This window comes from Apostichopus japonicus, chromosome 2 (assembly GCF_037975245.1).
Source record: "Apostichopus japonicus isolate 1M-3 chromosome 2, ASM3797524v1, whole genome shotgun sequence".
NCBI classification, from domain to species: Eukaryota; Metazoa; Echinodermata; class Holothuroidea; order Aspidochirotida; family Stichopodidae; genus Apostichopus; species Apostichopus japonicus.
This window is the reverse complement of record NC_092562.1, coordinates 15,523,165-15,595,253: the sequence shown is the minus strand read 5'-3', so window position 1 is coordinate 15,595,253 and position 72,089 is coordinate 15,523,165. Positions and strand designations below refer to the sequence as shown.

At 37.4% G+C, this 72,089-nt stretch overlaps 4 protein-coding genes across 4 annotated transcripts in view; 2 read left to right on the top strand and 2 right to left on the bottom strand.

Moving 5' to 3' along the window:
- The window catches only part of LOC139979633 (transmembrane prolyl 4-hydroxylase-like), a 35,587-nt gene extending 21,896 nt beyond the window's left edge, over positions 1-13,691 (bottom strand). The window contains exons 1-3 of the mRNA XM_071990631.1: positions 13,673-13,691; positions 13,013-13,194; positions 3,191-3,272 (exon numbers count right to left, since the gene is read on the bottom strand). Of these exons, the coding sequence (XP_071846732.1) occupies positions 3,191-3,272; positions 13,013-13,194; positions 13,673-13,691 (283 nt within the window). The remainder of the gene's footprint in view (positions 1-3,190; positions 3,273-13,012; positions 13,195-13,672) is intronic.
- A 22,465-nt stretch (positions 13,692-36,156) lies between these two features.
- Positions 36,157-49,247, top strand: LOC139979627 (protein PAXX-like). Its single transcript, XM_071990616.1, has 7 exons — positions 36,157-36,624; positions 38,376-38,436; positions 39,394-39,443; positions 41,026-41,216; positions 43,741-43,803; positions 44,815-44,902; positions 46,441-49,247. Exons 1-7 carry the CDS (start codon positions 36,503-36,505, stop codon positions 46,472-46,474), a joined length of 609 nt encoding a protein of 202 aa, XP_071846717.1. The 5' UTR covers positions 36,157-36,502; the 3' UTR covers positions 46,475-49,247.
- A 2,797-nt stretch (positions 49,248-52,044) lies between these two features.
- Positions 52,045-63,598, bottom strand: LOC139979621 (UV excision repair protein RAD23 homolog A-like). Its single transcript, XM_071990602.1, has 7 exons — positions 63,408-63,598; positions 59,871-59,949; positions 58,625-58,704; positions 57,820-58,215; positions 55,478-55,738; positions 54,547-54,783; positions 52,045-53,310 (listed from the first exon to the last, which is right to left on the bottom strand). Exons 1-7 carry the CDS (start codon positions 63,471-63,473, stop codon positions 53,197-53,199), a joined length of 1,233 nt encoding a protein of 410 aa, XP_071846703.1. The 5' UTR covers positions 63,474-63,598; the 3' UTR covers positions 52,045-53,196.
- Positions 63,599-66,065: 2,467 nt separating this feature from the next.
- LOC139979614 (U6 snRNA-associated Sm-like protein LSm1) lies at positions 66,066-71,534 on the top strand. Its single transcript, XM_071990591.1, has 4 exons — positions 66,066-66,238; positions 68,553-68,621; positions 69,083-69,198; positions 70,658-71,534. The coding sequence occupies exons 1-4, from the start codon at positions 66,184-66,186 to the stop codon at positions 70,829-70,831; spliced, it is 414 nt and encodes a 137-aa protein (XP_071846692.1). The 5' UTR covers positions 66,066-66,183; the 3' UTR covers positions 70,832-71,534.
- Positions 71,535-72,089: the final 555 nt, after the last annotated feature.

Sequence of the window (72,089 nt, the reverse complement as noted above, 5' to 3'; positions counted from 1 at the left end):
GTTAATGAAACATTCAGTTTTGTTGCAATTTTACATTTCAGTTCACTTTCTTTGAAGGAGTTATATCAATAAATTGCTCTGTCAAATGAAGCCTTTTGTATTTATGTATTTTTTCCTATAAGAGTCAAGCTGACCCAAATTTGGTTGATTTTCCATCATAACCCTTGCCTGGGTCAATATTTACCAATATTTCTGGGTCAAATTTTCAACCCATAAATTGGGTCACTTATTCTGACCTTATTTTCTGGGTCAGTTTGACCCAAATGTGTTAGGTTCCCTCCTGACTTTCATTTGGGTCAAAAAGTGACCCAATTTGGGTCAATTTTAACCCAAGTGTTTTTAGAGTGCATAAAGACTCCAAAGTTATGCAGGCTACTGCGGTATTCGTGACCACTCTTGCAAACATTACAATACACGGTCGCGAAAATGAGAGGTTAACAAAAGGTTTTTGGACTGCCAAGAAAAGTATAACAACAATCGGTTTGGAAAGCAATCAATTTAGGGGGGTCAATTTCAGTGAAACCGGTCGTGAAAATGACCTCCAAATACTGTACTATATATCGATCTCGTTAAGAGTTTGGTTAACGTTAACCAGTTGCAAGTGACACACCTATCAGTATACCAACCGACCCACCCATAATGACAGGTTTAAACTTTCAGTGATCACACATCAGTAAAAAGTTCCCGTGATTTTAGACTGAACTATTCAGCCGTTATATTGACCTAACCCAAGGCCCTTCTTTTCTTATTTCAAATATGATTGTAAATTGATCAATTCAAAATAAGTCGTTAGTTCTAACCAAATGAATGTTAATGAGCAAGTAATAATTGATTAGATGCATATTGCTTCTCAGCATGTCGTTGACTGACTAATGAACAGGCGCGGCGGATCCAGGGTGTGTATGTGTGTGTGTGTGGGGGGGGGGGGTACATCTCCCTTTTGCTCCAACACAACAAAATTGAAAATAGAAAATCACGTCTTAAGTTTTAATTTGTCTTCTTGATCCTCCACTGATGAACTGAATCATTATTGGATTATTTTAGTTAGGAATAGCAACGGAAAACTTGATCAAAATCAACTTAATATGTTGCAAAACGGAATAAAATAATCAGAGACTTAATTTTTGACAAGTACAATTGGAATGATGTCTTATAGTTATCATCAATTACAATCAGTAATATTCGGTTTATAAGAACCAACAAATGCTGCTTTAAACAAACAACCAACAGGTGTGTCGCTTTAAGAACATATTAATACATCAATATCCTATATCAAAATACGTCCTTGGACAAGTTCAATTTGTTACTACAAGTTCATAGGCCTACAGTTACAATTCAGTAGAAATACAGACCATCGTTACTATAAGTACTATCAGATCAAGTCAAGTGTTAAAAATGTATTGATTGCTCAATCAAGGGTGATAATATTAACGGCATTTAAATCTAATAAAGCAAAAAAACAACAACAATCTTTCACTGATTTTGGCCTGTAAGATATCACTGTGAGGGTTTATAGCGAAACATTGGTCGTTCGTACAACAGCTCAAATGGAATTACAATTTTTACCCCTGCTATTACGAAGATGTATGATATAGGTGAAGAAATTGTAGATCATTCGACTGATTGTGAGGCCCCTATAGGAATATATATATATATATATATATATATATATATATATATATATATATATATATATATATATATGCACACTAATTATAATTAGTTTATACTGGGTATAGCTATGCGGGCATTTCATTTTTTGACGTGTTACGTGTCAGTCATTATGGTATTATATATATATTTAAGTATTCGTTTAAGCATTTGTCATTATATTTGAAACAGTTGCATTGCTATGTTAAAAGTAGCAAGCATCAAAATGTCATTAAAGATATAAACAAAGTTGGGTTGCAATGCTTCAGTACGGAGAAAAGTAATTAGAGAAGTTATCAAATTAAGTTTGAACAGTTACTGTAAAGTTTCAAAATTAATACGGTGTAAATTGATCAGTTGGAGTAGATGCAACGCAGAACCACTAAACCCATAGAAATTTTGATCTACACTCCTTGTAAGACGAATATTTCCAAGCAGCCTCGCTTTCAAAAATAGCACCAGAGTCAAACTATAATCAATCTCCTTAAATCTTTTGCCCGTGGTGACATTAATTTCTCCATTTTCTTAATTGTTCAATGCAATTTTGTTATCATTATTGAGTGGTTTGTTCCCTTTACTCCCTTCCATGATTCCTAAGTATTGTGTATAACCATATAGCCTTAAGCTAAGCTTATTGAGGGGGGGGGGGGGGGTTCGATCTACAAATAAATGAAATGAGTAATACAAGTTCCTGAGACTCTTGGCTCGTTTCGCTCATTAGCCATTGCAAAGCAACCCAGAAAACAGACAACTAAACAATTATTATTATTCCCCTTTCGCATATATATATATATATATATATATATATATATATATATATATATATATATATATATATATATATATATATATATGCACCACCCCACGTCAAAATGTTTGCTGCAATGTTAATACAGTAGGGGAGGGGGGGGGGACGGTTCCATTCCGTTCCGGTGTCAGGGGTTGCTTCAAGGGAAGAAGGAGGTTTTGAAAAGAAACGAACGATAACGAAAATATAGGGTACGTTTAATGCGACCCTCAATCGAAATTAATTCCCATGGGTGAGGGCTTGAAAAAAAGAAGAGATTTATGTCGCGTGTATGGCGTATGCATCAACTTGCCTGTCGCCATCAAATCATTTGCCCATCAAATGTCTCTTTCCATTACGAGTCATATATTTCGCTGTTTACCACTACTATACAACGTTCACTTACAAAATAAATTCACATTTGATGAGTTGAGATGTAACCAAAGGCGTAGCCAGAGGAATAGGGTTGATGTATATATGAATAGTGACGTCAAGAAATAGCAATCACAACTTTTTAGCCAAAAATGAAGAAAAAAAATCGTGAATGAACAGATAGATTGTGTAAAGATGATGCTTACATAGTTTGCAAGTGCGTAAGCATATAGTACCACAGGAGAGGGCCGATGGAGGTAGGATGGGGTGGGTGTTGGTGGGGAAGGGGATTTGTTTCCTTCACCCTTCGCTACCATGGACATATACAAATATATAGACTCTTTAATCAGGCCGTGTCTCCATCCTTGTGTTATATCTTACCAAATATCGGAGGATCCATTGCCAATGTGACCATCTCCATTTCCCTGCCAGCCTCATCAGTAACGTAATGTACTACTCCTTTCTGGAAAAAAATATATATCATAACATTAAACATGAACAGTATGTATAACTGTTATGTAAATTGTAGTCTCAATACCATAATGATATATATATATATATATATATATATATATATATATATATATATATATATATATATGCACACTAATTATATTTAGTTTATACTGGGTATAGCTATGCGGGCACTTCATTTTTTGACGTGTTACGTGTCAGTCATTATGGTATTATATATATATTTAAGTATTCGTTTAAGCATTTGTCATTATATTTGAAACAGTTGCATTGTTATGTTAAAAGTAGCAAGCATCAAAATGTCATTAAAGATATCATCAAAGTTGGGTTGCAATGCCTCAGTACGGAGAAAAGTAATTAGAGAAGTTATCAAATTAAGTTTGAACAGTTACTGTAAAGTTTCAAAATTAATACGGTGTAAATTGATCAGTTGGAGTTATCAGATGCAACGCAGAACCACTAAACCCATAGAAATTTTGATCTACACTCCTTGTAAGACGAATATTTCCAAGCAGCCTCGCTTTCAAAAATAGCACCAGAGTCAAACTATAATCAATCTCCTTAAATCGTTTGCCCGTGGTGACATTAATTTCTCCATTTTCTTAATTGTTCAATGCAATTTTGGTATCATTATTGAGTGGTTTGTTCTCTTTACTCCCTTCCATGATTCCTAAGTATAATGTATAACCATATAGCCTTAAGCTAAGCTTATTGGGGGGGGGGGGGTCGATCTACAAATAAATGAAATGAGTAATACAAGTTCCTGAGACTCTTGGCTCGTTTCGCTCATTAGCCATTGCAAAGCAACCCAGAAAACAGACAACTAAACAATTATCATAATTCCCCTTACGCTTATATATATATATCAGGATAGTGAGAGGCGGATTGGAAAATCGTATTACTTATTTGTTGGTCTGTGCGTTGAGTTGAAGAGTAGAAGTTGGAACTAAAGACTGATGTAAGAAGAAGAAGGGAAAACAATGAGATACTTCGCGAACTGGAAATTGGAAAAAAAGGGGAACAAGTCAAACCCCTTCCGGGCTACAGTAGCAATTTCCAACAATGAAGAGAAGAACTTAATTTGTCTAAAAACAAGGTCTATGAGCACATACGAGAGATGCGTACGGTATCAAAACATCGCAAATGTAACTCAATGGACCAAAATGCACTCAACTGAGGCGCGATTAAATGGTTTCATGGCTTTGATTGTCAGCTAAATTGCTGCAGAGAGCGATTTTTTTTGCATATTTTGAACGAGATCATCCTCATTTATATCGTCTGAGTTATCACCGTCGTCGTCTTCTTCGTCGTCATCGTCATCTCCCTTGACATCGGCATCGTCGTCATCATCATCGTCGTCATCATCATCGTCGTCATCATCATCATCATCGTCATCGTCATCGTCATCATCATCGTCGTCATCATCGTCGTCATCATCGTCGTCATCATCGTCGTCGTCATCATTGTCGTCGTCGTCGTCGTCATCATCATCATCATCACCATCATCATCATCATCATCATCATCATCATCATCATCATCATCATCATCATCATCATCATCATCATCATCATCATCATCATCATCATCATCATCATCATCATCATCATCATCATCATCATCATCATCATCATCATCATCATCATCATCATCATCATCATCATCATCATCATCATCATCATCATCACCACCATCACCATCATCATCTTGTTTGGTTCTAATCATTCCTTCTCTTTTATTGCAGATGTAGACCTGCCCAGTATGCATGTTTCCAGTGATAAGAATATTCTGAAATTGAAATCGTAGAGACTTTGCTAATTTTTGTCATTGCTCTTCTATTCCTTTCACAACTATACAGCCTATTCAAAACGCCGAATGTTGGTTTCCCCAAGAGAAGCATAGATCGGCAGGCGATGTTCGAGGGCAGTATAGTTCTTCTGTGACGTCACTCTCCGCGAGGTCAATGGGCGCGAAAGAACTCTTCAATGCTTTCAGAGACATCTTCTCTCGATATGGTTAACCTATAATTCTCTTTTGACCGAACAAACGACCTACTTTAACAACAAAATAACTATGCGGCCTCGCGGATAATTTTAAGCTGCTTTGAAATTCAGATGGCAGTAGTTTGCGATAAACAGGTTATTATGCAAATGTCTTCACACGACCTTTTCCTCTTATATTTGCTTTTTATTCACGTCAGCTTTAGATGGGATTTATCAAGCGAAATACGAGTTGGGTTGTCGAACTACGGAGCGGAGTTCACAGTCACGCTATGATGGAAACAACGCGACAGGCGTTCACCTTACATGAATGCGCATGCGCGCTGCGGCAATGAAGCCTGGTAGCTAAAAATACAATGCTATTGTTGTTAACCAACTAGAACTTATGTCACGTGATCTAAAAACATGGTTTCCGACACAGAGGGCAAAAATCTATTCACGCTAAAAATACCGAAAATTGAATTTATAAATAAAAGAAGAATTGAAAATTGAGGCCGGATAATTATAATCCAGTTCGAAAAAAAGAGTCAACAATTCTTTCACAAATTCAAAATTTTAATTTCTGAAAAAATTAAAACAAGAAAAGGAAAAAGACCGTTAAAAACAAAGCAAAACTGTTTGGAAAAAAACCCGCAATAATTCAAGCAAATCGGGTCGACAGGCATTTACTACAAATAATGTTTGAAAGAAGCTTTTACAACGTTTTCGTATCACGTCCCTTTCACAAGTATGGGGCATTTTTATAAGTTTATATATACGAATAGAAACGGGGTTCTTTCATTTTTTTTTTAACTTCTTTCCATTCATGAGATAAATCGATCGATTCATTTGCTTTTCGCCTACATATTGCTGACGCTAGGAAGAAAACCTACAATATTGTAACGTGACCCCATAGTCCCCAAACATTCTCAATGCCAGAGCCCTTTTCATTATCTATATCATTGTATGTTTGGAGATATTCCATATCGGTATACATTTTTTGCAGACATATTTTTTCTAGACTGTCTGATACAGTGAAAGAAACTTCGGTAAGCGTTTGATTTCGGTACAAAATGTCACTGGAGTCCGCTTAAGATGTACTACCTTCTACCTCAAGACGCCTGACGAAAAACAGTCCACCCATGCCAGATGACATTTGCTTTTAGTCCAAATGCAAGTCTGTTTCAGAAATGAATTTATCAAGGAGGGAAGTAAATCAAAAGGGGTTCGCCAAAGTTTTCATAAAACCAGAATCCCACCTCTGACACCATGCAAGATGAGTATGGGGGAATTTATTGTCTTCTCGGTTATGAAATTATAATTGTGACAATAGAGAATGCATTAATCTGTCATATATACTCCCTTTGGGAGCCTTCTTCTATAGGAGTTAGAAATAATACCCGTAGGACAGAATCCATTACGACAACTATTGATATGTGTATAGCATGAAGCTAATAGCTTTGAAAAGAATATTGACTATATAATTAGAGGCACTAATTCATAAAAGTGAATTCGTTCTCTGTCTTGTAAAATAAGCAAAATAACAATAATACTTATTGCAGATCATATAAAAAATAAGTAACATTAATAAATGTGTAATTGGAAAAGGGGAAACTTCTTTGAGAGGATTAATACAAATTTCTGATATCAAGCGAAAACTTGTTAAACTTCGGTTACAAATGGATGGTTGTTACAATAGTTAATTTATTCAGTTAAAATGCATTACTTCACTTAAACCATCTATATGTGTATTTAGCCCTGAGGAAAGAATCCATTCAAGGGAAACGCGCTGTAGTTGAACCTATAATGCCACCAGAAAGGATTTGATTCTATATAGAATGAAAGGTATATTCTCTATTTTGACAAAACGGAATTAATTTTCCTTTTCTTATTTGTCAATAAAGTTATACCATATCAACACTGCCATATATTATAACATATATACAATGCAATGGACTGTATATGACAAGGTGTTTGTGAATAACCGAGGTATTGTATTTGGATTAAATTTACCCAAAATGATTCTGCTATTCTTATAAAGAAAAAAAAATAGACGAGTTCAGTTTGGAAGTGACTGATAGATAAAGACTACCAATGAAAACAGCAGTTGCTGTTACTGTTGCCATGGTAATGTTAGATATATGAAGTTTCTATGATATGAAGTAGGGAAGTAAATAACACATCAACTGGACCGACAAATATCATCATAGTAAATTATTTCTTTTGTTTTTCATTTTCATTTTTGGGGGAGGGGAGGGGGGGGGCAGTAAAACAAATATCACAAGCAGTTCCCTGATGAACAAGATTGCAATAGTTATATTGAAGAGAGAAAAATACCCAATATTGCTCACTCATATAGGCCTAGTTAATTATAAAATAGCCACAGGGTGGGCAAACAATATTAGAGCTTCCAACACAGCAAATTATACTTATTTACTTCACTGCTATAATGAATATAGTTAAATTTAAATACTGTCGCAAGACTAAACTAAATTTCCTTAAAAAAAGTATATCGGCATTAAAGTGTTCACCTGTTAAACTCTTTAAGAATTGATTGAACATCAGTGAAAAGCGACTGTTCCAATTAGTTTAGCAGATGGAGCAAAAACCTAACGTTTCCTCTACTACCAAAAGAAAAAAAGAAAGGCAAAACCAATAAAAACATAAAATGGTTTTAAAGAGGTCTCAACTAACATCTTCACAGTGTATGCATTCCGAATTGGGTCACAGATGGTGTTGGGTTTAATTATTTCGTGTACATCTCAGGCTGATATTTACAATACTTAAAAAAAATACTTATAGAGTTCTTCGAATTTAAATGACGATGGTTATAAGTATTAACCAAATTTGGTCTATGTTTAAATAAACAAACTGATATACCATCCATAAACTATGCAGTATGTTTAACATGATATTATGTAGGACAATATCTTGTAATTTAAACTAGATACGTTAAGAAAAATAACCCGCATCAGAATATTATATTTTATAAGTAGACTATCACATGTCAACAACCATACTGATACCGCTTATATACTATTCAATCATTCGATACTTTGTTGACCCTAAATATGATAGCAGTCCCTCAGAATTCTTAAGCTCATCGTATCCTCTCACCACACTCACAATCACCCCCTCACCTCCCCGACACCCTACCCCCCTCCCCGGTCGTTCTCTATTGCTATATAAGTACTCAGTGAGTCAGTGTTGTAGTCCTGTGTAATTTGTATCTTTCTTTTGTTCACTGAAATTAAATCAAACTATTAGCCGGATTCTCTTTGTTAGGAGTACGAACCTTGTTAAATCATAGATTTCATTAATAATCAGCCGTTCATTCACACTTAGTAAAGATTCCTAAATCCTATTGGTCCATTCAGGTCAGCTGACCGTGGTTAATCCTGTGAGTAACGCAGCGATTGTTGTGTTAAGATATATCGGTACTATATGCGTAGGAGGCGGGGTGCGGCTGGGGGGGGGGGGGGTTAGGGCTGCAGCCCCCAAGCAACAATTTTTGTGAAAATTTGGGCAATATGCTGAGAATTTTACGTGCACCTACTGATGAAAAATACTTTGCAATGTGTTTTTCAATGGTTAAACTTATATTATTATTATTATCATTATTGTAACGACTCTCCCAATAATTATAACCAATATGGAAGGGTAATAACACTGCAAATGAGTGTATGTTACTGGCATGCGATGTAATAACCTATGCATGCCAATATGATGTGCACATTAACAATGTTGCTCCGCACGCGAAAAATTTGGTTATATTTTTTGGGCAAGTCGTTACAGCCCCCCCCCCCCCCCCTCCAATCAAATTGGGCCTATGATCGGTATGCATGTATTTCGGTATGTATGTTTGTCGGTATGTATGCGTATGTGTGTGAGTGTGCGTGTGTATGTATGTGTTGTGCATGTGTCTATGTATCTGTGTACGTATGTATGTAAGTCAGAATGAAGCAACGACTAAGCCATTAAATCGGGCTTCTTTTATCAAGTCGCAAGGATCTTATTGATTTAGTTTAACACGCGCTGATCAACCGGACTATTCATTTCCTCTCTGTGTCAAGCTCTTATGGTAAATAAGTTATCATAAGCTATAGGCGCATGACCGTGATAAATTCATTTCAGGCAAAGTCAATCAATTCATTTTGAAGAGTAAAAAATATTTCATATCAACTTTGAAATGGAAGAAACCTGTGTTTCCCCGAGACAAATTCACATGCATCTATATATATATATATATATATATATATATATATATATATATATATATAAATATAAATATATATATATATATAAATATATATATATATATATATATATATATATATATATATATCACACGTGTAAGTATAATCAGTAGAAGCAGAAAGTGCTCAATACCGTAGTAGAGCAATAATATCACATATAGACAAGATATACAATTTACACCATATTGCTACCCTGGGTTTCACGCACGCATAGAGCGACGATCTTCAGGCCAGTGGATGGTCAAAACAGACTACTTCTTTTTCAACCGTTTACGGTTCAATAGCTTGGGGTTCCCATGGAAGATAACATGGTTCAACCCACCTTACAGTAAAAATGTGAAATCTAACGTTGGTGCCCAGTTTCTCAAACTGGTCGACAAGCACTTCCCTCCCGGGGCAAAGCTGAGGAAAATATTCAACAGGAACACTTTAAAAGTGAGTTACAGTTGTATGAAAAATATGAATTCAATCATAAAATCCCATAATGCTAAAGTAATGAAAAAATTCAACCAAGAAACCCCCATAAGAACCTGCAACTGCAGAGATAGAGCCTCTTGCCCCCTACAGGGTGAGTGCCTTGTCAGTGCCGTGGTGTATAAGGCCACAGTTACTTCCGGTGACGATGGCACCACCAGGTCATATGTTGGGCTTACCGGGGGGGATTTCAAATCTAGATACAATAACCACACTAAGTCTTTCAGAAATAGTAAATACGAGAAGGAGTCTGAGTTATCTAAACACATATGGGGATTGAAGAGACAAAAGGTAGATTATTCGGTTAAATGGAGCATAATTAGGCAGTCCGACACTTACCAGCGAGAATCGGGCAACTGCAACCTTTGTATAGAAGAAAAACTGGAAATCCTACGCACAAGAGGTGACACAATCAATAGGAGATCCGAGCTTATCTCTTTGTGTCGCCATGGGAACCCCAAGCTATTGAACCGTAAACGGTTGAAAAAGAAGTAGTCTGTTTTGACCATCCACTGGCCTGAAGATCGTCGCTCTATGCGTGCGTGAAACCCAGGGTAGCAATATGGTGTAAATTGTATATCTTGTCTATATGTGATATATATATATATATATATATATATATATATATATATATATATATATATATATATATATATATATATATATATATGCTGTGTCTTATGAGGTTCATGACGACAGAAGACAACGAACTCAAAACTCCTGAAATTAATATCTCATAATACATTACTCACGGTCATTAAAACTAAGAAAACGTAAGAAAAAAAGAATGATAAAAACATGGATACAAAAATATGTGTTTTATGAATCAGCAGAAGAAATATATGCCCCCAAACGGATATATATATTTGACAGTATGTACAAAATATAGCAAGTGATATCAACTCACAACCCTGGAAAACAAATAGGTTGTTTCCCATCAGCAGCAGTTTCCTGTATTACCCAAACAGCCCGTGTTTCTTATATATTCTCGTAAATAATCGATTTAACATTATTTTGACCCGAGAGGAATATAGATATCTCTTCATTCGTAATAATTTATATGTATATTAAGCTATAAAATTTACTTATATTAAACCAGACTGTTTTACTTGATATTAATTAATTTTGTTTGTTGGTTTATACTCGGTAGGTTTGGAAAGCTGCTTTACTCAAGGACTTTACTTAAAGGACAGGTAAACCCAATCATCATGAAGATGTCCTCTTTAATAGAAAGGGTTAGGAAAAATCTTCCAAAAAGCTAAAAGCAAGTCGTTTTAAGTTTGTGAGATATAACGCGGTCGTTCAAGCCAGATCTAACACTTTAGACTTTAGTCTGAAAAAACCCCACATATAACCACTCGTGCCTGACTTATTGTTGTAATATCAATCTGTAGCAAAATGGATATTCCGGTATATGAAGCATATATATAGTGGTGATATTACAAATGATCTTGATGAAGGCTCATGAAGCTTATAAAGCATGCATGATTAAAAAAAAAAAAAAAACCTACAGTGCTCAATTGCTAAACACGTAATATATATATATATTTATATATATATATATATATATATATATATATATATATATATATATATATATTTATATATATATATATATATATATATATATATATATATATATATATAGAAATATATATATGTATATATGTATATGATGGAGTGACAGTTTTAAAATCACCTTGAAAGGAATTTGTAAGATCAAATTATTACAAATTTAACATAATCAAAGCAAAATCTGTTTCCCAAGAAGGCTTGCGTTGTTGACTCTGAAAATCCAGTTATTAAGACTCCCTGATATTACTTTAATTAGGCCTAATAATCAATTACTTTTTAAAAAAGAAAGAGGCATGTAGGGGTTTTCCTAAACTTACCAAATCCTCAAACGATAAAGGTTTAATAATCACTACATTTTCAAGTATGACCTCTTCTTTTGCTAATTACATTATATAGGATTTCATTATATTGTTACTTTTCTACTCCCCTCTCAGCCCCCAAACCACCACCAAAAATGAAAAAAATTCTTTAATAGCCTACCCCTCCTCCTCCTCTCCCTCTTGAAAAAAAAAAATCATTTACCCATACCAAACAACTTTGCGATTAATTCCAAATATCCACAATCACACATATAACCGTGTTACGAACACAAAGTATAGTAATTACAGATTCACGGTTGTGGAGACCATAGGCGTAGGAGACCAATTTGATTTTTTTTTTTGGGGGGGGGGCTATACGCCTTGCTCGAAAAATATAACCAATTTTTTTTCGCGAGAAGAGCGCGCGTTCAACATCTTAATGTGTACATCACATAAGCATGAATCGGTTATTACATCGCATGCCAATAACATACAATCATTTGCCGTGTTATTACCCTTCCATATTGGTTAGAATTATTGGAGAAGTCGTTACAATAATTATGATAATAATAATATCAGTTTAACCATTGAAAAACACATTTTAAATTATATTTCTTTCAGTAGGTGCCCGAAAAATTCTCAGCATATTACCCGAATTTTTTCCAAAATATTTGGTTGGGGGCTGCAGCCCCCAACCCCCCCCCCCCGCCTCCTACGCCTATGGTTGTAGGACATGAACAGTAGTTGCTGTACCAGCTGTGAGTACCAGCTGCCATAATGGCTGATGCGCCCTTGAACCTTCGCTGGTATTTTTAAAATGACATACTGTTTGTTTTGTTGACTTACTTTTTTGGGGCAGAGACTCACAATCGGTTTGGTTTATATCACATTTTCTGATAACGCAAAACAAACCTAGCTTGTCATTGCGAATTTTTATACATCCGGTCGTATATTTGTTTTAAACTTGCTTACTTTCTGGGGTAAGAATTATGTCAGGTGAGTCGAACGATTTTGGGTCGTGACAAAATATGTAACCTTCTTCTCATTGCCTTGTTTTTGTTATATCTACTGAATTTAATGAACCGTCGGAGGAAACTGTAAACTTTGCAAAAGAAGTTTTAATAAGGTATAGAGAAAGGTGAACTTACCCCAACAGGGTTGTACTGGAACAGCAAGCTTCCATGTGATTCATCGTCTGCGTTACAATTATTCGATTCGAATAATTCATCTTCAGCGAAAGAAAGATGAAATGAGAGTAACGAGATTGAAATCAAGAGAGATATACTTGGAGACATCTTCATCTTCCGAAGACAGTGTGGACTGGTTATGTCTATTGAATGAGAAAAATAATGCACCACATTGAAAGCCTTTTCACGAGGCTCTTTGATATCACTCTGTATAACGAGGTCGAATATAACAATACCAAATCAAAAGAGAGCAAAGTTTGTGTTTCAATATATAGTTCCGTTATCAATACGTTTAGTTCAGATCAGTTCACGTAGAAACATGACACGAAGCATGCGGGCTGAAATATAGTAATTATAAATCTCGCTGAGCATGTATGTATATATATATATATATATATATATATATATATATATATATATATATATATATATATATATATACTTTCGAAGACGATATGTAGGGCTACATCGAAGCTATGAGGAAAAAACGTGATTTTAGTCGAGTACGTTACGAGCCTAAATCAAACCAGCCATGCAGATATGCCAATATATAATCTCGTATTGTCAAGACTTTCCGGCGCGCTTATGTATACCGTGTCGTCGTGGTGATTGATTAATTACCCATTGTTTCTGGACGCATCAAACTCAGTAAATTACATACCGTACAGAGTTACGAATCAAAGCTTATCTTTTTTTCCCATCTCGTTTATTTCGATCTGTTTGTCTTTCTTTACATAATTTTCTGGATATATTTACAAAGCTGTTTTCACTGCACTATCAATATTAAAAAAAAAAATTAATAGGTGAATATGATAATCAATAAACACTGTATACATGAACTTTAACAAATCAAAGCATAACAATTTTGAATCTGCTGAGCATTAACGCAGTGGAATCATTCTGTGGTATTACCAAGCTATATTATTTGTATCGTTTTTTCTTTAAATTAATTTAAAACAATGACACCCGTAGATGAGTGTTACGAAAGATCCACAACAAAATAATCAAATTGTTTGTCTCATAGGACGGTATATGTTTGTTACATTTTAGGCAACGCGTTTTCTGTAAATGTGATTGGGAGATGAGGCGGGGGGGGGGGGCATATATATATATATATATATATATATATATATATATATATATATACATATATACATATATACATATATATATATATATATATATATATATATATATATATATATATATATATATATATATATATATATATGTATATATGTATATATGTATATATGTATATATGTATATATATATATATATATATATATATATATATATATATATATATATACATACTAATTCACATGCTGCCAAAATACAACAGATAACGAGGTAGTTGGAAATCATCCGTGCGGAATGATATGACATGGGTTGACCTTTCGTATAGACTAACGTACGAGTTCAAGTGCAATGAATGGCGATTTATATAGTTAATAAAGGGGTTTAATAACCTCCCTTACGGTGAACGAAACATATGCGACTAACATATCGACAATCGTTGATACATTACGTATACCTCTTTTTCATTTAAGTATTCTGTAAGATTTTGCTTTGGTAAACGGCAGCTAAGTAATGCATATTCATTATTTGTACTATCTATCCTCTACGGGGGGTATACCACGTTTTGTTAATCCTTACATCAAATCAATTTATGAACAAACGTAAAAGTCAACCAATCCCTACAAGCCTTTTGTCGACCAGCTTATAACAACGAATGTTAACATAAAACAAGAGCCCAAGGGCACTGTGGTTCCTTGCTTGGGGTATATGACAATACACATAATATTATCAAGCAAGATTGGGCTCAAATAGTCCACGTAATTGTGGTCCTACATGTTCCCATGAAGTAACCAACACTATAGCCAACACTTTTGTGATTACAAAATGCGATCGGATTTTTGATGAAAAGGCACTTTTGAGGTCTCAATATGGCGTCGAAAATGTAAGAAATATAAGAGACCTACAAGCGTGTCAACAGTTATGATAACATTGGTGATTTCAGATGACATGACCTTTAAGTTTCAAAATGTTCCACCACCCCATTCACAACTTGTCCCAAAATATCAACCATGTCACACCTTGGCATTGAGATTTAATTGCATTAAATGTCTAAAAATTAACTTTGAACTTGTATACATAACTTCACACACAAAGGTCACCGGGAGGTCAACCAATTGACCTTTTTTGATCAGTGAGACCTAAATAGAGCATGACTGTAAAAATACTAACATTTTTTCTTTGCCCATTTTCTCCCCCCAAAATACTACTTTTTTAACATTAGCTGACTTTTGGTGACGTTGGATCACATGACCGTTAATCTTGAAAATATTCCCCTATACCATTTGCAACTTGTCCAAAAAAATCAACCTTGTCACACCTTGGCACTGGGAGTTATTGCATTAAATGTGTGAAAATTAACTTTGACCTCATATAACTTCGCACACGAAGGTCACACAAGGGTCAACCCATTGACATTTATGATCAGAAGGTACCTTTGACATCTGAAAATAGCATCGAAACTGTAAAAATCCACAAAACATGAAAAGGTCACCAGAGGTCAAATTGAGGTCAAGGGTCACCCAGATGCGGGTCGACAATTGGATTACATTGAAGCAACTCCCAACCCTAACGGACAATTTGTTCTCAAGTTATCGCAAAAATACTAGTTTTTTATCATTAATTGACCTTTGGTGACCTTGTATCACATGACTGTTAATGTTGAAAATATTCCCCTATACCATTTGCAACTACTCCAAAAATATCAACCTTGTCACACCTTGCAACTGGGAGATATTGCATTAAATGTCTGAAAATTAACTTTGACCTCATATAACTTCGCACACGAAGGTCACACGGGGGTCAACCCATTGACATTTATGATCAGAAGGTACCTTTGACATCTGAAAATAGCATCGAAACTGTAAAAATCCACAAAACACGAAAAGGTCACCAGAGGTCAAATTGAGGTCAAGGGTCACCCAGATGCGGGTCGACAATTGGATTACATTGAAGCAACTCCCAACCCTAACGGACATTTTGTTCTCAAGTTATCGCAAAAATACTAGTTTTTTTATCATTAATTGACCTTTGGTGACCTCGGATCACATGACCGTTAAGTTTGAAAATATTCCCCTTTACCAGTTGCAACTTGTCTCAAAATATCAACTGTGTAACACCTTGGTACTGGGAGTTATTACACTAAATGTCTGAAAATTAACTTTGACCTCATATTACTTAACATACAAAGGTCACCTTGGGTCAACTTATTGACATTTTTGATTGATGAGACCTAAATAGAGCATCAAACTATACAAATTCAAACATTTTTTTCTTAGCCCATTTTCTACCCCCAAAATACTAGTTTTTTAACATTAATTGACCTTTGGTGACCTCGGATCACATGACAGTTAAGTTTGAAAATATTCCCCTATACCATTTGCAACTTGTCCAAAAATATCAACCATGTCACACCTTGGAACTGGGAGTTGTTGCATTAAATATCTGAAAATTAACTTTGATCTCGTATAACTTCGCACACGAAGGTCACACGGGTGTCAACCAATTGACATTTTTGATCGGAAGGTACCTTTGATATCCAAATCTAGCATCAAAACCAAACATTTTCTTTTTTGCTCGTTTCCTCCCAAAATAAGCACATTTTTTCTACTGTGACCTTTGACCTTTTGACCTTGGTTTCAGATGTAGTTTAATCTCCTGATTCCAAAAAACAATACGACAAGTCTGTACAACCATCCTAACTCTGACCGAAAAACTTTGACCCCATATAACTTCGCACATAAAGGTCACACAGGGTCAACCTATTGACATTTATGATCAGAAGGTACCTTTGACATCTGAAAATAGCATCAAAACTGTAAAAATCCCCCAAAACACGTAAAGGTCACCAGAGGTCAAATTGAGGTCAAGGGTCACCCAGATGCGGGTCGACAATTGGATAACATTGAAGCAACTCCCAACCCTAACGGACATTTCGTTCTCAAGTTATCGCAAAAATACTAGTTTTTTATCATTAATTGACCTTTGTTGACCTTCGATCACATTACCGTTATGTTTGGAAACGATCCCTTACCCCATTCACAACTACACCCAAAATATCAACCATGTCGGACCCTGTCAATGGGAGTTATTGCTGTTTTTAATAAATTGGTTTTTGGCATCTAACTGACCTTTGGTGACCTTTGCGGGCACCAAAAACAATAGGGATCTTCCTCTTACTATGGGCTATCCACCCAACAAATTTGATCATGATACATCATTTCCTTATTGAGATATCGTGTACACAAGCCAAGCGTCACATACACACACACACACACCCACACACGCACACACACACACACACGCCAAGTTGAACGCATAGGTTCCTTGCTTTGCAAAAAGCAAGGAACCAAAAAATTATACTTACTAATCCTTAATTACTTACTAATGATAATCCTCTCCGAAAAATTTGCGGCCGTTAAATTTGGCTATATGGCTATATCCCGACCTCAAACAAGGACTGATTTAGCGAGACCGATTACTTCCAAACCGGTTACCGTATTTTATTGATAATTTATATTTACCAAAACGGATCATTTGTTTCGATGAAATTAAATGAACTTTGTTTACATTCAAATGGCATCGCCAGTTTTCAACAATATGCAAACATGAAGAATTTCCTGCATTAACCGTTGCCATGGAGAATTTAGTCCCGTAGACTATCCCTCATGTTTCGTATTTCCAAGAGGAAATTAGAATTTATTTTTAATAATATCTCGAGGGAGTAAGCAGTCTCACAGTGACAAAAAAAAAATCTATAAAAGAATGATTTTGGTGAAGCTAATTTGCCATTTTTCTTCGGGGTGGATTCTATAATTTCTTGAAAATATTTTGTGACCGTTCGATTGTCGATCCTTGATGAATGTAGCGGTATATATGAATAAGAGAAGGAGAGGGGGGAATAACATCTTAAATTTGAGATATAGTTTCATTCCAATGAAATCACTAATTAAACTTAATTAAACTTAATAATCACTTGATATAGAAATTTTACATTGTCCTAATTTGATTGTCATTTTGTAATACCTTGAACATGGGCTATAGCAGAGGATTTAATTGATAAATCTAGGGGAGGGGAGGGGGAGGGTGAGTAGGGGAGGAGCTCAAACTTCGAGAGACATTAGGACATGAATTTCAGTATTTCAATATTTTTTCAACAAATATTTAAACAATTTAGGTTTTCGTCCTTCTTCATGAACAAAAACAAGAAACCTTTCAATAACCATTTTCTTTATAATATTGAAAATACTTCCTCTTTAGCAAAAATTTCAAATTTATGGAAAGAATTTCCCCTTCCCGCGACGGGGTTCCTCCCCCTCCCCCACCCCTAACTAGTATACATTTGGGGGAAATGGCAGCCAACGCCAACGGCATGATTTCTTTCGTTATACCTTACCTTGTGGTTAAGTCACCATATATTTGTTCTATTCCTGGAAGTACCTCTATATGACTATATGTTGGATTTTACTAAGAAAGATAGATTTGCGATGTTTTCATGTACAAATATGTTCCAGATTATTCTGTTCAAGGTATAATGTTAGTTATTGATTTAACCTTGAAAATCTGGGTCACATAATCACTTGCATGCAGTGATAATGCTTATGTATGCTTTAGCATAATAACATGTAGCGTCGGTCTGTTTGTTTTGTTTCCTATAACAATGTTCTACAGACATGATGATGTCACTAAATCTGTTTCATAAAATAATGCCTAACTTTCCCAAAGTTGTAATATTTCATTAATATTGTCTTCAGTCTGAATCTTGACCAGTGGAGCTAAAATTCCATCTATGGGAGTGAGTGACTTCATTCTTCTCAGAGTAAATTCTACCATAAAGTAGTAACTCTAAATAGATTGAAAGTACTCACTGTAGCTTTAGATCTAAAATTCACCTAAAATGACATTTTGATTAGAGTGACTTTCAGTCCTCTAAAGGGAAATCCTTATGAGCTCTCCAAGTGTTAAGATGGGTAATATACAGCGGTCTATAATGACCTCAATTGGCCAGCAATTCTAAAATCTTATACAATAATTATGCACATGCTATATAGTATATACATACAAACGTAAAACAGAAAGTCTCATTTTGTAGGGTATTTATGATAACAAAATTAGAAAATTACACTTCTTGCTTTTCTAGCAATTTTCTTGAGATAGGAAAACATTCGGCTAGATTGATATCACATTTATCATTATGAGTGCATAGAAGAAAACACAGTGTGGCGCTATGTTAAAATATTGTCTACATTTACACACATACCGTGACGTAATCATAGTTAGTTCAAGTTTATCTAATCCCAAGTTATTTCACTTTTCGAATACTCTTGTATGTGATGTGTATGTAATGGAGATAATGGCACCTCTTGGTTATAATGAGTATCATGTAGGACGTATAGAGTTTCTGGTCAGTGTCCCAATTTCAGAAAGTTTTCGAATTATTTATCATTTAAAGAGTAGGTTATTTCACGAGTGAATATCAGCAAAATACTATTTAAATCCTTAAGGACACGTTGCGCTTTATAGCTTAATCACTTGAATAAGATGGTTACACGTCTTACACCAACAAGGGAAGGGAGGAAAGGGGTATGAGAGGACATTTCATTTGGGGACGAGGGGGGGGGGGGCTATATTATTCGTGTACCGATGACAAATTATAAGTTACGCCTTTTTCGACAATATCTATTAATTGACCGACCTTTAGTTACTGCATATTAGACCAACGAAACTCCCGGGAGCCACAATCAAGTATACCGAACCCTTCCACTCCACCCCCCCCCCCCCCGGCCACAATCATCTGACCCCTGGTTACACTCATCTGAAGGAACATCCAAGATCAACGGCATCAGTTTTTGGAGAAAAATTTACGCATGCTCACGTTGTCACCGATATTCCCTACCATTCGACCAAAAGCTACGAGTAGGCTAAAATGATAGGAAATAGAACGTACAGGATAACACACATACCAAACATGACTGTTAGGTATATAGGGTCATTTGTGCATAAAGGTCCCTCGACACCTAGAATGTTCACACACAGAAAAAAAACCAGGGCTGCTTATAGGTCAAGAGGTTCAAACGAAGATGAAAGGTATAAATAAAACGAATACGGCTGACTTTGACGGTCTGGATGTATGCCAGGAAGGAACGAACAGTGCTTCTGCATTGAGCAGGATTATCCTCATTAAAGATGACAATAATAACAAAATAAATAAAAACCCTCTTCCTATACGTACATCCCTCTTATTTCATCGTGAAAATATCTCAGAAATATTTTATTGCACCATTAAATACATCTTTGGTAACTTAAACGGTTGCTTTAGCTACATGACTTCTCAGTGCATGGTTGAATGGATGAAAAGTTAAATTTAATCACCGGGTTCACATAAATCTTTCTAACGCTATACCGATTGTTGAAAGAAAGCTAAATAAAAATATATATAGTTAGGTCTCGTTTCATTTGGAAGATGTGATGATTTAAAAGTTATGTCAGTGCTGTAAGTGGCCTGACAATTTGTACAAATTGTGAGTTCACGAAGCCTTTTATGAAGTATACAAACATAATGACGGAATCACTATCGGAAACTATCGGAATCACTAAAGAGGGCTATTTTGTTCTATGGTGATATTAAGTCCTCTCATTCGTGATAACGTATGGTAATCTGTAAACCCATATAAATTGTTCTGACATTTTTGTACATCCTGAAATTCTGAGGTTAGAGGGGGGCAGCAATACTTTAAAGAGCGGCACCAACAATTAACCTGAGGGCAACAATACTCATATCCTATAACTTCTTAAACTTTTGTACACTTGTTGGTGACACAGTTGGGGGGGGGGCACAGTACTCTGTGATGGTAGCCCGGTAGCCCCCCCCCTCCACCCCCTCCCCACTGCCCGGTCTGGCTACTGGCCTATATTTACGTCATATACAAACACTACAATATGTGTTATTTAGAATGGATAGGTTTTCTTCTCCCGTCAAGTGACTAAACATTTTCACACAAATGACTTTACGGATGTAAATGCCAATAATGGCAACACATAGCCTATACTTTCAATTACATTCAACAAAACTTTCAAGTCATTTTTCGACATACCTGCATATATGCATTGACCTCCAACAAGAGTTTCGCCAACGCGAGGTTTCAGTGAATGAGTAAATGTTTAAAATTCGATTTCCTTAAATGAGATTGCTTCCCAGAAATTAGTTTTAATAGTTGGCAGCTTTAACATTCAATGGTGTCTCAGATATGGCCAAAAGATGATCATGAGATGTAAAAGATCCCAGACGTCATTAAAAAACAAATACGACAATAGTTCGACGGTGACGTCATTAAAAAAACATATACGCTAATAGTTCGACGGTGACCGTATTTCGGTATGTATATTTGTCTAGCATAAGTTTTCGTTTATATCTGCATAATTTGAAAGGTCCACATTTTCAGTGACAATATAGGCTTTTTATCAAGAAGTCAAACCTGGACAGAGGTTATAAAGCCTATATGATTCCGTTCGTAATATCTTCGCACATGCACACACCATCTAAATTGATAACGTGAAAGCTTCCATTCCGTAGTATAACTGAAGGAAATCCAATGACAAATAACAATCGTGCGTGAAAGTGTTCTGCTAATGGATACTCCACGATCTTTGTTACAAACTTCCCCCTTGAATAATTTTCGCTCAACGGTGACAGTTTGTGATTTCCGCGCTATAACTGCAACGTCTTATGCAATCAGTATAATATAAAAATAGCAGCAAAGTAATCTGAAAAGCGCTTTGGTGTCAACACATCCAAAACAGCTGTATTGATGCAGCACTGCAATTCAGAGAATTGTCTCTAATATCACTCATGCAACAGCGATCTAAAACCAGAACGTATAGATTGAGAGGGTTTCGTCAAACGTAGCGTTTTAGGCAAAAATTAATCCATTCCATTAGCGAAATAGCTTCCGTTTTGCTGATGACAGTCCTGAAATTCATCTGCTACCGTTTCGAGATCTTGAAGACGTCTCTATTCTCTGTTCCATTCTGCGATTTACTAGTTTTATTTCTCCTCATCAAGATTCACAGCCGCGTAAGATGGTACATAACCCAAAACAGTATACGTTATAGGAATACTATGGAAGGAAAACAATCAACACGGACGTAATGCTCGTCATTTTTTTCTATACGTTTAATCTCCCATTGTGCCACTGTTAATGCGAAAAGAATGGCATTGAAGCAGAACCAAGTTGAAGGCACTTGTTCAAATACTTAAGTACACCAGACCCTCAGGCATGGATATTAAAGGGAAATTCAGTAGGCGTTTGTTTTGCGTCACGAATCAACGCGTTGTAAGAAGGTACATATTCAGCATTGGTATATGGTTATACTTATACAGACATTATAGAAATCTCACAAGTCAAAGAATTAGCTATAGCAATCCTGGCGAAGTTCAATGTATATTGTCCACTAGTTTGCCTATGGTATCAATGTGTGTGTATATTACACCCTTGAGCAAACTATGTAGCTTGGGCATTATAATGCATACTCTCAGTAACATTGTATAGGACTAAACACACTCGATCAAAAGTGAGGATGACGAGGGTAAACTTCGTGTGCTTCTCATAATGTGTTATACATATGCAGCTGCTTTTATAGACTATGTTAATGCCGTGTATAGGCTATATATGACAATCATATTGTAATCACTTTTCAAAGGTAATTTTGATCTACAAAACCTTGGTTTAATCATCACAAAACTGTTACAGTCAAACAAGGAAACATCAATTTTGTATTTAAAGGCACTTTCATGAATTACCTCCCTTCTTTTACCGGGCATTATTCAGTTAACTTTAACGCATGCGCGAAGCTTCCTAGTTCGAACAGTTTGACTCCCGTGTAATTCTGGAGTAATCAACCTGATCGATCCATCGATGAAATTACGTAATTAAAGAAAGTAACCAAAGTGCAGTGCAAAATCAGAGATGTCGTCACTTCCGCTTGTTCTCTTAGATATGCCAACGCCCAGATGAACATGGTACGTCGCTCAAAATACAGTATTACACTAGCGTATACGCGCAAGTTGGCATCGCGCTGCAAGAAATCATATTGTCAAAACGTACGTACGAGTGCAGACGATCGAGCGCGTGTACTGGCTTGATGCATTTATGTGTAAAAACCAGAGATATGCTATACAGCACCGAAGGCGCTAGATACGTGAGTTCTAACTGAAAGTGAAGCCTGAGTGGAAATTGTTTGCCGATAAGGTACATCAGTACATACGGCTTCTCTTACAGTAAGAAGTCAAGAATCGTGCGCCTTCGACGCTGTAAACATATTCCTGTTTCCAGGGATGTCGTGACACAAACCATTGTACTAATTGATTATCAGGTTACAGCGCTCTAGAGTTTGCGCAGTAGACGTTGGTGGTTGTTAAGGGATCAGTCGCCGCGACATATTCAACACGAAGTTAATCCGAGGTACGAGGGAACTCGGAATGAAGTCTTTGCATTCTTCGACACCTGTTCTACTAAATGTTGATTCTTTGCCAGCATTTTTACTTCTACTGACAAAAGTCTAAACTAAGTGAGACCCTGTCGAGTCTGTTTATTCGATTTTCGAGTCTTCTATACCTGACTATACCTTCCGCCGCTTTGTCGCTATTGTTTAGGGCATCTGGGGGATATTGCTAACTCCCTCTCTTATGCGCATGCGGCAACAGAGAAAATGGAAAAGCCAGTGGGGAAGTATAGTAATGCAACGTATTGAATTTGGCGGACGCCTATATAGGGATAATGCAAATTCATCTAAAGAGACATTATAAGTCTAAATTCTACCCTTCGAGATGTCTGGTTTCAATTTTGAGAGAATCCCAGTAAATACTTTAAGCAGGAAACTCCCCGATGATTTAGAATGCAAAATCAAGGCGTAGACAATATCCGCTATTCCTCTTTTCCCGTTCAGCACTTCCCGTCCATTCTTTTAACGGTAAACCGCCGGTTTTCAAAATTCCCTTGAGTATATAAAATTCCCTCCAGGCGTCCCTTGAATTTACTTGACCTAGATCAGGGTAGATACATCTTCATGCATTTACTTATCGCCTGCACATATTGACACACATATTCAACGTATATATGAAACACTTGTTTGGTCAATTCGCGTCGGCCATTAAAGTTAGAATGAATACCTATTTAACACTTCGTTTAATGGTATATAATTATGACATATAATTATGGTTTAAAATTATGTGCAAAAAAGAAACAAAAGGCATTAAATCGAAGTGTTTTTAGTACTGCATGAAACCAGACGATAGATTGGCGTTTCGCGCCAAGAATCAGCAGCAATGGTCGGGTACCCTTTGAACCAAGGCGTCGAGAGTCATGTTGAGCCCCGGGGACAGTTATGTCGATCACCGGGTTCCCCGCATTTACGCAATTTTCATTTTTCTTTAAGTATTCTATGAAACTGAGAAATTAATATCCCTTTCCAGTATATTTCCCGGCCCCCTCGACAGTTTTCCGCCCCCCCCCAATTGAACCTGGACCACGGATTGTCACCTCTGACACCCCCTGTCGTCAGAATTTCTTTTGAATCGGAAACGTGCACTTTTCTGCTGGGGAATTAATGCTTCAAAATGACCATCGATATACGGAGAGAAGAAAGTCTCTTTAATACATCAAGTTTGTTTTACGTTTTTTTGGTTACGTCACGGTTTGGGAAGGAAAATGAGGGCGGTAACATCATTCAGTGCAAGAGATTAACGACGTATTTTTTTTAACCACATCACATTCTCTGTCTATATACGCATTTATATAAAGCAAACAAACGAGTCAAGGAAGTATTGCATTTCGATTTAAAAGTGCATGCCAATTTATAAGAATACTTGCTGCTATACACAGAAAAAAAAGAAAATAAATTTATAGAACTTGAACGTATATTTCACACGTCAAGGACAATTTCCTGTTGCTGGAATACAAGATAAATAACAAATTATTGCTTCCTTGAAGTTCAACCGCTGTCAACATTCACAGTTTCCGTTCAGGAATCATTTTCACAAATTGTATCATCATTGAAAGCTTTGAGTGTATATATACAGAGATACTAACAGAGATACTATACACAAAGGGTAAGTTTGGACACAAAGTTGAAGGGAAGTAATATAGATATGTATGTGTGTGTATATATATATATATATATATATATATATATATATATATATATATATATATATATATATATATATAAACATCCAAGGTATATATATGTATACACCAGGAAAAAAGTCTTTAACATTGTTGACATATAACCGCGACTATAAAGTTGACCTTTGACACAAAAGGAATGTGGACTTAATTTGAATCGAAATAATATATGCCAAGCATTAAACTATTCTAGCATAGCAACCTATAGCTCAAACAGAGAGAAATACGTTATTGAAGACAAGTAGAATAAAGTGGGAAGTAATAAGTATATGATAAAATATAGAGTCATATATCATGGTCTTTTGACATCACACTGTGCCCTTTGTTCCTTCTTTACAAGGGTTATATCTTGATGATCTCTATACCTTGCCGTACGTGTCGTCTTGCCTTGCTGAATGTTATTTTCTTTTTCATTTTAGAAGTGATGAAAATATTTACACAAAACTATAGTAACTGACTACACACGAGGTCTTGAAAGGTTTCATTGGTATAAGAAAATGTATAGGCCTACATGGTGTTATGTTATATACTTGGCAGTTGACACTGTACTATTCCAACGTTGCAATTGCACACTGAGAAACTCGAAGAACGTCGTGAGAATCATGCATATGCGCATTCCTTCCACTACATGCCTCCACCGTGCACCCTCCAGCCCACCCCTTCAGTCCACCCCCTCCAGCCCATCCCCTTCCATGTACCTCCCCGCCATGCATGCCCTTCCACACCCTTTCAGATGGTGCTATAAGGTAGTCAAAAAATATAACATAGCCTGAAACCATTGGTACCACTATAGGTCCAATGCAAAAAACAAACAAAAAATTGATAACCTGGGTCTTTTCCGACCCGAACTCAAAACAAAAGTGTTAGTTTGTCCTGTCAATTTCGTAGCTGACTTTAAATCATTTGCGTGATGTATAGTCTACAATATGTATCATGGCTTCATGTTTGTATTGCAAGAGGGGAGCAAACATCATTCATGGTGTATCGTATAGTCATTGCCTTATGTTTTGCGACTTGTGGAATTATGAGACCATTGGTGACTCACTGCCTCTTTCTTAATATGAAATATTGCACCATTGTGCATCTAAGCACTTTTAATGAAACCAGACTTTCTCAAAGGAGAGGGGGGGGGGGGATACCCAATCGAATACCTCTCCCATGGACTTCTCTCTTTTGACTCCCTCCCCAAGTACAAAAATGATGGTGGAGCCCCTAAACATGACCAAAAATCTATGCGTAGTGATTAAATCTCTTACTTATGTTTATATATACGCACGCGTTAAACTATGATAAATATAGTATAGTGTAATACTTAGACGTATACACTGAATGCAAGCTAAGATTGTTGTGGTATGAGCTACCGTACTTCGATAGGCGAGAGAGAGAGAGGGTGAGGTAATACCCGTAAAGTACTATAACAATAATCAGAATGTTTTGGAAATGAGCAATTTTTTTGACTACATAAAGAATGACAAACATAAAAATATTGAGAAAAAGTAAATATAGGCCTACCAAAAACAAAAAAACCTCGCTAACTTTTCATGTTTTCTGAGATTCTTTTAGGACAGATAACCCTTCTGAACCGTACACTTATATATTAATTTGAATTTGAACGGGATCAGGTGGAATGGACGTTGTTATCACGCTGTTTGTAAATAGCGAAATGTATTCAAATGTGAAACAACATATATTTGCGCTCTGAGAACCCCATACAGGCTCCCCCAAATCACTCACTAGTCTTGTGGCGACGTGACTGACGCTCCCAGTGGCACCCGCCGTTCTTCACTTGAGTAATGTATTATATTGTATTCGAATGTTATAACTTCCTATTTCATTTAGCATACGGTGTAGTTGCAGCATGCAGTATATAGTAGCTCGATCCATGGTTGAAGTTTACATTATACACACCATGTTCTTCCCTGACAACTACACACCGATCGTTGTAACCAATACAAGCCCGGTAAACTGTTAGATAGCCTACTGTAGTCTGCTGTTTTCTCTGACTACAAAATATGATCGTCCTTTGTTCTATAGATAACGTGATGAAATTCTCACCTGACGAAAGTTCCACACATCAACAAAGTGTACCCATGAAAAGATCTCAACAAGGGGTATGTTGATCTTTCACACGCGTTTGTATATGTCATATAGGCCCATAATATAGGCTTACATATTATTACATGCAAACTATACCAACGTATACACTGGAAGTATATTCACTGCTTTAACAGTCTAGTCTATACGCGCTTATTCGTACACACCAGTGGTCGATGAATGGAAAGACATGACTACCAGCATCTCAACTATCACTTTTCTCTTAAATTTATAGTTTTATAAATTTATATGTTGCAAGCAGTCTACTATAATCCATGAAACTAACGGCAACAAGGCCAGTAGCCTATAGTGCTATATATAATCCAACAACCAGCATATTGTTATTTCGCCCTAACTGCGACTTCTTCTATATTATTACTTCTTTTCGTTTAAAATATTTTTGTTTTCAACATCATATATGCTATGTATACTAAACCCAACAAATGCTTGCGATGGATTCAATTGAAATCAACATACTGCTATATATATTTGCTTTATGTGTAGCTACATTACGTTTTTGCGCAAATTCTCAGAAAACGAAATGAAGAAAATGAAGAAGAAGGGGAAAAAACGTAGGCATACAGTTCAAAGAAACAAGTATAGTGGTAGGCTACAAGAAAAGAAAAGCACCATATAGAAGAATGTTTGGATCAGTGATCAACAATCTACAGTATATAGTTTTGGTTGAGTGTTTACTATTGACATTGGTTATATACAAATGAAGAAACCCAATATGATGTTATTGTTTTCAGGTAACAGCGAGAAACTTTGCGCGATATGCCTACAATATAATGAAGGCATTTCTCTTTTCCTTATCACATGACACCCACCCCCCCTCCCCAAATAATTCCATTTCGGCCAACACGCCAATGTCACCCAAAGTACGACATCAAACGTTTTCCTTGTGTAAGATAAAATCTGAGTGTCAGTTGTAACTCTATAGACTAACCTTAAGACGTCAACCGCGGCTGTCCGATTTTATAACTTGTTGAGTCCTCTCATAATATGATATTCCAAAAAAAGCCGATGATTGATTACTTCCTTAAATAGATTGAATATCATCTATTGAATATTATTAATTCCTGGAAGAAATAATTCAACTTAACAGTGACATCTATCAATCGACATCAAATTATCGACACTCTTTTATAGCGGGAGATACCGTCACAACATCGTATAACCAACAAGAATACCCTGTATAATGATATGGATCGGCGATACATATGAATACACATTAAGGTCAATGGCAGCGATTTGTTATGAGCGCTCAAGGGCGCTATAATAGGATTCATGACATCGATACTTCCTGCTGTACACAAAAGTATTGGTGAACTTGCATACTAAAGTCATTGGCTTACGGTTCTACTGTATATATAGTGTACATTGCTGACCTGGATTTCGGGTAGATTTGATATCCCACAAACTTCGATAGTATTGCATTTGACGCATTTCTGTCATTCGAACTATTTTGATGATCAAGTTGTCTTTCTAATTAGCCTACCATTAATTTTGTGTAGGCCTATAAATTTCACATGGAAGTCAATCATTATTTCGGCGGAGTGTATAGCCTAGTGGTTAACGCCGGCGTCTCCCAGTCATGAGATCCCCGGTTCGATTTCCCGCCGACAGCAATGTGTGTCGTCTGGCAAGGGTGTTGTTCAATAACAACTTCCTGACATGGACGTAAAATGAATGTGTGCCGAGAGATTGGCTTCGGTCAGCTTGCGAGTCTATAAGCCTCCATGGCTTCTTTCGCGAGTTCCTGCTTGCGGGAAGATCACATATACATACATACATTATTGTCTATCGTGCGTTTACATTAAGGTGACCAGACGTCCCCGATTTTCGGGGACAGTCCCCGATTACAGTGTGCTGTCCCCGATGAACAAGTGTCCCCGAAAATGTCCCCGATTCGTCAAAATGTTCAGGAATTTCGAAAATATCCCATATTATTAGTAAAATAATTGTAAAAACAAAATTTAGTGAAGTGAGCAGTCGCAGAACGGAACAGGCGGGCCAGTGCAGAGTGGAACACTGTTAAAAATATGCTAGATCGATCTAGCCTAGCAATCTTTCGACTGTATAATTGGCAATTACGGCGACACAACGACACTATATAGTGTAAGCATGAGCAACTCACAAGCTCTCAAAGAACCACGTAAAGTAAGTGGATTTCATCTAAAAAAGCTACATTTTTGAAAATAAAATTGATTTAAATATAGTGCTTCTAAGTATCACCATTTTACATCTAAACAACTTAGGCACTTGAAAATTTTCCAAAGGGGAGGGGGACACCCCCTCCCCTTAGACCCCTCCCCCATATCAGTCACGCAATTAATGTCCCCGATTCCAGTCAGGAAAATATGGTCACCTTAGACTTTATATGGATTGCAACGGATTGGATGTCATCGTTACCAGTTACAACAATCTAAAGAGTTCAGTTTAACCTATCTTAATCCAGATATGACTAACCCGAAATTAGAAGAAAATAAAAACACAATGAACATATTTTCTAGTCTCTCTATAACTAACAACTAAGCGTGCATGTGGGCGGAGTTTAATGTTAAGAATTCGATTCCTAACGGGAAACGAAACCGAAAAAATAAATACAATCGATTTTACTTCATACTATTATGCAAAAGCCCCAAGGATTGCAAAAGAACGAAATTGATTTTGACACTACCAGTTTATCATTATTGCATACCTATATAGGCAATGGAATTTCTTATACGAGCTATACCATTTGAGGCCCCAACTTAGGGAAGATTTTTTTTCCTCGTGTTTCTCCATATCTATGGTCGAAATATTCGGTCAGCTCCATGCCCTGATTCGGTAAAAAAGCGTGCAAATATATGATAATTAATATACTACATGACCTTCAAATCTCGCGATCATACCTCACATAAATGCTTCCTGAATTAGTATACATCTAACATCCGGTTCTGTATAGAATGGTGTGTGAACGGAACTTACCTTGTCCATTTCGGGTACAGTATATATTAAAGTACGCAAACTGAATGGACCCGGAGGTGACTGGAAGCACATTTTGTCTCAAAGACTAAACAAAGGTTATCCGATTTAGAGAGGGGAAACAAGCTGAAATATAAACCAATCCAGGAAACGGTAGCTCCGTGCAAATACATATAGTCCAGTTTTTAATATGCTCTCATCATGTAGTCTGCTACAGATTACTATACAGTAAACAAGGTATGATATAATATGCCTGCAGGATACTATAGAGTCATCCCACTGACTCGCGCCAAAAAGTATCATAGGCCATAGGCCTTTACGATTTATGAATATTCATATCCAAATTAGATTACGTAGTAAAGTTTTGCCTTAAGTGATATATGACATTTTAAGTGTAAATTCGAAGTTCTGAATTTAAAATTTGGATTTACATTTTACGCCTCGTAGTTATTTACGAATCACCTGAAACTTTGAAATATGATATTCTTTCTGCATGTAATGAAAATATATACCTGACAACACGTTCCTCTTTGATACCTTTTGTTTCAGGGGAAGATTATGACGTCATCCGACAAAAGGGTGAGAAAAGTACCACAATATCGTATGCACATATACTTTTATCAAATGTACAGTGTTGAATGTACGTAGGGTGATTCGGTGAGAATCTCGAATGGTAGTATATATGATGAATGGTCGATTTAGCAAACCCTGAGGTTTTCGAGGATACTTTTACGAGAAGATAATGCATTGTCCTTCCGAATTTAGTGTGATACGAATATAAATCCTAATGTATATTTGTGGGAATTCTGCAGGAATCAGGAAGGCTAAGGTATTGGGAAGTGGGGAATGGTGGGGAGGAGGTGGGGAAGGTAACTCTGATTTTTCTTCTAATTAACACATCTTATTAGGATCGAAATCTTGAGCTAAAAAGTCGAATTTTCCGAGGCAAAATTTCGAAATTTCGACTTAGCATTATACTTTTTTTTTTCTTTTTTCTTTTTTCAATGACTCTTCTAGGCCACCGTATATAAGCGGTTATACTATATTTTGGTCAGTTTTTTACTTAATGTACAACCACTTTTCATTGACGTTTCTAACTGTTATTTAATATTAAAACTTAGAAACGATAGCCGTCAACATTACAGCGACCAGACCAAAATTGCAAAATTTTCATGATTTATTAAAAATTGATTTCCTCAAGGAATAAATTCTTATTTTAATACTGTACCACCCAAAGAGTTTAGAATCACATCTGGCCACAAAGCGCGGTAGTTGACCAGTTTCGTTATTATTATTGCGTCGATTGCTCAGTAGGTGATAAATATGTATAAACGCTACCGATATATATGTGGTTTAGTTAGGGCCAGGGGAGACTGAGCCCATTAGCCATTGATTTCACTATAAGTTTCCAAATAAACTACTACAGTATTCAGTTTTGCAAGCGAAGCGTGCAATACAGATACGGCATATTCTCTGTTTATTCTCTGATTATTAAAGCACGCTCCTTTTGTTCGAGGGAGCAAACAAGTAGCCCATGAACCATGAGAGTTGGCCCACTGGGGACCCTGGCTCATCGTCTGGTTTGTTGGCCCTAAACAGTAGCTTAAAATAAGTTCGTTCAAATCACACGGGACGTGCGATCCCCCTTTGACGGATGTTTTCTTATGCACCGCCATTTCTGTAGTAACTTCGCTACCGCTACTCCTCCCCCACCCCACCTCCCTACGAGAAATGCAGAATCCACCATTGCAAATGTGTATGTTCTAGCTTCAGCCGTCACCTTTGACGTCAGGTGACTATTTGCATATTCTGCCACCTGGACGAAAGGGGGGGGGGGGGTAGGGACTGATCAGCTCACAGCTAGTCGCCTCACAAAATAAGGACCCTAAAATTTTGACAGCATATCTAACTGTGGTGAATATCGCATTTTTCTTAACCTATTCGATACAAAGTGAATTTGGAGGGGACGAGGGTTTCGAGGCCGGTGGGAGTACACATAATAAAGCTGACTTCACTGTTCTATAGGGTGACCACACATCGGTTTGGTCCTTCCACTTGTTGAGATAAATTGACATAAAGTTATTAAAGTAACTATAAAACTGGACAAAGCTAAGATAGTATTACTATGGCGGGAACGCAATGAAAGCGACTTAGAAATCGACTAAACCATGAACAGATCTTTGAGATGGTTGTGGCATTGAATTTCAAACTGCCATGAAAATTGAGTACCATTGACGTAACTAGGATTTCAGGGACCCGGTTCAAATAGGAGAAATGGGGCTCTTCATCCTTACTAAAGCAACTAAACTGCAATTGAAAATATAAAAAAATAAAATAAAAAAAAACACAAATTCTGTCTGGCTATCGTAAATACTTGATTTGAAATTGTGATAATTTCGGAACCCATCTCTTTGAAGTCCACTGGTTTAATGGACCACACCTGAACCACCTATTGCTATATATCTCTGTTGCAAACTACATCCATATAACATTATAACGTCGAATGGCTCCGAATGAGGAAAACCTGGATTAAATAGCAGCCAAAAAATTTTGACATTGCATGGACCAGGAAATTGCAATAGCAGCTCCCTACATATGTTGGATCACACAGGCACAATACACCTAATTCACCTTGGCCTAGATCCATGCATTATAAGTTCGAGTTTCAAGTTGAGCAGTCCAAAGGTTTCAAGCAGATGTATATAGATGTTGTTGGATTGGCCTTGTGTCCATCAACGGGAAATATGGCCCCTGTGACCTTACAGTTATCGCCCCTTGTATCAATGTTTATGTGAAGTGTCGCTGTATGGCAAGAAATAGAGCTACCATCAGCAGTCATAATACTCTCGTCAGTATCGTCAGTAGCCTGTATATACCATACAATTTCAGAATACGTATATGATCTATTATAACACTTTTTTATAAATCGATTCTGTGATAGGAAAAGCGAAAATTTTACCGGAGAGTCATGGCCCAAAAGGCTAAACGAAGGCCTACATGAAATTATATCAATGCTTGGATAACGGAACAGCTATATCTAGCCATTGCGGGGGGGGGGGGGGGGGGGGCAGTGCAATTTGCTTGCTACACATTTAATTGTAGTTTAGTAAGTTCGCTTTCACAGGTTTCTTGGGAGCCGGAGGAGGGATTGTGGGGGCATGAGGTGGGCGTGTGAGTGGCCGAAACTGTCAACTACCAATTCAGCTTGTTTTCTAGAGTCCATTTGCTTTTCATGACATCCCTATATACATCGTTCAATTGCTCGTGGCTACCCCTTTCCCCTCCACGGATATAATTGCGGCCCATGACTTAAAGTGACCTGCATTCACTTTTTCTGATAGTCTCTCAGGTGCACATACTATACAGATGAAACGGTTGCCCAATGTTGTACGACACACAGAGTGCCGATTATTAGCTCTAGGTATATGGGTGTAAGTTTCCACTCGGCATAGAACCCCCCCCCCCCCCCCAACACACACATCGTTTATCTTCTAAGCATGGTGAGCATAGGCCTAATACTCTTATGTCTTGGACAGTTTTTACAATACACTGAATATAGGCTACACCACACCTATCGGCCCCACCATGCCCTCACCCCAAAACACATGCTCAAACACGCACACGCCACAGCCACTTCAATGTTTGTACGCAGGACCTCAAGAATTGTTAAGCTCGGCTAATATTGCCTGCATGGTTACGCAACTGATCGTCTGTTACTGCTATCACCTTTCCTTTCCTGCATTCATATAGATTCATGCAAGAAACCTATTATTATTATAAATATATTTTTTTTTTAAATTTACAAGCGAGAATAATATTCATAACTCTATATAGTAAACATGTCTTATTCCTTACCTTGTCGAAAATTCAAAAATCAGTAAACCTTTCACGTTGCCGGCTTTCTTGTTAACGATGAGCGTGGTTTTATCCAAGTGATTGAAATACTTTTCACATATTTGAAAGACGAAAACAAATACTGCATTTCCTTCCAATCTATTCCACCGACGCTCTCTATTTCTTCATTCAAAATATTACTGAAATCGTAATACATATAACCCTTTCTGTCACTTGGCAACAGCTAGCACAGATACCGGTTTATTACAGCTCCTTCCTATAGAACGTAATAGTTACGGACACATGGAACCCCTGAGGAATGCTTTCTGTGGGAAGTGTACATCTTGACCCCGTCCATCATTAATATCAAATATTTCGCTTCCAAACAATATCATCGGAAGCTCCGATTACGATATGATTTGAATTAGTGGAGCCTCTCTCGTATCCAAAGTTGACACACGAAACTGATGGTTAATGTCTCCGTAGGGTGCATTCTAGTCGGTCCCAACTTGTACCCCACGATTGGTCTACCCTTGTGACGTCACATCTGACCTTGAACATGAAAACTATCTTAGGATATGGTTATCTGTTTAGCGTATACACATGCAGTCGTCGAACACTAACTTGGAACTGGAAAACTACTACGTACGTACGTGTCATGTAAAATTTATTTCCTTGTCGTAACTACTATCAAACTATGTAAAACAAAAAACCGATATTGACATCGATGAATGGTGCTAGTTTCGTTTTAGTTATTAGTTTGTGTGTTTGATCAGGCTCATTGTTTAAACAGAGTAAAAGGTTCGATGTATGCAAGTCTTTCAGCGAGCTGACTCAATTACAACTTGTGGTACAGTAGAATTGCACTACCGTGCCCTACCGGCGGCGACTTTCTGTTCAGGCACACGGCAGGGAGCTGCGGTTCAAACAGGGGCACTGGAGCCGGGGACACAGGGGGCATTTGCCCTGCAGTGGTTTGGAGGAAAAAATTGAACCTCCGTTAAAAGCGCATCTTTTTATAACTTAGATGGACCCCCTATTAGATGAAAAAGAAATAGCACTTTCCCATTTGAGAAATAATAAAGGGCATGCTTATGTTCATCAGAGTATAATTATGAATATATGATTAGAATGTCTCTTTTTTGTTGAGATATGTTATCTGGAATTTGTGGTACAGCGGAAAGCACATAATTCATATGCGTACTATAGTTTGGTGACTTTGTGGTGTACCGTCCCTTATAAAAGGTACATGTCCCACGGCGCTCTTCGAGGTTTTCACCCTCCTCCACCCTACCCCACCTCACACCCCGACAACAGATTGAAACCTTTTCAGCCGCCTCTGCTTCCAGATCACTGATAAAATAATTTAAATTATACAAATTTCTTAATGAATAGTTCTTTTCTAATAAAACGCTCCTGTGTCGCTGGGCTTTATAATAAAATAATCATGCATTACGTCCAATCTTACGTTCCATCGAGTCCCCATTCCCCATAACGGTCCCGGCTTTCCAATGCCTCCCCCATCGTCATCAACATACGCATGTAGGTCTAGGCAGTGGCGGAGCTAGCGTCCATACAGTCAGGGGTAGGGGTGGCGGATGCCCCCCCCCCCCCAGTGACGGTTTCAAATGGACTGCTGGCGCCCTTTTCAGCTTTTACCACTTTTCACCTATTCGCGATTGTTGACTTTTTTATTACGCTCTCATCTACCTATTGACATTTGTCACATTATCTGCAAATCAGCAAGGCCCGGAAGGGTCATTTCCGGCGATCTAGTGAGTAAGTATCTTTACTCAAAAAAATCTGTACGCTCCGCGCCAACCTGTGTGGTGGCGCTCCGCTTAAATAGTGTCCAGAGCCGTATATTACAGCTCTGATATCAGGTCTCTACTCTGATAATGTCGAAAGCGCCCCTACAGACCATTCTCGCCAGGGCCCTGACTAACACCCCTAGCTCCGCCACTGTGACTGGGTCTACTCTAGGCCATTTACTTAATGCAGGTGTCATCGAGCCATAGAGCAAGACAACTCACCATATTAATTTCTGTCCGTTAGTTAACCTTTTATATTGTCATCAGTCATTTTTTGATATCAATAATTCGTAATATGGGTCAATTATGTTCGTTTAGTGGACATGTACCACGTCCAACTGTATAAGGCATGTACCCATTATTGGGTACACAATAAACAGTCCACACAAATTACCGAAGATATATCACCTGATGTCACCTGATTTGTCTGTCAGCTCATTCCGTTGAAGCTTTTACCGAAGGAAAATCATCTCAACAGTAGGATGGACTCTGCGGAATTTGTGGCAACTGAACACAAGTGCGAGCGCTTACAAACAATTGTATCTAGTGCATCCGTTAAATACCTCGTCTTTACAACAGTATCAAGCGACAACTGGAATTTGCAGTGAGTTGGTGTGATTCGCCGTTTATCAATATCAGTAGCCTTCGTAACACACGCTTATGCCTAACGTTAGGCCTACATTTAAGCCTTATTTTCTGTTGCACTACCCTTACTGGCCTTGCCAAAACGCCTGTAGTTGTATAAAACCCGAAGCTATCATTGAATATAGCTAGCGATATGTATTATTGTATATTTCTATCAGTCTAAGAACCTACAGTGTCTGCTATGGTTTTCAATTCACAAAGAGAAAATAAACATCGCGAAATTAAATACTTTAGGCAAAGTATCATGCTCAAATGCAGAGTAACCTGCAACTGTTAATTGAATCTCACATTATGATCCAAACCCAATAGTAAGCAATGTATTGTCATTCACAAAAAGCCCAGTGTGAGTTGCGGTGTATTCTGTAATTGCTCCATAAAGTAATTATGCAACTCAATGCTACTGAGGAATATTTATAAATGTAATAGGTTTGAAATTCAGTGTACTTTCTTATCTCATTGTTATCTTTGATATTGCTATGTGTATCCAACACAGTTGCAATGCCAAAGCGTCATTTAAGAATATGGCTGTGCATAAAGTCACATGCTTCTAGCTACCGTAGAATAACGGTTTCACAAAATAAGGGTCCATTTTAGCTACAGTAAATATTCTTATATTTTTTGTTGGGGGATGGAAGGGGAGGGAAAGAAGTGTTGAGTGGAAAGGATCATGCTAGTTCTAAAAATTGATCTGTTTTCCCTATTATAGGGAAAGTGTGGCAAAACTTTGAATTTGCATCTAGCCACTTTGAAATTGCAGATTCTCCAAAGCTTCTTTTGGCTCTGTATGAGGAAACCCTACAGTCAAGTCCTGGTACGTAACATATGGGAAAGCCTTTGGAAAGTCTTAGCAGCTTAAAGGCATTGAAGACTCGCCCCAAACTGCATGCAGCCATCTGAAAAGGTTAACTTTCTGTTGCTTGCAAGTGACGTTTTGTTTGTGTTGCTACAAAATGCAAACATTAATGAGACGAGATACCTTAATTGTTATCCTTAGCTGGACCTAAGATGTCCATCGCTGTATCGCTTATACACTGTGCTTTGCATGGGTATTGGCTACAGCTGTATGTACTGACTGAACACTAGTGTCTAATTACCGACGGTAGCAAGCTGTGTGTGTATTTTCTGGGATCCATGGTGGTGTCTAACACTACTGTTACACCTCATTCGAAACTAGGTCAGATTACCGGCATGAGACGTTACTTTTTGCGCGAGTCTTCACACCCTTTAAGTCAGGGTTGTCCAACCTTTTACAGAGGAGGGCCACATGGAATAATTATGATGAAGGAGGGGGCCGCATGAACCCTACGCTCGATTTTTTGATTTTTTGCCCGAAGCCCAAGGCAACAAAATGTGAGCACTGCGCGCGGAGCGCACTGATTTATTTTCCTTCCTGATAAAACAGATGAATAAAGTCCAGCCGCACCCCCCCCCCCCACTCCGCTGAGAGTGTCACACAAACTGACCTGTATGCAGTTTTTTGGACCCAGAAGGTTCGAATGACTGATTATATAGCTTCAAATTGTTATCAATAAATCTGCTCACTCAAATTTCGCACCATAGAAGCATCTCTGGCGGGCCAGACGCAACCCTGCAGCGGGCCGGACTGTGGCCCGCGGGCCGTAGGTTGGACAACCCTGCTTTAAGTAATAGTAGTATGCTCTAATATTTGTGAAAAATACTTACCTGTGTGCTAACCTCTTCCCATTGCAGCATTTCTAATGGTATTGATGTTTGGAGGCTAGAGCTAGATCAAACATCCCTTGACTCTCATGTAAGTTTTGAACTTTTATTTATGATTTACAATCTTCCTTTGCCCTTCCTCCTCTAGTATCAGCTTATATATATGTCATAGACAGATGAAGCAAGTGCATAGGAGTCTCTAGGTCAAAGGTCAAGGGTCCCCAAGATGTCAAGGGACACTTCCAGTCAAGACATGTCAACATTTATTTGAGGTAGTGCTTGCCATTGGTGGTGGCAAGCACATGGTTCATTGGGCCCCAGTGGGTGTTAATGCGACATTGGCTTCCACATTCATTACAAATACATTTGCTCCCTTAGGAAATATTTTCAGAGTGAAATTTCTATGAGAAGATCAAATGTGTAACTACATTCATTACTGTGGGAACTACAATAGTTTTACTCAACACTAGAGTAACGATAAATTAATAGGACAAATCTGTGGACATAAAAGTAAGTCTCTAACATGAGTACTAAATACATTTTCTCGAAGTGATGCCAGTAGTACAAGTTACCTCAGTCCTTTGCTTCTTGTGAAGGTGTGATGAGGGGGTAGGGTTACTTTAAAATATATGAGTAGTAGTTGACTGTATTCCTACTTCGTGATTAAACAAAGTGATCCTATTTTAAGACATGAATTTCCACTTTGACATTGTCCAAACTCAATGATGGTGGATGTCTGATATAGAATGGGTGCCCTTGGGTAGTTTCACTGCATTTATACTGATTGTTCTTTCATACGGTGTCAAAAATTATAATCACGTTGGTCAAAAAAATTAGTTATCATGGTTGCTTCTTAAGAAAATGTGCAACCCTGCTTCTTATTGATTACATCTCTTGCATTGTGGAATAAATCTTTAGGTTAATTTATGCTTTTCAATGGGGAAAGAGTACAAATAAACATCCTTCTATATAAGTGCTGGGTATCGAAGTGGAAATTTTTTGCTCATTTCAGTTAATTACCCTTTTGTTTCTTTCTTCCAAATCCCAGAGAGAGTTGGCAGATGTCGCCGGGTATGAAGCGTACTTCTCCAAAATACGGTGAGTCGTTTCTATTGGTTTGTGGTGTTCTAGTTTATAGTAAGTCGTATTTATATGCCTGGCAAAAATATTCTTTGCATCATAAAGTAGAGCTCTATGCTGAATATCTTGTTTTGTAGCCATTGCCTAATGCAGTGAGCTTTAATTTAAAAGGCCTGAGTGATTCTGTTCAGTTCAAAATCCTCGAAAGTCAATAAAGGAAAAGTGGCTATATTATACGAAAAACAGCAAAGAAATTAATAGCTAGCATGGGATTCGAACCAGTGGACCTCTCTGCTTTTGAATCTCCTAGCCATAAATTGGTTTTTTTTTTTTTGTCTAAAATTTCTCAGTTATTTTTCTATTCTTCATGTACTTATAAAATATGATATGTTTATATTATTAACAATTTTCGAAGAGCAAACATTTTATTGGCTTACATTTGTAATCCTAAGAGCACCTCATTGATTCTTGTTCAGGTGAATTTTTTCCCCCTTTTTTCAATATTTTTTTAAAATTTTCTTTTTCAATAATTCCTATGAATTCTTCACTGAACATAGCATTCTTTTACACACAGGAGTCATTTGACTGTATACAACCGTAGATCTAACATATAATAATTATCTAATCAATTTGAAAGCTACTGCCTGACTGTATGTATGTACCATTGTACAGAGTTGCTATGGAATACAATGGAAGTATCAGAATTTTACTTCAATGGGAGTATAACACATATCAAGTATATACAGTATGTGAAAGTCTAACAGATAGGTCGTGAGAACTTAGACAAGGAGTTGTCCTTGTGTTATGGAGTTTCTATCTCCATCATGAAATGAAATCAATTTTTAACTCAGATTCAATGGCAGTATGTCATTAGCCTTTGGTATTATAAAACAATCAAGATTTAACAGAATGACATGGGGGCGCCATCACTCTTCACTCCATGCTACTATGCCAGCACCCTATATATCAGGGTTGTCCAACCTACGGCCCGCGGGCCACAGTCCGGCCCGCCGCAGGGTTGCGTCCGGCCCGCCAGAGATGATCTAAAGTGCGAAATTTTAGTGAGCAGATTTATTGATAACAATTTGAAGCTATATACAAAAAAAACTGCATACAGGTCAGTTTGTGTGACACTCTCTTATCGGAGGGGGTGGGGGGCGGCTGAACTTTATTTATCTGTTTTATCAGGACGGAAAATAAATCAGTGCGCTCCGCGCGCAGTGCTCACATGTTGTTGCCTTGGGCTTCCGGCAAAAAATCGAGCGTAGGGTTCATGCGGCCCCCTCCTTCATCATAATCATTCCATGTGGCCCTCCTCTGCAAAAGGTTGGACAACCCTGCTATATATGGTAATACCGTCTCCTCGTTCATACCATTTTACAGCTGGTGCTAATATCTGTGCATTTAATTCAGTACTAAAATGCACCACTCCAATGTAGGCACTTCCATCACCTATCTCTCTATCCCTATTCAACTACTTGACAGCCAAAATATGACCCTAATTTCAAGATTGCAAGTTCCTCATCAGACTAATTGTTGATACAACATGCACCTCTGTGTTTTCTTTTCCTTGTTTCCTTGTTTCCTTTTAACAAAGCAGGCAGGCTTTCAAAGGAGGAAATTTGTCTTTAACCAACCAAGGTCATAAAGTATCTCTTGAAGTAGGCAGCGGCTCGTCAGCCCTGAACTACGAACTCTTTGAGGCTTCGGCTAACCAGAGGAAGAAAGACATCCGAAATGTGTTGTTTTGGTTGGCAGACACTACGAGAGAACTTCAGGAAAGAGTTCAAGGTGTGTACGCCTAGTCTAACTTATCTCAGTTCTTTATGGCCCTAGTTTGGTGTCCCATCACTCCCCTTCCTACCTGTTTTTTTTCTTCCTACTTATGAACTGCCAGAAAATAAGGGCATGTTGCTGATATTACAACTTTAGGACCTCATTTTGTGTCCATCTTTCTCCCTGTCCATCCCACAAGAAACTTCAGCGAAAGCAATCAAGGTATGAAAACATTTAAAAGATGGCAGTTCTTGCCCTTTCAAATAAGCTTCTCTTCTGGCACTAAACTCCTGTACCTCTTTCTTGCCTTTCTTTCATCCAAGGAGTAATTGTACTCCTATTTCTTCCAGACTTTTCCCTTAATAGCCTGCAGTAAAAAATCTGTGATTATTCATGAAAGTATTGAGTTTCATAGAAGCCAATTTGACACCTAAAGACCTTGGCTTATCACCCAAAGTTTTTGAATAGCAGTAAGCAACTTTTGGAATATCCACTGCATTCTTTTGATAATGAGCTGATGGACATACTGTAAACAATCCCATAAAACACAAAGATTAGGGATGCTTCTTGAGGTAAATAGTATCCTTGTCTTGAAGAAATTACCAAATTCTTCAAACTAATATATAGATAGATACCAATATTATCTATGTATAATGATATATATATATATTTAAATATATATATATATACCAATATTATTTGTATTATGCTTTTCCTACTGTTTACTCAAGAATGTCATAATATTCTTAAGAATGCCAAAACACATCAGATTGTTATCATCAGTAGGTGGTTAGATAGGTGACTCATTCAAGTACAGAGTAGTCAGAACCAAATTCACTGTGTGTCATCAAATGTCATAGTGGATAAACAAGGCTGTCCCCCCATATTATCATTAAGGGCTTTTTAGAAGGGCATTAGTATCTACAGTATTTAGGTTTGAAACATCCTGGCTTTGATCCACAAAAAAAAAGGAAAATAGTATTTGGGGAGGATCGAGAAGGGTGGTGGGGGGGGGGCATTGTATTTCAAGAAAGGAGATGGTTGTTTAATTTATTAAGTTGTGATAAGAAACTGAATAGCTAAGGAAACCCTTTTCCTGTTTTAGAAATATCCTGGTACAAACTTCAAAGATCATGTCACTGCCTGCCACTTTTGATAATGATTGATGCCATAGTGCCACTTGGCGATTGAATATCAAAGTTCTATTTTTGATGACTTCAGGAAGGCAAAATGAATCTATGCATAGTGATTCCATGCATGTGTGTGAATTTGTGTGTATTTGTGAGATGCCTTGGCTTGTATACTATAACTAACAAGCTGTATGGAAGAAGGTGAACTTCATATTTAGTGCATGGATGGAACTGATTGAATAGAAGAAATGTATTGCTTTCTGCAGATGTCAAAGGTCATCTGAGGTCAGCAAAGTTTAAAAACCTTTCAAACACTATAACACAAGAAAGGAAGCTTGCATGAATATTTAAATTAGTATGTGGAGGCACCCTATTGAGTACATTGTATCGTTCTATGCTCAGGTCAAAGGTCATTAAGTTCAAGAGAGGTTCAACTGTGAACACATTGTAAACAAGGACAATTCAAAAAATTAAAACCTAGATGATCTTCACACTTGGTATGTGGACCCACTTTAATATTTTTAACAATAGGATACCTCATTGTTGTGTAAATTTACCATATCTTAACATCTTATTCAGTGAAAAAGAAATAATAATAAACTCATGCCATCAACAAACATACCTTTGCATAAAGTAGTAACCTTACCTTCTTGGTCAGATAAATCGCCTCGTCAGTAAAACGGAACGATGGAAATAGCTTTTCTGCCGTGACGATGAGACTATGTCTCTGCTGTTTCTAGAAGCACTCATCAAATGTCATACCTTCCCAGGAGACAATCCTCTCATGAAAGGAAAAGCTCTCTGACATTTCAGTATTAGAACCATTCACTGACGTGTCAGCAGACAATCCCATTACTTTAGCCATTTCTTCTTTTAGACGCTAACCTGCATCATTTTTAATCAGATCGGAAGTTTTGACCAGAATCTAGGTCGATTGATCAAACTACTAAGGTACCTTTCTTGCAAGTAGATAAAATAAGTCGGTAAAATAGCGCAAAAACAAGTGCTCCTTTGTTATTCTTCAGAAAAGAGAAAACAAAAGGTGTTTTTCTACTGCAAAAAAAAAAATAGGGCGACCAGTACGTAAATGTCTCTACGTCATTCAAGTTTACTTTGTTTGATTTTAAGTAATCTGTCACTTTGCCTAGAATAGTGTTTATTACGATGTATAGCAAAAAATACACAGATTCAATTACAAATTCAATTTCTGAATTTATTGAAAAGATATTAGAAAGCAATTGAGCCAAGGAATTGCAATACGATAGGATAACAAGGCTTGCATGTTACATACAAGAATTTAACACAAAAATGTTGCTCTAGAAAGTAATATATGAGAGGGAGTAGTCATCAAATATAAAAGTTTAGGTCCGACACTAATCAATTGCTGTTGATTTTGTTTTCCCCGACAGTCGTAGAAGAGGAGCTGAGATCTGCAAAAAAGCAAAAAGTCGACGGAGCCATGACACTACCAGGTATGGTGGTTTGTTTAGTTCTGTTTTTTTTTCAATGTTTGTAAAAAAACAAAATATTTGCATAAGTTAAACTCATGTCAATGAAGAACCTTCTTTTTAACAAAGGAAAAGAGGTTAAGAAAACAATGACCCTGGCCATCCTGCTAATTCCTTTTTGACTAGAGAGTCTTTTTGTAGAAAACAATTGAATGTTACAAAGCTAGCTAGCTTGCTATCATACATTTCAATGGTAAATTATTCATTTCAATACCACTGAGCCAGCCTAGAGGAGGCCAAAGGTCACTTAGGATCAGCGGAGGTTAAAATATGTGAAAACCAATAAATTTTGATATGTTAAGAAGTGCAACATGAACAACAGATCTCACATTTGATTTGTGAATGTGGCTTGTGCTCCATATAGTTCAGTTTAGGTAAGTGTACCTTTTGTATCATTTGTCCTATGTCATTAACTGATAAGTGACATGGCACACATGGTTACGCTTGTACATAAAGATACTTTCAAAGGCTCTGAGTTTGGTCATTGTTGTTTCAGATATGTGAAAGATTTTGTATTACTTTAATAGTAACTAGTGTGAAAGGTATTCACATCAGAAGACCAAATATAGATAATACATGTAGACGAAAAAAAGATGTCAATTTCTGACAAGTTTTAGGATCTGATATAATCAAAACCACAATTCATCTTTGCATCCTGGTCGTATGAATCTTTTAGCAGAACTGCATGTTAGCAGTACAGGGGGAATAATTTTTCCAGTATGGAACAGCAAGATGCAAGTTATGCAAATTGGAGCAGATTTGCTACACAAATGCAAAGATCCGTAGCAATTTGTTTGCCGTTCCATACCGTTCGATACCATGTTCAATATTGTATGAGAAACAAAGTTCATTAAAACCCCAAAGCTGCCATACAAAACTGTGTAAACTAACTTATTCCTTGGAGCATCTTTGAGTTGACATTGCCACTTGCTGTCTGTATTAAAGTCTATATACATTCCTTTCACCGTTTCGTAGACTTTGAGACTACCAGAAGAAGGCCTGGAGGAACATCCAAGATCGTTAAACCGCAAGGAAGGAGCATCATTAACCCAACTAGCAAGAAGTAAGAACTAAAGTTGTTTGTTTTACAATCAAGTTTCTAATCTATTTGTCCAGTTTGTTCTTCCTTTTGGTGAAATTCCTCTCAAGTGGTATTAAGCTGCGGTCCTGTTAGACTTTTTGCTGTTCTGTTTTATTGGGGGGGGGGGGTTGATAAATTATGATATAGTTATCGTGATCCTTGATTCTTATCATAAACCTTATTTATGAACGAAACTTAAAATGAATCGTAAAGGCTGTGAATCGGCAAGGATTGAAAGAAGCTGGAGTATTTTTGCATATTTGATCTCGTGAAAGGTGATGTTGTTTCGATTCCAAGTGTTACATTTGCAAGCAAACCACAAGCTGTTCCGTACTGCAGTCGTGGCTGTGTGTCTGCCTTTCAGTCGCTCTAATCAAAATTTAAAACATCCCACATATAAGAATCCTCTTCCACAAGTCTCCAGCTCTTGGGAACATATGGGCAGTCCCTTTAAGATTCTTGTTACTGTCTTTAAGCACTCACAATGTAGCATTAGGTATTAAGAAGTTCCTGACTCCTATCACTACATTTCCAAAGTGAAGTTAACTCATCTAGAGAAGAAAACACAGTGACTCAAATCCATGACTTGGATTGTAGTCATGGAGACCACTGGTAATGACTCAACTTTCAAAATAAAGTTACTTGGTCGAAAATTGCAACGGAGACAAAAACTCGCAACAGTATGATTGTTAAGAGGACAGGTCATTTTGTGCTGACCAGTATGATGTTTCTTAAGTACTAAAAGCCACCTTGTAAATGGATTGTGTTTTTTATGTTCATATTATAGAGACTGAAATAATAGTGTGAGGTAACAGAAAGATGTAAGAACCTTATAGTAACATTCCATCTTTTATATTTTGCAAGGCAGTTTCAAGAGAAAAGATATGATTGAATCAGAGCTGGAAAATAGTCTGACATTTTTGCACCAATGAAATAGCTATGCAGCAACAGGAAAAGTCAAAATCAGAATCAGTATGGTGATAAGTATAGCTAAAAAATTGGGTTTGTCCCCAAATTGTAGTGAAAATGTGGCAAAAGTCTCATAAAGGGCAACAGGAAACATAAGCGGCAACAGGAAAAGTCAAAATCAGAATCAGTATGGTGCTAAAAAAAATTTGGGGTTGTCCCCAATTTGTAGTTGAAAGTGTGGCAAAAGTTAAAAATAGCACAAAACCCAGTTTGGAGTTGCTCCAAAAATTGCAGGGAAAAACTTATGCCGTATCACATAGCAAAATGCTATGCGATACGGGAAAAAATGTTGGTTAAGATCGGTGGCAACCATATACCTGATAGCGACAACCAACATAAGTCTCTTCATTCTTATCAAAGATAAACTGCCTATTTTATAAAGGGAAGTGCTCGTAATTCTCGCAGATGTCTTGGTGAATGTTCCTACTACTTGTGTTATTTAACATTAAGAAATTGATACATTTGAGATATTTATATAATGTCAATTTGTGGATATTTTCTGGGCCACAATCCTTCAACTTTGAAAGGTGTGCTTTCTTTTTTTTTGTCAGGAGAAAAGCAGCAAGAGGAGTCGAATTTGATTGATTCTCAATTGCAATGGACTCAATCCAGGAAGACTTTTACAACTGAAATCATCAAAATTTGGGATCAAATATAACAACATTCTTCTAGGTGTCCCAGATTCGACCAGAGATGAAACTTAGTTTGAAGAGAGTATTTTCACAATTTGCACTTAGATTTTTCAGCTTTTCAGTAACAACTTGAAGCAGTTAGTTGTGTTCACAACTTAATATCTCCTGTGACACAAATTTACCAAATTATGACATGTATCGTTAATTCTTTGCAATAATTTGTGTCACAATTAATGTTTAGTGCCATTCAAAATTGCTTTTCCAGAATAAGAGAAAAAATGATACAGATCTCTATTCCCTGGGAATGATTATTGTGGCAGCTAGCAGACCAACCATTTAGTTTAATGGTTACATAGAGCAATAACAGTAGACTTAGCCATTTATAAAGAATTTCTGACAATTTTTTTACCAATGTAACATATGTAGATCATCTCCAATTGTACAGCCAATTTGATGGTTGCGACTTCATAAATATGTGGTATTGAATAGTGACCTGCACTGATAAAATTTGTAGTTCATAGTCTATAGTCTAAGTTTTTGTTCAAATTTATCCATTAATTGCAATGATCACCAGTACGTGTTTCAGTTATGCTTCGTTAGACTACAACATATCAAAGTTCATCTCTCTTGCAAGTAATCCTTTTAAGACGATGATCCATAAACTATGGGTGCGATCCCCCAAAAATGGTTCCTGAAAACATTGCGATGGGTCGCAGGAAGTTTGTAGACGTCGGAAGATTTATCTGCAGTTTATGAAGCTTGTCTCAAGTCTTAGCTTTCATATATCCTGATCATTTTTGCTGTGGAGTCTGCTCAGTCATAATGCAGTCCTCCAGGAAGATCCTTTTTATGAGGACTTAAAATTTGCAAAAGCTGTTTATAGAGATGAATCAAGATCACATTTTGTTTTCTTTTAAAACTATGGAAAGCTAATTTATTTCATAAATTTGTATATAACCTGATACCATTAAAACATTTTTAAGATTTTCTTTTATAAATTACCTTTTGTCTTGTCTTTATTTTTCATAAGTATTGATTTATTTCAGGGAGTCATTTTTTTGCATTTCCTTTTTCCTTGAACAGAAGAAAAATCTTATTGGGGGATAACAAGGCCTGACGAGAATGCGGAGCAGCAGGGGGGGGGGGGTGAGGGGCTACATCCCAATACCTGGTAAAATAATTGGACATTTAATAATTTATACTGATTTCCATAATATACATAGAGAAAAATTAAAACTTCGGGGAGGGGATATTTTCCACAAGTCCCCACCTGGCTCATGACACCACTGTTTATGTTCATGATCTACTGCTACATAAACTTCTTGTCCAAATAAATTCCTACTTCCAATGCTCAGCTCACTAGAGACCAGAATTAAACCATATCAGTTGTTGCATCACAAGTCAATTTATCTCTCAAGTCAAGTGTTGGCACAATTCGTTAGATTTTATTGCGAGTCAAGTTCAATGGTCTGTTTTTTTACAAGATTTTCTGAATCATCACCTCAAATGACATTCTTTTTCACCCAAAACACACAGCTCCTTTACTGAGTATAACATTCAATAAACTCACTTTAATTAAGAGACCCCATTCTTTGAAGGCTTTAAAATCTTATTCCTGTTGACCGTCCACAGACAACTTTCAATCTGCCCAACCCCCCGGCCCTCCCCTCATGAACTAAGCTGCTTTTTCACATTAATAGGATCTACTATACCGTCACGTGAGTAGCTATTCCTGTCATTTCTGCTCATTAAATGTGTGAAGAAAAGAAGTGAAAGAAAATTTGTAAAAGTAAGCTAAGGCATATGGTTTCATATTTGACATATTCCGACTCCTTTGTGAAGTTAAGGTATTCATCCTGTTTAAACGATCTGCTAAATGTGATTTATTAGGTCAGAATTGACAATTTTGACATTGAAAATTCCTATATGCCATGCTTTTATATCAGATCTATACAAAATATAGTACATACCAATTATGCACATAAAACCAAATTTCCTTTTGGAGTCACTCTGTTTACTAGCAAAGGCATATCATACATACACACACCCACATGCATAACATGCCACTATGGTCACATGTATTCTCTTTGACATTTTTCTTTCCATTTCTTTTTGTACACAAATAATCCAAAATTCGAATAAGACAAATTGATAGTTTAAGTTTACAAATTTATTTTTTTCTTTTTCTGGAAATAATATTCCATTACCCATCGCTACTTCTTCTAAGATTCGGTCATTCAAAGAAGACAACTCCCTCCCCCCTCCTCATTTTTTCCCCCCTACTTCCATCCTAATCCTATCCCCCCCCCATTCCAACACATCAATAATTTGAAACAATATTACAACTTCATAAAGATTTTGCATCGGTTGTTTTTCCTGCATATCTAACTTCTACAAAAGTAGATGTTCCATGCCATAAAGAGAAAAGAAAAACAAAGGATTGAAAACTGACACATGTATCAGAACCTTGGACATAGGTATGTGATAATGAACACAGAAGAAAGTAAGGAATTCAGCAAGGCTTATTTGCCACTTTTAAGTAATTTACGCATTAGAAAGGGAACCTTGATTAATTAGCGAGTTCACCCGAATAAAATTGCTTCCTTAATGCTGCCTCACATTTTACATATGGAAACGGGGCTTTCACTTAAAAAAAACATACACTTTTTGTCTTTTGCTGCTGGCCAGGATAAGTAAATAATTTATTCTAATTAGTTTTAACACTTTTCAAAATTAAAATAAGAAAAAATGAAAGGCAGCCTGGATGATGCTTAATATAGAGAATTCAAAACTTGAGCATCCATTCCATGGATTTTCCAATGCTTCTGTGAAAATGCTCTAAAGCCTTCACACAATTGTATCTGACAGGGGTAGTCTCAATATTGAATTTTTCCCTTTAAAAGCTCTAAATTCAGTTGAAAGCATAACCATCGCCCCACCCCTTCCCCGCTCTCTCATTTGTCCTAGGAAAATGTTAAATAGTTCTAAACAGTTGAAGAAACGTTTTCCTTTCTTACTCCCTGCATCCACCTACCCCCCCTACCCCTCCCCTCACCCTTCCTCTTCTTGATCTAATAATTTGACCTTTGGCCTTTGCATGCTTCTAGCTATATGAATGATTGGAGTCCATGAGTAGAGATGTCAAGAAATATAATTACAACTTCTGTTATCCAAAGATTGTTGTACATCCAGAATTTACACTTGCTTACAAATAAAATCAGAAAACATCAAAACTTTTCCAAAGACGAAGCAAATATGCATGAAACTGACACAGTCCTTACTCTTGTTTTTTTGCTTCAAGCTACGACGGTACTTTGCTGAAAGGAAAACATAACTTTGAAAAACCACTGAGAACTGCAATAGAATAACAAGGTTATAAATGACAAATTACAGACATTGAATCTGTACAACGAATGCATATTCTGTCCACCACAATCAACTCCAAAAGGCTTGTCATAGCAGGTTTCATTTGACAGTTGCAAGGACAGTATCTCTTGTTTATTATTCTTGTCTATGATATCTCTGTTTAATAGTGTGAATGGAACTCTTTATGTGCAAAATACCATGCACATGATTTGATTTTGGTATGGGATGGCTTGCTGTGAAATTTATTCTTCAACATGCATAGCTTATCAGGGGGAAAAGTGGATAATCCTGGTGGGTCACCTAGGCGAAATGACAATTGAATTTACTGTCCTTTTGAAAGAAATGTTTCTCCCCACTGGCAACATTTTGCGAATTCTCAATTAACCGATGGAATGATACTAAATGGGTGAAAATGAAATAATTCCTTGGATGTTCAATTCTTTTCATACCATTGGGCCAGGTTAAGTTAAAAGCGGCTGGTGTTATATTCATTTACAACTCATGGCATGTTTTTCCTGGACTAATATCTGACGAGACAAGCAGTATCATTCTTATAACTGAACTATTCCTCTGATGAATTGTGCTTCCATATTTTACAGTGCATTACAGTGCATAGTATTGGTTTGTTTAACTGACTACTGTTTTCTTTGTAATCCCTTAAATAAGAAGCTACTGAATTACAAAAAAAACAAACAATGGCCCATTTTTCAAATGTTCATCACTTTGATGTGCAAGTCCGGTGATATTTCCTAATATATACAATATATATATATAACATATATATGATAATATTTCAGATAGTTGGGCCATTTCCACATATGATACCACAAGTAACTTCATTTCAACGGCTAACTGCTGAATGTTTAAACAGTGAACTCATACACTAGACCTGCAACTAACTCTCCATGTATACCTTACAATTATTTTCAAGGTTGAATAAATTTCTCCTACATTTCCGAGCAATATCAACTCTTTAACATCCCTGAATAACATGAGGTTGGACATACCACTCACTGAAAATGATAAATGAATTTGAGACCATGCCATACTGTATCTTAGAAAAAAGTGCAAACTTTGATCATGTGGGGTGTACAAGTCTGGTTTCTAATTTTTATAACCTTCTGTGATATTAAGACTTCGTTTTGCTTCAAAGTTTGACAGATGTAGCACCTTCTGATACCTGCAACCCTGACAAACTCATTTCATTACAGAACTTTCTTGGTAAAAAAAACACCCTATTAATAATGATGACAATACTAGCCGCAAAAATGTAATATATAAATATTTCTATAACCATTGATGTAACAATGTTCATACAGGTGTAAGTAAGCAGGATGCTCTATGGTTACAACCTTGGGATATTAAGGTCTTTAATGTTCTTGCAAAGGATAGCGGTGATGAAGATCAACATATGAAGATCTACATAATTTGCTCTGTGGTTGAGTTCTGTCTTTGGGCTATGTGATTTCATCAATGGTTTGATCAGATTTCAAAACAAACAGACAAGAATTATACTTGTAACAGTCAAACTGCTTGTAGCAAGGAAAAATATTTCCGTAACATCACGCATGCATTGAAGTTTACTGTGCAACAATTCCGTAAAATAAATCATGAGAGTGCTCCAAACCTACAAACTTAATGTTTCCATTTAACACTGTGGAAATACTGACCATTTTCATTTAAGGCTTGGTAAATGATAATTTCTTTTCTCAAAAAAACGTGGTTACGATTCGACTTGTGAAAAGATGGCAAGTGCGTTGTCTATCAGTGCGACTACATACATATGACACAGTGCACAGAGATACTGGGACACACACAAAGTTACCATACCACACAATAAAATCTTCTCCTGAATGATAGAGAAAACGGTAACACTTCAATGTCATCGCGATACAATTTCTGATCTGTTTAGTTGACGATGAAAATGAACCCAATAGTGTAACTACTCGCATCTATAGGGTCCACTACTCTTGTTAAGGAAACCCCAAATTGCTCTACAAATTCAAGTTACTTTTGAGAGCATGCAAGCATGAAATGTTCACTTCAAAGCAAATCTCTTAACTACGTAGCCAACTGACAAACTCATGTGAGGTGAATGCGACAGACAACACAACATACTTATAGACACACAGACAGGGAAACTTAAACACTCAAGTCTTTCGATCATAGATTCTCTTTATTATACACTTATATTTTAACACAATCATAACAAGTGTAATATAATGCTGCTAACAAAAGAAACTGTCATTTAGAAGAACCTTGCAGGATATAATTAGATGGTTTCCTTAAAAGCACCTGAACTATTCAAACTTCAGTCTATTTATAGCTGCATTTTGTATTGTTTTTGGCACAATTTGATAGTTCCCTACAGAGTGTTTATAGGAAAGATGAGGTACCTGAAAACCTACACGAGTCAAAAAACAAAACAAATAGCTACAGTACAGATAAAATTCTTCAAAAAGTTTCAAACTGTCTAAGGGGGTCTGCGAATGGAAGAATAAATCAATGCTTTAAAATTTGTGGGACAGGAATTTTTTTAGGGTGTAGGTGGGGGGGGGGTGGGGCTGAAGTAAATCGTTAATAATGGGCTTGTGAAACAATATAGCCACATGGAGGTAATGACCTATATCCCTCAAACTTATTACGGGGTATCCAATTATGTATGAATAAATTAGAATGATCCAACACAGAATGCAGCTTGAAATAATCAGAAACACAGAGAAGCTACAAATGAGAACTTCTAAAGTTTTAGCACATTTGATGAAGGTGCACTACAATCTTCCAATCAATATAGCAATAACTTGACAAGCTGCTACAAGGAAAAACAAAAGAAAAACAGTTGTTTGTTTTTACAGCCACCTCCCTCCCACCCCCCCCAAAAAACCAAATCCCGACTAAGTCACAAAAGTCTGCCTCAATGTTGTCATATAAACGATATCTGACAATGGATTTGACACATCAGTGGTGGTACAGAATCTAAAAACACATCCAAAATGTAATTTACTATGAAATTGCAAGCATTCTGCAAGGGAATTTCCATCCACAAATTAAAAAGAGAAAAGTCTTTCATCTGGTGTTGCAATGGGCGACAGACAGGTGTTATACCAAAAGTTTTAAATTTTTTTTATCTTTGCGGGGATGGAATGATAACACCGTGGTTAGCCGCACCCGGGGGAGTTTCTCTCGTCTGTGTGTTCTTTATCGTTATTCGTATCTGTGATGTCATGAAGGAAAGAATCATTAACGCAAACCACGACGTGAGTTGAAATGAGGCCGTCTATTTACAGAACACCCGTGCCGAGCCGATCTCTAATCTTCGTCCATGGTTTGATTTATAAGGAAGTTTGCAGCAAGTTGTTCGTTCTTTTCGCAGGCAAAGTAGGCTTGGACTACAATCTCTTCAGCATAACCCATGGCCTTCAACTGAAAACAAATGAAACAAATGTAAGCAGAGATTAGAATAATAACAACAACAACCATAGACTGTGAAAGTGGTGACTATTCTTCTTTCAGAGTATTCTCTTCAAGGGGTCTGTATTTCAGGGTTCAACAAAAAGCCATTAAATTTGATACGAAATAATCTACCTACTGGTGAACGCCAAACGGTATGTCAGAGGTAGACGACACAGGATATTAGGAATCAGGAATTTGTGAATACTTTGCCTTTTTTTTCTTTAATTGAAACATCCTCTTGGCTGTAAATGTCGTCCAAAATTGAAGATTCATTACAATACAATTGTTCTTTTAAGAATGTAACTTTCTTCTTAGCCCCAAATGATTTGTACATTATAATGATATCACACACTCTGTTGCTGCCACATTAATACAAGACCTGAGTGATAAAATTAGCAGTGGTTACTTGCCACGTTTTAACAAAATAAAAAGAGAGCAAAAATTTAGGCATTGGATTCACCTATTTGCTAACAGGGTTTTGTTTAAAACAGGGTTGTCCAACCTACGGCCCGCGGGCCACAGTCCGGCCCGCCGCAGGGTTGCGTCCGGCCCGCCAGAGTTGCTCTACGGTGCGAAATTTTAGTGAGCAGATTTATTGATAACAATTTGAAGCTATATAACCAATCATTCGAACCTTCTGGGTCCAAAAAACTGCATACAGGTCAGTTTGTGTGACACTCTCAGCGGAGGGGGGGGGGGGGGCGGCTGAACTTTATTCATCTGTTTTATCAGGAAGGAAAATAAATCAGTGCGCTCCGCGCGCAGTGCTCACATTTTGTTGCCTTGGGCTTCGGGCAAAAAATCGGAAATTCGAGCGTAGGGTTCATGCTTGCGGCCCCTCCTTCATCATAATCATTCCATGTGGCCCTCCTCTGTAAAAGGTTGGACAACCCTGGTTTAAAATGTCGCCACGTTCACAATGCAGTTTTAACCGTCTCGTTAGCTAACTGTTGACGAGCTACACATCAATATCGATGAGACCGTGGTCTGGGCAAATACAAACTATGATCTAAATTTAACTTCTTGAGATTCCTCCTTTGACATAGAAGACCAGTGATACTGACTTTGGTACTTTGGATTGTATTCAATCAAAATAAAATTCTCCTTAAGCTTCATGCTTTGCCACAGCCTTAAAAAAAATGGTTCATATTTTACTAGACATCCAGTACGCTACACATGCAATGCGCAGTCTAAATTAAGACATACCCTCTCGATTGCTGCCCTCTCCGTTGCTGTTACTTGAATGTAATTGACCCCTTGTTGAGCTCCTGGCGGATTCCCACCACCACTACCACCGGTACTCCCACCTTCTGTGCCAGCAGGTGGTGCGGCAGGTGCCGCACTGGGACCGGATAGACTTCCCCCGGCGGCGGGAGGCGCTTCCCCTTCTGGTACTGGTTCATTCAACATTGAAATGAAGGCCTCCTGGTTCTGAGTAATCATCTGATCAAAGATTCAACAAAAGTAACTAGAATTTAACAAATCCTCACGAACCTTCAATCGTTATTACTAACAGCAAATTCTTTCTCCTTTTCTTTTTTCAAATTTTAAAACTTAATATAAATGATTAGTATACAAAGACATTTGGTGTAACCCTATTAACCTCACTCCACCCCCTGCCTCCCCCTTACCAACTCCTTAAATCTACCTTGTCTGATATGACTGGGACCAATGGTGGTGTGTGTAACTTATATCCTTGGAACGCAGAGTGTACTTCAAAAAGGTAAAGCACCAATGCTATGAAATTTAATCCAAAAAAAAACACAAAAAGGCTTCATATGCTGACAGAAAATTAAAGTAGAATTTCCACATGTCAATGATTCATATCCAACTTGGGGTACTTCTTCAATTTGTTTTCCTAACGTAACCCACTCCCAACCTCCCCCCCCCCCAACCCCCAATCTCCCATACCATCCACCAACTCCATCTGCCAAAAAAAAGGAACAGCAGGATCATGTTTGATGGTGCTGCAAATGTTTTTGCACCAAAATTCAATCAGAATGTGACATGGTGAATGTTTCTCTCTTCAGGGTTCACTTGTCATATGAGCTTTTGTGTTGCCTCCTTGTTTTGCAACTTGATGAGAGAGACAGAGAGGGAAAGAAAGAGAAACCATGATAACAGCAGACATTGTTACCTGAAGTAATTCTGGATTTGATTGTCCCACTTGTTGAAGGAGAACAGGAAGGAGGGCAGGGTTCCGTTGGACTAGCTGTCTCATACTTGCAAACTGGGCCTGTCCTCTTAAGAATGCTAATCTATTGGCTGCGCTATCACCAGTCGCTGGAGCCGATGCCGGCGGCTGAGGTTGTGCTGGAGTACTGCCACTACTCTCAGTCTCAGGATTTAATGGGGGCTGGGCTTCCTCCTCGGCTGGTTCGGGAAGGTCAGGGATACCCTGAGTAAAAGGAGAGGAGAGAATGTTACAAATGGGAGACAGCGGCTATTTGGGCACGTAGTGGTGCTATAGTCACAGAATGGAGGTAATGAGTTGTACAAGAGGAGAAGGTTCTCTTACAAAATGTATAATTCTACCTCCGACAATACATCCCCAATAAAGACATCAAGACTTTCTCCCCTCTCTTAACGACTTGTAAATACGGGAGAAAAATAAACAACTATCTGCTATACAACAGGTAGTACGGTGACAATCACACAGATATGGGATATTAAACAGACATACTCCAAAGTATAAGCTATCAAGTTAATCATAAGTTATCATAAGGTATCAGTTCAACGGTCACAGGAAGCAGCTCAACCAAATACTCTGGATCTTAACCAGCATAGTCCAACCTCATCCACTTCTTCCTCGTTTATGAGTCATCAAATGTTACCTGTCTAGACGATGATAAGCACAGTCTCATCACATCAACTAATTACTAGGTTAATGGTCTAAATACAGTATTGATCACCTAAATTTTTGACAATAACAATATCTTCATCGCATAAACTCGGTGGTAAAATTATGTTTGCCAACATTGCGTCACCCAATTCTAACTTCAAAAATAAGAATATGGTGTTATTATGCTGGAGATAGCCTTGTCAAACCAACTTATTTCTATATTGATTTCATAAACGAACCAGGTAACAGCACAATATTTTCAACTGAAGTCAGATACTAAAAATAAGATAGAAGATGTGCTGATGCTGAAAACTTAACCAATATTATGACAAGATCTGTTTAGATATTGTGTTAGAATGAAAAGGCTGCAGCAAATACAAAATACTGCTCAGCTAAGATGTATCAATATCAAACTACAGAGATTATCTCAGCAGACCAAACCAGCTGTGCCCATTGCGTGTAACTGCAGGGCTTCTTGTGTGAAACTGCAGGGCATATTTTGTGAAGCAGCAGGGCTTCTTGTGTGAAACTGCAGGGCTTCTTGTGTGAAACTGCAGGGTTTCTTTTGTGTAAGTGCAGGGCTTCTTGTGTGAAAGTGCAGGGCTTCGTGTGTGTAAGTGCAAGGTTTCTTGTGTGTAACTGCAGGGCTTCTTGTGTGTAAGTGCAAGGTTTCTTTTGTGTAAGTGCAGGGCTTCTTGTGTGTAAGTGCAAGGTTTCTTGTGTGTAAAGTGCAGGGCTTCTTGTGTGTAAGTGCAAGGTTTCTTTTGTGTAAGTGCACGGCTTCTTGTGTAAGTGCAAGGTTTCTTGTGTGTAAGTGCAGGGTTTCTTGTGTGTAAGTGCAAGGTTTCTTTTGTGTAAGTGCAGGGCTTCTTGTGTGTAAGTGCAAGGTTTCTTGTGTGTATAAGTGCAGGGCTTCTTGTGTGTAAGTGCAAGGTTTCTTGTGTGTAAGTGCAGGGCTTCTTGTGTGTAACTGCAGGACATATGTTGCTAAGTAGCAAAGCCTCTTGTGTAAGACTGCAGAGCCTCTTGTGTGAAACTGCAGGACTTCTTGTGTGTTACTGCAGGGCCTCTTGTGTGTAACTGCATAACATATTTTGTGAAACTGCAGGGCTTCTTGTGTGAAACTGCAGGGCATATTTTTTGAAGCAGCAGGGCCTACTGCGTGAAACTACAAGGCCTAACTGTATAGCACAATAAATTATGTCCTAAGCAGCCTAACTGAATGATGCAAAGAGCACAGAGGACATGAAAGACCAAAACAATGATTTAAACAAAAACCAAAAACATATAAGCAATGAGTTAAAGATAACTGACCATCACCGTGTACTCAGTGACTTCTATCAGAGTTACATCCAAATAATGAAATCAATCTCTTAAAGGGCAGCACGAGAAATGCAACAGAGAGGCAATATCCTATGCTAGACTAATAAAGATAAAAAAAATTGTCTTTTTATGTTTACTTTAGAGAGCTCTTGGCCAAGCTAAACATATCTGAAGGCCCGTCCCTCCCCTGCTTTGACTTTACTACGCTGAGAATTTTGATGCCGTTACATAGGGTTTTGCTCTGTACCTTTGTAAAGAAAAGTTGTTAAAGTCTACATCCGAACAAGTGGTCAAGTCAAAAACACTCCACTTACTGACATGAGATACTCCACGGCTCTATCTGGATTATTAAAGGATGCTCTCAACGCTCTAATGACTCTTTCTTTCTCAAACCCCATGTCCATTATCTTCTTGACGATATCTTCATACTCTGAGCCGGTTACCAATGTGGACTCTGCGCTCTCTAACGACACCTGCGACGATGCCCCCGGTGTCGGCTCGGAGGGCTGAGAAGGTGTCGTGGCAGCACTGGCCGAGGCTGCATCTGTAGTAGACTGTTCTTTCTTCTCCGTGGACGTCTCTTCCTTCGTTGTCGGGGTGGTCTTTGCGGTTTCTGTTGAAGCAGCTGGAGTTGCCTCTGTAGCAGCAGCAGAGGAGGGCTGTGAAGTTGTTTCTTGCTTGGGGGCTTCTGTTTTAGGAGCTTGCTTTGGCTGAGGATGAAGGAGGGAAATTAGTACTCAGTTATATGTGTATGTAATTGTAGAATGAAGGGGGGAAGTTTACACCAAAATTTTGACATTCACAATGCAAATGTGGTATTAACTAACCTCTACTATGGATGTAAGCAGACGTATGGTTTACGTGAACCCTTTAGGGCACTCACACTATGCATAAAGAGGTTAATTTGAAACAATTAAAAGAGCCTATAGTAAGGAAAATATATAGATTGAAAACAGGATGTAAAAAAATTCTCATGTTTCTTTTGCATATATCTCGTCAGTTCCATTTCAATGAAATTCAAAAGTGTGATACCACATAATGTAATCAAGTAATGTCCAGAATCTTAACAGAAAAAAGAAGGAGACAGAAGAAAGGAAATTGTCCCAAGTTCATTCTTACCTTTGTCACCATCACAACAACAAAATTAGGTTCCACAATGTGATATTCTTTCAAGGGTGATTCATCATTTAAAATTTTACCTAACAATGAAACAAGAAAAAAACGAGTCAGAGGAAATTCTTTCATAGCAAGGTTTCTGATATTATCCTGTCAAATACCGTATATAAAAACATGACCTGTTACTCAAGTCCACCAACAGTGTACCAGTAATTATGAAATTAGGAATAATCTTGTGATACAAAGAAACAATTGGTCAGTAAAGTACAAATAACAAAATACCCTAGCTCTCATTCTCAAGTGATTATAAATGAATTACAACAAAACATATGCTGTTATAATTAAGGCAGTACTCATGGTAGGGTTTACTACAGTACTTCCAGAGTCATAATTTAATTACCTAGCCAGATGGTAAATACCAGGAAAGTTTGATAACACATATTTTTGATCCACCATGCTGTAAAATATGCAAAACATTGTGGTGGATCTTGCTCTAACACATGGAAACAAATAACCATACTGGATCAGTAAAAATACACACAAAAATCAGAAAGCACTACTAGGGGTATAATAAATGTTAGCACATGTCTGATTGTGTATCATTTGACCACCCCCCCCCTGCACTCATGTGTATCCAAGTCACAACATTTTTAAACAACACCAAGAGGTGGGATCATCTAGCCAGATAACGTAAAAAAATCTTTCTCAGAAATCTGCCTGGAAGTATCTCTTACATGCATGTTGGTAAATTTAGATCACATTTGATTAAAACTTAATAAAAACTGTCCATTTTTGTCAAAGTAATACAAATGTTTCCTTCAACCTGCTGAAAGGTAAGAGCTGCTGTTATGAAGTTAATCAACCCAGTATTAAGCAACTATAGTACTGTAATAAATGCCTCTTTTAATGTACAATACCTAAAGTTTAAAATGAATTTGGAAACTTCTCTCAATCAGCAATTCAGCATAACAAGTTGCAGTTAATTGCAACCATTAAATAATACCCTTGTGTAACCGGCATTCATCTTCTTAACTGTGAATAAAGACTCAACATGTTTTCTACAATCCATTTTCAACATACAAACACTTTTGGAATGTTAAACAATGAATTTAAATTTAGCTGATTTCCCTCTTTCACTACATTATTCATGTAACAGTTCTTACCAGACAGCCCTGATCGTGACCATGGAGACACGTCTGGTTTTGCTGATCAATGAAACAATGGGACAAAACATGCATATTCAACTCACCAGCATATATTAACTTTTGACCAGCAGCAGGATAATCCTTGCCTCTCTCTGCTTCAATTTTTTCCTTTAATTCTTTGACCTGCAAAATGTAACCAAAATATCTTAACATGTCAAGAATTTTTACAAAACATCAATGAAATCATGGAAGTCTTATGTCTACAATATGTTCTAACAGGCACCTATGAAAAATAGCTTTCCATCTTTATTGTTTGACATGAGACATTGCCAGTTCCCATATGATATATAAAAAAAATACTGACATTAAATGATTTCAATCTGGAAGAATTGACTGTGTCTATGGCACACCACTTTGGTATCTTAATTATCTTTTTACTTCTTTGGTTTTCTTGGGATCACTAATAATTGACGTCAGTGGTTATTTAGGACTAACATGCTACGTCTTAGAAACAACTGCAAAGCTTTGATAAACATCGTAGAACTGTAAGGAATTTGTTTTCAGCAACGTCTTAGCAACAACTGCAAAGCTTTGATAAACATCATAGAACTGTAAGGAATTTGTTTTCAGCATCACTTGAAAACTTATGTTAGCCACCTGTAAGGTTATGAGTTTTGCCTAAGCCCAATGTCATTTGGAAATTATTTCTTTGGCTTACAGTACTAAAAGAATAGGGTATAAATTTTCAAAAAATTAATTTGCCAAGAGTATATCAATTCTTGTGTGCATCATGAAATATTTTGATGGACACTTCCATATTGGAAACCTTTGCATTGTGTATTCTTTTTGAGCCTGTACAATTCATCAGTCATCAGAAACAATTGGGTTGAAAGCCAAATTATGGGCATCCTACTTAAACCTCAAGAAGCACGTAGCCTCGCAGATGTTAACCTAGATGTAATTCCCTCCTCAAAGTCTGGAACTCTGGAAGCAACTAATTAGACGGACCAGAGCCTATAGGAAATTACTCTTTGAAAACTTTACGCAAGTTTCTGCATGATAAAATTTGAAGCCAAGACCGATTTACTTAAAGGGTGTGAAGACTCGCGCAAAAAGAAATGTCTAATGCCGGTAATTTGACCTAGTTTCCAATGAGGTGTAACAGAAGTGTTAAACACCACCATCGATCCCAGAAAATACACACACAGCTTGCTACCGTTGGTAATTAGACACTAGTGTACAGTCAGTACATACAGCTGCGGTCAATACCCACAGCACGATACAAACGATACAGCGATGGACATCTCAGGTCCAGCTAAAGATAACAATTAAGGTATCACATTTCATTACTGTCTGCATTTTGTAGCGACACGAACAAAACGTCACTTGCAAGCAACAGAAAGTTAACTTTTTCAGATGGCCGCACACGGTTTGGGGCGAGCCTTCAATGCCTTTAAATGAGATATATCTACTGGCAGCCAGTGTCACAATTAATTGAAATGCGCAAAATATTGTTGAAATCCTGATTTAATATCTTACTTGTAACTATATTTTGATTGAAAGAAAGTTATCTTTGTCAGAAAAAGTTTTAGCTACTGCTTGTAAAACTCTTGTAAAGTTTAACATCCATATCCAAACTTTGCAATTAAAGCTCTTTTAAGTTGTACCTTTCATTGAGTGTTGCAAACTGTTTTCTCCATCTTGTTGACATAATAAACTTCTGCACCACAAAATCCCAAAAGGATCCCACAAGACAATCATTTCTATCATTAACTTACAGAATAGAGGCAAGTACTATTCGCATTAGTTATCGGAACCCACTTTGAAATGGTGGTGTTTAGACAACTGAAGCTTCAGACAGATCCTATATTCCATCAGTTTGGAATGAACAAGCCAAAAATATTGTCAGTCTTGTTTTCCACATATCACCTTGGCCTATGCTAAGCCTGGTGCAACAAAGTGCATGGTCTTTCTCTGCAAACTTTCTGTGGCCTGACAATGACTTAATTCATACAAAGTGGCTATTGTTACTAGTGTTTGCACGGGTTATCCGGGTACCCGGGTACCCGCCCGACGTTATACTACCCGGTTCCTAATTTATTACCCGAATCCTAAGCAAAGTGTGATTTAAAAAAAAAAAAAACGGCAAAACGACGGTTAGGCAGATTTCCCATTGACTTAGTGTGGTGTTAGGCTACCATGTGTTCGAAGATAACAGCAATAACGAAAGCTTTCCATAGATATCTTATAACTGCGTCACAATTTCAGCTAATAAACAGATGGCTTGGCTAGACTACTCCCATTGACTTAGTGTGGTGTTTAGGCAACCATGTGGTCGAACGTAACAGCAATAACGAAAGTATTCCATGGATGTCTTATATACTTGCGTCACATCTCCAGAAAATAAGCAGATGGTTAGGCTTAGCTAGATTTCTCATTGACTTAGTGTGGTGTTAGGCTACCATGTGGAAGAAATTATTATTTATTCATTCGTTTATTTCAAAGAAGGAAAGGCTGACAAGGAATTTTACGCGATGTTTATGGATTAAAGACGGGATAACTAAAAAATAGTAATCGCAAGTGGCTTTTTACTAATCGTTTATTCCAAATGCGATCAAATTGCGCGAATCGCGCAATCTCGCGGCTAATGAGAACAATGGGCCTGCATAATCTATAGATAGTAGTAGTATTAAAAACTGTTTAAGAGCTAAATTGGATATTTATATGGTTTGATCCAATAAACGTGCACGAGCTAGCATAAGCAGCGGCGGCAGTGCGATGTTAGTAGTAATGCTAATTGTAATTAAATAATTTATTTATTAAAAAGTTAATGAAAGAAACAGAAGCAAATAAAAATTATTGAGGGAGGTTTAATACCTTATCTTACACCTACGTATTTGAACATGAAAACATTGTCAGTAGAGAATATAATGCATTTATTACAGCATCCAATATGTAATTTCTTGAAAATCGTGATACACGAGGGTAAACAAAATTTTTCCGGGTACCCGGATACCCGACGGGTAACGGCCCTCGGGTACCCGGTTCCCGATTTTTGGACCCGTGTAAACACTAATTGTTACGACTAGTCGTAAGAATAATTCCCGACTACGCATGCGCAGTTGCTATTTTCATGACCAGGAGTACTATTTTTACGACGAGGAGAAACAATAATTTCCGGTTAGGGTTAGGGTAAGGGTTAGGATTGAAGTTTAGGGTTATGTTTAGGGTTAGGGTTACCCCTACTACATGCGCAGTTACTTTATTTACTTTACTGCGCTTGAATTTGCCTTTGTCGTAAGAATAGTTTATAAATAATTGTTACAACTCGTCGTAAGAATAGCCACGGCCTAATTCATAACCCTGGCAAAACTTTTAAATTGAGGCACACCAATCAATCCATTAAAACTAAAAATAACAGTTACACAAAAAACTCTGGCCTACCAAATACGCTGTGTTCTTCTTCTTAGCAGTTAGCTCATCTCGGAAATAAAAGAGTGAGGGTAGCTTAGGCCTGACAAAATCAATTCGTCCTCATACTACTGTACTATCCTAACGTGAGAAACGTGTTCTATGGAAAACATCGTAATAGCCTAGTCTTATGAATGAGCAGTGGCACACAAAAGGTGGTTGCGACTTACCGAAGCATTCTCATCAATTTCGACCTTAAAGGTCTGTTGTTGTAAAGTTTTTAATGTTATCAACATTTCAAAAGGTGATTATAATTTTTTTTACAGGGCCAAAGCTTGAAAACAAGCCCAAATTTCTTCGGTCTGGATGAAGCTCAAGTGAGGACTAAACATTACTTGCAGTAAATTTATACAGTGCCCTACACTGCCCTTCTTTCATGTCTCCCAATTCACTGGATAAAGTGTTAAAAAGTAATATTGGCTGACTTAAATCTATGATTAACATCTAAAGGGCGTTAATGAGGTTAATCTGTGATTCTTTTTGAAATAATGACCCCATCAATGAAATTTAAAAACAAATTGTGGCAACTATTGTACACCGTACTTTGTTGGCCTTCGTGTAATTATGGGTGGCGAACAATGCAAAAATGTGTTTCTATTGTGGGAATCATGTGTGCAAGAAAAGGAAATGACAGTTGGAAGAAATGTAAATATGTTGGAAGCTTGCTGAGGACCGAAGAAGACATTAACAGAAGAATTGGTATAACCAACGGTGCTTTCAACACACTGTCAAGCATTTTTAAAAGCAAAAACATAAGCCGGAAAATTAAGCTTAGGATCTTTGAGACTTTATTAAAGAGTATTTTTTTGTACAATTGCGAACTGTGGGGCACAACGAAGAATCTTGATCGCAAAATTGACACTTTTCAAAGGAGACTACTTCGAAATATTCTCAACATTAGATGGACCAATAATAATTGGTTATCAAATGATGAGCTCTACAACGAAACCAACCAAACACCTTGGTCATCGATAGTCGCACATAGAAGATTGAGATTTTTTTGGTCATGTAGCAAGACTCCAAGAGGACGCCCCAGCAAAGGTTGCTTTAAGAGAAGCACTGAGACATACTGCTAAACCAGTTGGAAGGCTCGTGACTACATTGCTTGGAAAAATAAAATCGCAATTCAAGGACATTAATATTAACAATTTCGAAGAAGCAATAAACCTTGCGCAAGATCGTGATACGTGGCGGAGGTTAATCACTGAGCATGTCGGATAGACGAGACTCAACTTACTAATGCTGCACATTCTCGAACAGTACATTGTCACATTGACAGCAAGAAGTTCAGTCGATTACAGATATTGAAAGAACGTAGTGAATGAAGGTGCTTGGTCGTTTTGGGGGCAGGGGGTGAGGGGGAAGATGGCTATAGTTCCTCGTACTCATGTTCAATAGAAGTAAAACCGTTTAATTCCCAACATAGTACTTAAACTCGGATTCAAAATTGGCTTTTGTGATGTAGGAAACACATGGTTGTTGGTGGTTGCTATGCTTCCTCTTTGTGGGAGGTAAGAAAGGAGCTGGTGGCACCAGAAAAAATTATATCAATAACTGAAAGGTATAAGTCCCATCTCCACAACATAACGATGTACATTGACGACATAAATGAATCTCTTTCACTGCAATATAATACTTCCATAAATTGAAAGCAATTGCTCATGAAAGTTTGGCATACGTGATGTGTTCGTACGAACACATCACTGAGACCATCCCTGGTTGGTCTGCATTATCGTTTAACACCGACGAGGAGAGCGGCCCGGGGGCGATTTTTTTTTTCCCAAACAGGTTTGCAATTGCGTGGTTTTCCGCCAATCAGATTGCTCGTGACGTCAGCATCAAAAATAGGCATCGCTTCGAAGTTCGAAGACATGCAATGAGTTACACTCTGACACTTAATTAAGTCTATATAGTTACGGGGTTTCCCATCAAACGCCTAACTTTACTTTTAATGCTTGAATCACATGTTGACCTTACTTATGATACATACGCTACATTCTATTGGGTTCGTGTTTACGTTATTCAAGATTTGTGAGCCGTTCTACTACAATCGGAATTCGTTTTGTGGAATGGGTATAGGCCTACACTAAAATCAACTTCACGAGTCTTGAATGAATATACGCAAACAGTTTAGTGTACAGTATGATATGTTCCGTCACTGCACTGTGTACACAGTTATAATTCATATAGGCCACCAGCGCATTTGTGATGTACCATGTACGAACATTTCACTGTGCGATGTTATCGATTAATGCCTTCACATAAATCTTCGATCAAAGTAGATGATCATACCATACTAGTGTGCTCAATATGTCTAAACCAATTCCAAATACATCTACATATATTAACGAAAAGCTTCGGGTAATTTTGAACGGGCATATCTTCGTTGCAACGAATGGATGCAGACACTTTGGTTACCTGGAAGTGAAGGTTTCTATCGTGATGACGTAACTTTTCCGACCAATCATGAGCGCCTATTTACACGCAATTGCAAACCTGTTTGGGAATAAAAATTTCGCGGCCCGGGGTATGAAATTGGATGACATGGAGAATGTGAACACCTCTTTCTTTCTTTTCTATAATCACTTTGTAATTTAGATAAGACCATTAAATTATGCTGGCGTGACAAACCCAATGCCCAATTTTTACGAGCCAAAGATGGACATATTTCGGAACCAAAACCTTCCTTTGCGAGCTTTCCCTAATCGAGAGTGGGTATCACATAACTGGTTGATATAGCTGAATTTTGTATGGCGTAATTCGAAACTCTATTTCTGGTCATATCTTATTGCACTGTGTAACGGGAAAACCCGATCCGGACGTAGGCATCATATAATTCATGTTAACATTTTCAGAGCTTAGCCGTGCAGTGCAGTGGTAGGGATTTGCCTCAGAATATCACCCGTCGCTACTGCAAAAGATTCGGTATCAAATTCGAGGGAAGAAATGGAAGGGCAAGATTATATGCCTGGAACTGCAAGTCTTCTGGAGGAAATAGACAGTTACGATTTAGACATCTTTTAAGTTTTCAGTCTCTGAACTAGCCTAAGAACTGGCCTAACAGTTAATATTTCTGTAGTAGTAGGCTATATCTAACTTAGCCTAACTACTAACTAGTATTACTATTGTTAGGCCATGCTAACTTAGGCCTTGAATTTAAATGACGCCTAAGGATTTAAGCCTAATTAGGCCTAACTTTAGAATCCGTACCAGATGAATGGGAAAGCTTACTTCGAATCGGCAGAATAAGGTTAGGGGTTAGAAAGTAGGGTTAGGGAGTAGGGTGGTACAATTATAGAATACAGGGCCATTCATTAACTCTTCCCAGCATCCGGATGCGCGGATGCGCGGTGTGTCTGTACATGTCCGTACACGTATGTCGCCCTCTAAAATGCCATCACGTATTTCATTTTGACTCCGCATCCGCGCATCCGCGCATCCACCCGGGAGTACTAGGTATGGACTTAAATAATTTTCGAAAGTTTCCCCATATACCATCACGTATTTCATTTTGACTCCCTCTAATTTCCATCACGTATTTCATTTTATCACGTATTTCATTTTGACTCCGCATCCGCGCATCCGCGCATCCACCCCGGGAGTACTAGGAATTGACTTAAATAATTTTCGAAAAAGTTTCGACATATACCATCACGTATTTCCAATACTGAAAGTTCCGAATGTACGAAGATATTCCACATTAATAGTGTGTCGTTCTTAAAAGGCATCCGTACATGTGTGACGCCCTCTAAAATTCCACCACAGAAGTACCAGCAAAAGACTTAGGAAATTTTTGACTCCGCATCCACGCATCCGCGCATCCACTCAAAAAGAAAGAACTGGGACTTTGACATTTTTTACTCACATACGTACTGGGGTGAGACTGAGCATCCGCGAATCCGGATGCTCAGATAGTATCATCGAGTGGCCCTGTATTCTATAATTACTCCAGTAGGGTTAGGGGAGGTGTCCGAACTTCACAGTATTCCGAACTTTGCAATACTGACTATACTAATAGTAACTGGATGCCATAATTTACTGTATGTGATGACTTGTACCACTCATTTCAAGTAACAATGTCTGATTTCGTTCAAGCTCTTCCTCTTGCTGCATTGCTACAAGAAAGGGCTTAATGCACAGATATTCTGGTGCACATAAGCATAGATTTTAAGTAGCTGAAACACAGGATGTTGAGGTTCCAACTGTTTTTTAAGAGTCAGATTAAGGCCTACAGTAGCTTTGGTTATTCCTAACGTCACACACTGTGTAAACCAATGTAGCTACACTGTAAGACATGTAGCTGCTGTGTTCCTAAGTCACATTGCAACTTCTCTTTGGAACACAATTTTAATCTCCAGAGCCTTGATAAATATGGTTAAAATTACTACAGTGTTCAAAACAATATCAATGTTGTATTTTGAGGTAGTTTCATGAATTATTTCTCCCAATTGAATTAATAAATGTTTCTCCAAACATTTTGATTCTTCACTAAGCACCTTTCCCCCTTGTTTTGTTTTTATTATTATTTTATTTTGGGAGGGGGTGGGGGAGGGGGTTTAGGAAAGGATTTAGGAATCCCAAAAGGGTACACATGTATGTTTAAACAAAACAAACAAAACCTTGATAACAGTGTAATTGATGTGATATCCATCTAAATATTAAATCACTATAGATGTAAATATGTTTAACGACCTACTAACGACCTACTAACGATCCTCTTCATGGTCAGGTTTTCTTTCTTTGTTGACACAGTCCATTTGATAACATAACTGTTGTGGCATGGTGCAATGGTTTGTGTGGTACAACATTAACATGGTTGCCATGTATATGTTGAAGTAGTTGGCATTGTTCAGTTTCTAACTGTTACCCCACAGCACCATCATGCCATTGTTATTGATACAGTTACAAAGATTCTGTGATATTAATCTCATTCAAATCTCTATAAATATCCCTCTTCACAGGTTTCTCATTAGAAGACCTATGAATATATATGAATATATCCTAGTTTAGTCAACATGATTGTTTTTACCAGCAGGCATTGGGATCTTTTTTCACACAAGTTAGCAGTGATGCAGCCAGGCTTCTATCACACTGACTGTTATAAGTTACAATATAGAGAGACTTCTGTAGCATGCAATTATACAGGGTGCAACATTGCCAAAGCAGTTTGTAAACTTAAAAAAAACCTGTAATATTTATATTTCCATGATTATGTTTACAGAAAATTGGATATGTTCTTTCAGATGTCTTGTTGCAAGAACATTGCTGTTTTTGAAAGTCAAGTTGACAGTAAATATTATTTTATTTTCCCTCAGAAAAGATACTGGTCGTCCTCAGAGATGGACGCACACTAATTGGTTTTCTCAGATCTGTGGACCAATTTGGTAAGTTAGAAAACTGATCCATTATCTACATATTTGTCTCTCTCTTCTAAAGTTGCGGGGCGTTCTATTTTTGGGGTATTTGCCCATCTACTCTAAGGTTGTGGAGCCAGATGGGAGAAAACTTCAATCAGAGGACCTTACCCCTCTGGCCTTTTCCACATTTCCCCCCTCTCACCCCCACCCAATATGCTGGTAATAATTACATATATCAGTTTTGACATAATTTTACCCAAATGTTGAGAAGTTCTTTCTTGTTTTGAATTGGATTGGTATGGATTGGAAACTCAAGCAAAGAAGACAGGAATGAAGCAACTTATTCTTGCTAATTTTCAAATGATGTGCTTTACAGCAAGAAATAAACCAATAATTCAAAATAATGTTAACGTGTTCTGATATCAGCTCAGCAAGCAGTAGTACAGAGGTTGATTCTGATAGCCAGAAATATCACTTTGTTCTTACAGCAAATCTAGTCCTCCATAGAACTATAGAGAGGATTTACGTTGGCAAGCAGTACGGTGACATTCCAAGAGGCATCTTTGTGGTGCGTGGTGAGAATGTCGAGTTATTGGGAGAAATCGTAAGTCGTTTGAATCTTGTTGGTCTCTTTTTTTTTAGTGGTGGTGATGGTGTAGGAATATATCTCAAAATAAATATATATAGATAGAAGAAGGAAACTGACTAGCAAACTAGAAATAGATTTGAAAGAGCAGAAAAAATAACTGGCTGGAACCGTTTTCAAACCAGGGAGGCTAAGGACTACAAGTCCTATGCCCTACCAACTGAGCTGTACAGCCCCGAGTTGCAGACAATCCCTGTATAAAGTGAAAATTGAAGGTTTAAAGTTTTTTTTCAGCCCAACCCCGCTCACACGACTTTAATACTTAACCCATGGTCGTTGGTAACTGGTCACATCCACACACCAAAGTGTGCGAAATTCAAACAACCCCTCCTGTGCATCTACGCGTCCCCTGTGGCAAGTTTCCATAGAGTGCAGCCACAAACAGGCGCACGCAAATATATTTACAAGTTACCTCCGCAGGTCTCCATTTACACACCTGGGTGAGGAGAGGCAATAGAGATAAAATGCCTTTCCCAAGTTCACAAAGTAATGATCTGTGCAGGAATCAAACCTGCAAACCTAATAGATCTCAAGTCCACTGCATAAACCATCACTTGACCACAACAATCTCACAAACAGTTGGTGGTAAACAATGTAATTATGTAATCTTTCCCTGTTCTCTTATCTCTCTTTTAATGATCGGGTATGGTACAAATAGATTGCGGAAGCTTCAAAATGGCTGTTAATATTAACATGGGAATATCCCACGGCCACCCTCCACTTGCTTGTTCAATGACCTCACAGGAAAAATTGTGTAAACTGAAAAAAAAGAACTGTGTGTAAATCTAACCTACAGGTATTATGACTGTGTCTTGCTGATAACAATTGATAATAATAACTATTTGTACAAATTTGATCAATGAAGAATGATGGAACATTGATTATTGGATATTGGAAAATTCTAATAGTCGTGAGAATTGCTTCAATGTGTTTCATACTTTCTCACCTTGGCATCGTTAGACTGGATTCAGGTAGTAGTCGTAGGCACAGAATGACTCTAAAATATACTCCAAAACAATGCCTTCTGGTGGTTATTCTCATCAGCCTGAAGAGTCATGAACATATTTGAAAGTTGCCAGTGGTGCCATTTCTAAATGGACAATTCATTGTATAACCTGTTCTTGATGCTGCTTTGTGCTACCACATCCCTGGACTATCTGAACATAACCATCAGTATCTTGGTTTAGTAACTGGAATAAGCCAGCTGTGAGGCAAACTAATATAAACCTGGTAATTACTTATGGGCCAAAGACTAAATGAGGTGACTGGGAATTATACAATCATTAAGAGCACTAGTCTAACACACTTTATTTTGCATCTCTCTTCTTTTTTTCCCCTTTTCCTTTCAAGGATCTTAAAGAATGAAGGAAACTAACACAATTTTTTGCCTCTCTCTCTTTTTTGTTTTCTTTCCAAGGATTTAAAGAACGAAGGGAACTTACCCTTAGAGGAAGTATCGGTGGAAAATATACTGCAAGCCCAACGACTGGAACAGCAGAAGAAACAAGACGAACAGAAAAAACAGTATAAGAAACTCTTAGAAAGAGGTTTGCAACCTCACGCAGAACGGACGGCAGATGAATTCACATGAGTGAGAGGATGGAGGCAAACAAAGAAGAGTCCAGAAACTCTAATGACTTTGTTGTCTGGAAGAGGATATTTGAAATGCTCCATGGAGAACAGTTCTTCTTCATGCAGAAAGAATGGTTCACATACACAGAGAGTGAAAAACAATAGTTGCTTCTGTTTTATCTTTGAGCTACAAAGAGAGCTGAGTTTGCATGTCTTAGGAAGAGTAACATTTCACAAAAGTAGTTGAATTAATTTACAAAGAAAAGTTCCTGCAATGTTTTGTGTTCATCTTCTATTGTGAGTAACAGAAAGAACTTACTGATATATGTGTTTATCACGATTGGAATGACCCTGGGTCATCTTTTGGGATCTATTCTAGTTTCATTATGAAACATTACAATTATATTGAAATATGTTTTGTAAAACGTTTTATTGTATGCTTGATTGTTCAAAGCATTAATTAATTCCAATTATGGTAGTTCTTATTCACTTATCTGCCATGGAGATGTAATATGTTATTCCTTACGGAGCATTAAATGCTCTATTACTGTTACGTGATGTTATATGTACATTCTGTATTCTCTTACTGAAGAAGCATTCTTAAACGATCTCTTTGTTATGTCTCAACCAAGAAGAGTCTTAATCCACCATATATGATATCCTCGTGGGCCATAAGTAGAGGTTTTTGGCCATCCCTGCCCTTCATGATGTCAGTATCTGCCTCCCACCCCACCCCCTCACTCTGAGATGAAGGAATTATTTTTAGTTATGTACCTTCCTTTTCCAAAGTCTGAAAATTGCAAGTATGTGCAGTAGCTGTACTTTCTATATAACATGGTTAAAAGAAATGTTTAATGGCAGAAATATGTCAATAAAAGAATAGAAAGAAGTGAAAAACAATAGTTTTTGTTTTCTCTTGTTTGGTTAGAACATTAAATGATCAATGATTTTTATAGTTTCTTGGCACCCACCTCATTCAATTAATTGTAAGCAAGAATATTAACAGAACAAAGACATGTTTGCAAGGGCGGCGGAAGCACTTTTAATCTGGGGGGGCACCGACATCAAAGGGCACTTTGCAGAAATTCGATTGGACTGATGTAGCCTGATATTTAGTACCCTTTATAACTCTTATTGTATTATCTTATTTGCATATACACATCACTCCATCAACGCCCCCCCCCCCCCCCTCAAGGAAAATATGCATACTAGCACTGCAATATCCAATGTGCAAATTGGGAAACAAGGAACAAGTTTTCTATTGAGACAAATGAGGT

What these genes read in the sequence shown, in the direction of transcription:
- LOC139979627 (XM_071990616.1), top strand. Translation starts at nt 36,503, where the DNA reads ATGGACTCTGCGGAATTTGTGGCAACTGAACACAAGTGCGAGCGCTTA. An exon ending in AGCGACAACTGGAATTTGCA is followed by an intron (nt 36,625 to 38,375) that starts GTGAGTTGGTGT and finishes TTCCCATTGCAG; the next exon opens with CATTTCTAATGGTATTGATG. An exon ending in AAACATCCCTTGACTCTCAT is followed by an intron (nt 38,437 to 39,393) that starts GTAAGTTTTGAA and finishes TCCAAATCCCAG; the next exon opens with AGAGAGTTGGCAGATGTCGC.
- LOC139979614 (XM_071990591.1), top strand. Translation starts at nt 66,184, where the DNA reads ATGGAAGGGCAAGATTATATGCCTGGAACTGCAAGTCTTCTGGAGGAA. An exon ending in TCTTCTGGAGGAAATAGACA is followed by an intron (nt 66,239 to 68,552) that starts GTTACGATTTAG and finishes ATTTTCCCTCAG; the next exon opens with AAAAGATACTGGTCGTCCTC. An exon ending in CAGATCTGTGGACCAATTTG is followed by an intron (nt 68,622 to 69,082) that starts GTAAGTTAGAAA and finishes TTGTTCTTACAG; the next exon opens with CAAATCTAGTCCTCCATAGA.
- LOC139979621 (XM_071990602.1), bottom strand. Translation starts at nt 63,473, where the DNA reads ATGTTGATAACATTAAAAACTTTACAACAACAGACCTTTAAGGTCGAA. An exon ending in TTGTTGTGATGGTGACAAAG is followed by an intron (nt 58,216 to 58,624) that starts GTAAGAATGAAC and finishes CTTCATCCTCAG; the next exon opens with CCAAAGCAAGCTCCTAAAAC. An exon ending in CCGTGGAGTATCTCATGTCA is followed by an intron (nt 55,739 to 57,819) that starts GTAAGTGGAGTG and finishes CCTTTTACTCAG; the next exon opens with GGTATCCCTGACCTTCCCGA.